Below are 72,089 nucleotides of genomic sequence, written 5' to 3'. Positions count from 1 at the left end.
GATATTTTTTCTAGTAAAACTAACAAAGATACACGTCTTCAGGCATTATTAGACATGTTGCATGTTTGGTGTAGGAATTATGTTGAAAAACATTTGTATTGCTTATTTTGCATTATCTCAGGATTTTAAGAACATTACTGTCAAAATGAGTAAAAAACTACTTTTTGTGTTTGCAAGCCTTAAAATAGCATATGTTTCGAGTAAAACTCACAAGGATGCATTGTTTTAGGCTTTATTAACCTATTTTGCATGTGTGGTTAGGGAGTTATGTTTAAATAACAGTCAAATTGAATGTAGCAGTTAACTGTCATTGTGAGTAAACCCCTAATTTATGTAATTGTACACCTTACCAAAATAACTGATTCTTGTAAAACTCACATAGATACAATATTTTAGGCATTTTTAGACATAATGCATGTTCAGTTTTGGAGTTATGTTTATATAACTTTCATATTTGGTATGACAAATATACTGTCATATTGAATTAAAAAAACTTACTTGCCTCTTTGCAAAACTTACAAAAGATAATTTTTCTAGTAAAACTAACAAAGATGCATGTCTTCAGGCATTATTAGACATGTTGCATGTTTGGTGTAGGAATTATGTTGAAAAACATTTTTATTGCTTATTTTGCATTATCTCAGGATTTTAAGAACATTACTGTCAAAATGAGTAAAAAACTACTTTTTGTGTTTGCAAGCCTAAAATAGCATATGTTTCGAGTAAAACTCACAAGGATGCATTGTTTTAGGCTTTTTTAACCTATTTTGCATGTGTGGTTAGGGAGTTATGTTTAAATAACAGTCAAATTGAATGTAGCAGTTAACTGTCATTATGAGTAAACCCCTAATTTATGTAATTGTACACCTTACCAAAATAACTGATTCTTGTAAAACTCACATAGATACAATATTTTAGGCATTTTTAGACATAATGCATGTTCAGTTTTGGAGTTATGTTTATATAACTTTCATATTTGGTATAACAGTTATACTGTCATATTGGATTAAAAAAACTAACTTGAGTCTTTGTAAAACTTACAAAAGATAATTTTTCTAGTATAACTAACAAAGATACATGTATCCATGCATTATTAGACATGTTGCATGTTTGGTGTAGGAATTATGATGAAAAACATTTTTATTGCTTATTTCGCATTATCTCAGGATTTGTAGAACATTACTGTCATAATGAGTAAAAAACTACTTTTTGTGTTTGCAAGCCTTAAAATAGCAAATGTTTCGAGTAAAACTCACAAGGATGCATTGTTTTAGGCTTTATTAACCTATTTGCATGTGTGGTTAGGAAGTTATGTTTAAATAACTGTAAAATTGAATATAGCAGTTATACTGTCATTATGAGAAAAACCCAATTTTTGTATTTGTAAAATTCACATAGATACAATATTTTAGGCATTTTTAGACATAATGCATGTTCAGTTTTGGAGTTATGTTTAAATAACTTTTACATTTAGTTTGACAGTTATACTGTTATATTGAATTAAAAAAACTAACTTGCGTCGTTGCAAAACTTACAAAAGATACATTTTCTAGTAAAATTAACCAAAATACATGTCTTCAGGCATTATTAGACATGTTGCATGTTTGGTGTAGGAATTATGTTGAAAAACATTTTTATTGCTTTTTTCGCATTATCTCAGGATTTTAAGAACATTTCTGGCATATTGAGTAAAAAACTACTATGACATTATACTGTCACATTCAATCTGACTGTTATTTAAACATAACTCCTAAACCATGCAAGCAAAATGTCAAATACTGCCTGGAGAAATGTATCTTTGTACAGGAAAAAAATAGTTTGTAAGGTTTGTAAAGACACAAGTTAGCTTTTTTTTACTCAATATGACAGTATAACTGTCATACTAAATATGAAAGTTGAATAGATATAACACCAAAACCAAACTTGCAATCTGTCTAAAAATGCCTGTAATATTGAATATATGTGAGTTTTACCAGAATCGGTTATTTTGGTAAGGTTTACAAATACAAAAATTGGGTTTTACTCATAATGACAGTATAACTGCCATATTCAAAATAACAGTTATTTAAACATAACTCCTAAACCAAATATGCTAAATGGCTAATAATGTCTGGAGAAATGAATCTTTGTGACTTTTACTAGAAAAAAAATATTTTGTAAGGTTTGTAAAGACAAAAGTTAGTTGTTTTTTTTACTCAATATGATGGTATTTCTGTCATTCTAAATATGAAAGTTAGATAAACATAATTCCAAAACCAAACTCCTAAACCAAACTTGCAGTCTGTCTTAAACTGCCTGTTGTATTGAATCTATGTGAGTTTTGCCAGAATCAGGTTTTTTGGTAAGGTTTATAAATACAAAACTTGGGTTTTACTCATAATGACAGTATAACTGCAACATTTGATATGACAGGTATGACATGACTCCTAAACCAAACATGATAAATGACTAATAATGCCTGGAGAAATGTATCTTTGTGAGTTTTACTGGAAAAAAATAATGTGTAAGGTTTATAAAGACACAAATTATTATTTTTTTTTTAATATGATTTGTCATACTAAATATGAAAGTTATATAAACATAACTCCAAAACCAAAATGCATTTTGTCTAAAAATGCCTGTAATATTGTATCTTTTTTAGTTTTACCAGAATCAGGTATTTTGGTAAAGGTGACAAATACAACTTTGTCAACAGTATACTGTCATAATGACAGTATACTGCCACATTCAATATGACATTTATTTAAACATAACTCCAAAACCAAACATGCATTATGTCTAAAAATTCCTATAATTTTTTATGTACGTGAGTTTTACTAGAATTAGTTGTTTTTGTAAGGTTTACAAATACAAAATATTAGTTTTACTCATAATGAGAGTATACTGTCACAATCAATCTGACAAAATGGCTAATAATGCCTGGAGGAATGAATCTTTGTGAATTTTACTGGAACAAATATTTTGTAAGGTTTGTAAAGACACACGCTAGTTTTTTTTTAACTTAATTTTACAGTATAGCTGTCATACTATATATGAAAGTTTTATAAACATAACTCCAAAACCAAACATGCAATCCGTCTAAAAATGTCTATAATATTTATTATATGTAAGTTTTATCAGAATCAGGTATTTTGGTAAGGTTTACAAATCACTCATAGTGACAGAATAACTGCCACACTCAATATGTCAGTTATTTAAACATAACTACTAAAACACAAATGCAAAATGACTAAAAATGACTAGAGAAATGTATATTTGTGAATTTTACAGGAAAACAATATTTTGTAAGGTTTGTAAAGACACAAATTAATTTTATTTACTTAATATGATGGTATAACTGTCATACTAAATATGAAAGTTATATAAACATAACTCCAAAACCATACATACTTTATGTCTAATAATTCCTGTAATATTGTATCGATGTGGGTTTTACAAGAATCAGGTATTTTGTTAAGGTTTACAAATACAAAAAATAGGTTTTACTCATAATGACAGTATAACTGCCACACTCAATATGACACTTATTTAAACATTACTCCTAAACAAAACATGTTAAATGGCTAATAATGCCTGGGGAAATGTATCTTTGTGAGTTTAACTGGAAAAAAAACATTTTGTAAGGTTTGTAAAGACAGAAGTTAGTTTCTTTACTCATAATGACAGTATAACTACCACTTCAAAATGACAGTTATATAAACATAACTCCAAAACCAAACATGCATTATATTTAAAAATGCCTGTAATATTAAATCTATGTGAGTTTGACCAAAATCAGGTATTTTGGTAAGGTTTACAAATACAAAAAGTAGGTTTTACTCATAATGACAGTATAACTGCCACATTCAAAATTACAGTTATTTAAACATAACTCCTAATTTAAACATGCTAAATGGCTAATACTGCCTGGAGAAAGGTATATTTGTGAGTTTAACAGGGAAAAAAAATTTTTTTGTAAGGTTTGTAAAGACACAAGTTAGGTTTTTTTATTCAATATGTTTGTATAACTGTCATAATAAATGTAAAAGTTACATAAACATAACTCCAAAACCAAACATGCATTAAGTATAACTGTCACACTCAATCTGACAGTTAATTAAACATAACTCCTAAAACACAAATGCAAAATGACTAATAATGCCTAGAGAAAGGTATATTTGTGAATTTTACTGGAAAACAATATTTTGTAAGGTTTGTAAAGATACAAATTATTTTTTGTTTTTTACTCAATATGATGGTATAACTTTCATACTAAATATGAAAGTTATATAAACATAACTCCAAAACCAAACATGCTTTATGTCTAAAAATTCCTGTAATATTGTATCGATGTGGGTTTAACCAGAATCAGGTATTTTGGTAAGGTTTACAAATACAAAAAATAGGTTTTACTCATAATGACTTTATAACTGCCACACTCAATACGACAGTTGTTTAAACATAACTCCTAAACCAAACATGATAAATGGCTAAATATGCCTGGAGAAATGTATCTTTGTGAGTTTTACTGGGAAAACATTTTTTGTAAGGTTTATAAAGACACAAGTTTTTTTTTTCTTTACTCAATATGATGGTATAACTGTCATACTAAATATAAAAGTTGTATAAACATAACTCCAAAACCAAACATGCATTATGTCTAAACATGCCTGCAATATTGTATCTATGTGATTTTTACCAGAATCAGGTATTTTTGGTAAGGTTTACAAATACAAAAATTAGGTTTTACTCACTATGACAGTATACTGTCACATTCAATCTGACAGTTATTTAAACATACTGTAACTCCTAAACCACAATTACAAAATGGCTAATAATGCCTGGAAAAATTTATCTTTTTGAGTTTTCCTGGAATTTTTTTTTTTTTATAAGGTTTGTAAAGAAACAAATTAGTTTTTTTACTTAATATGACAGATTAACTGTCATACTGAATATGAAAGTTAAATAAACATAACTCCAAAACCAAACTTGCAATACGTCTAAAAATGCCTGTTATATTGAATCTATGTGAGTTTTACCAGAATCAGGTATTTTGGTAAGGTTTACAAATACAAAAATTGGGTTTTACTCATAATGACATTAACTGCCATATTCGAAATAACAGTTATTTAAACATAACTCCTGAACCAAACATGCTAAATGGCTAATAATGCCTGGAGAAATGTATCTTTGTGAATTTTACTAGAAAAAATATTTTGTAAGGTTTGTAAAGACAAGTTTTTTTTTTTTTTTACTCAATATGATGGTATAACTGTCAAACTAATTATAAAAGTAATATAAACATAATTCCAAAACCAAACTCCTAAACCAAACTTGCAATCCGTCTTAAACTGCCTGTAATATTGAATCTATATGTGTTTTACCAGAATCAGGTATTTTGGTAAGGTTTACAAATACAAAACTTGGGTTTTACTCATAATGACAGTATAACTGCATTATTTGATATGACAGTTATTTAAACATAACTCCTAAACCAAACATGATAAATGGCTAATAATGCCTGGAAAAATGTATATAAACATAACTCCAAAACCAAACATGCATTATGTGTAAAAATGCCTGTAATATTGTATCTATGTGAGTTTTACCAGAATAAGGTATTTTGGTAAGGTTTATAAATACAACATTTAGGTTTTACTCATAATGACAGTATAACTGCCATATTCAAAATAACAGTTATTTAAACATAACTCCTGAACCAAACATGCTAAATGGCTATTAATGCCTGGAGAAATGTATACAAACATAACTCCAAAACCAAACATGCATTATGTCTAAAAATGCCTTTAGTATTGTATCTATGTGAGTTTTACCAGAATCAGGTATTTTGTTAAGGTTGAAAAATACAAAAATTAGGTTTTACTCATAATGACAGTATAACTGCCACATTGACCAAACATGCATGATGTCTAAAAATGCCTATAATTTTGTATCCATGTGAGTTTTACTAGAATCAGTTGTTTTTGTAAGGTTTACAAATACAAAATATTAGTTTTACTCATAATGACAGTATACTGTCACAATCAATCTGACAATTTGGCTAATAATGCCTTGAGGAATGTATCTTTGTGAGTTTTACTGGAAATAATATTTTGTAAGGTTTGTAAAGACACAAGTTTTTTTTTTTTTTTTTTTACACAATTTTACAGTATAGCTGTCATACTATATATGAAAGTTATATAAACACAACTCCAAAACCAAATATACAAAATGTGAGTTTTATCAGAATCAGGTATTTTGGTAAGGTTTACAAAAACAAAAATTAGGTTTTACTCATAGTGACAGTATAACTGCCAAACTCAATAAGACAGTTAATTAAACATAACTCTTAAAACACAAATGCAAAATGACTAATAATGCCTAGAGAAAGGTATATTTGTGAATTTTACTGGAAGACAATATTTGTAAGGTTTGTAAAGATACAAATTATTTTTTGTTTTTTACTCAATATGATGGTATAACTTTCATACTAAATATGAAAGTTATATAAACATAGCTCCAAAACCAAACATGCTTTATGTCTAAAAATTCCTGTAATATTGTATCGATGTGGGTTTTACCAGAATCAGGTATTTTGGTAAGGTTTACAAATACAAAAAATAGGTTTTTATTTATAATGACACACAATACAATAACTCCCCCACTCAAAATGACAGTTATTTAAACATAACTCCTAAACCAAACATGATAAATGGCTAATTATGCCTGGAGAAATGTATCTTTGTGAGTTTTGGGAGAAAAAAAAAACCTGTAAGATTAATAAAGACACAAGTTTTTTTTTTTTTTTTTACTCAATATGATGGTATAACTGTCATACTAAATATGAAAGTTGTATAAACATAACTCCAAAACCAAACATGAATTATGTCTAAAAATGCCTGCAATATTGTATCTATGTGATTTTTACCAGAATCAGGTATTTTTGGTAAGGTTTACAAATACAAAAATTAGGTTTTACTCATAATGACAGTATATTGTCACATTCAATCTGACAGTTATTTAAACATAACTCCTAAACCACAAATACACAATGGCTAATAATGCCTGGAGAAATTTATCTTTGTGAGTTTTCCTGGAAAAAAAATGTTTTTATAAGGTTTGTAAAGACACAAGTTATTTTTTTTTACTTAATATGACAGTATAACTGTCATACTAAATATGAAAGTTAAATAAACATAACTCCAAAACCAAACTTGCAATACGTCTAAAAATGCCTGTAATATTGAATCTATGTGAATTTTACCAGAATCAGGTATTTAAGTAAGGTTTACAAATACAAAAATTGGGTTTTACTCATAATGACAGTATACTGTCAAATTCATTCTGACAGTTATTTAAACATACTGTAACTCCTAAACCACAATTACAAAATGGCTAATAATGCCTGGAACAATGTATCTTTGTGAGTTTTCCTGGAAACTTTTTTTTTATAAGGTTTGTAAAGAAACAAATTAGTTTTTTTACTTAATATGACAGTATAACTGTCATACTATATATGAAAGTTAAATAAACATAACTCCAAAACGAAAGTTGCAATCCGTCTTAAACTGCCTGTAATATTGAATCTATATGAGTTTTACCAGAATCAGGTATTTTGGTAAGGTTTAAAAATACAAAACTTGGGTTTTACTCATAATGACAGTATAACTGCATTATTTGATATGACAGTTATTTAAACATAACTCCTAAACCAAACATGATGAATGGCTAATAATGCCTGGAAAAATGTATATGAACATAACTCCAAAACCAAACATGCATTATGTCTAAAAATGCCTGTAATATTGTATCTATGTGAGTTTTACCAGAATCAGGTATTTTGGTAAGGTTTAAAAATACAAAACTTGGGTTTTACTCATAATGACAGTATAACTGCATTATTTGATATGACAGTTATTTAAACATAACTCCTAAACCAAACATGATGAATGGCTAATAATGCCTGGAAAAATGTATATGAACATAACTCCAAAACCAAACATGCATTATGTCTAAAAATGCCTGTAATATTGTATCTATGTGAGTTTTACCAGAATCAGGTATTTTGGTAAGGTTTATAAATACAAAATTTAGGTTTTACTCATAATGACAGTATAACTGCCATATTCAAAATAACAGTTATTTAAACATAACTCCTAAACCAAACATGCTAAATAGCTATAAATGCCTGGAGAAATGTATCTTTGTGAGTTTTACTAGAAAAAAATATTTTGTAAGGTTTGTAAAGACAAAAGTTATTTTTTTTTACTCAATATGATGGTTTAACTGTCAAACTAAATATAAAAGTAATATAAACATAATTCCAAAACCAAACTCCTAAACCAAACTTGCAATCCGTCTTAAACTGCCTGTAATATTGAATCTATATGAGTTTTACCAGAATCAGGTATTTTGGTAAGGTTTACATTTGTAAACTTGGGTTTTACTCATAATGACAGTATAACTGCATTATTTGATATGACAGTTATTTAAACATAACTCCTAAACCAAACATGATAAATGGCTATTAATGCCTGGAGAAATGTATACAAACATAACTCCAAAACCGAACATGCATTATGTCTAAAAATGCCTTTAGTATTGTATCTATGTGAGTTTTACCATAATCAGGTATTTTGGTAAGGTTTACATTTACACAAACTTGGTTTTACTCATAATGACAGTATAACTGCCACTTTTAATATGACAGTTATGTAAACATAACTCCTATACCACACATGCAAAATGGTTAATAATGCCTGGAGAAATGTATCTTTGTGATTTTTACTAGAAAAAAATATTTTGTAAGGTTTGTAAAGACGAAAGTTAGTTTTTTTTTTACTCAATATGATGGTATAACTGTCATACTAAATATGAAAGTTATATAAACATAATTCCAAAACCAAACTCCTAAACCAAACTTGCAATCTGTCTTAAACTGCCTGTAATATTGAATCTATGTGAGTTTTACCAGAATCAGGTATTTTGGTAAGGTTTACAAATACATAACTTGGGTTTTACTCATAATGACAGTATAACTGCAACATTTGATATGACAGTTATTTAAACATCACTCCTAATCCAAACATGATAAATGGCTAATAATGCCTGGAGAAATGTATCATGGTGAGTTTTACTGGAAACAAATAATTTGTAAGGTTTATAAAGACACAAGTTAGGTTTTTTTATTTAATATGATGGTATAACTGTCATACTAAATATGAAAGTTATATAAACATAACTCCAAAACCAAACATGCATTATGTCTAAAAATGCCTGTAATATTGTATCTATGTGAGTTTTACCAGAATCAGGTATTTTGGTTAAGGTTGACAAATACAAAAATTAGGTTTTACTCATAATGACAGTATAACTAACACATTGACTGCCACCAAACATGCATTATGTCTAAAAATGCTTATAATTTTGTATCCATGTTAGTTTTACTAGAATCAGTTGTTTTTGTAAGGTTTACAAATACAAAATATTAGTTTTACTCATAATGACAGTATACTGTCACAATTAATCTGACAAAATGGCTAATAATGCCTAGAGGAATGTATCTTTGTGAGTTTTACCGGAAAAAATATTTTGTATGGTTTGTAAAGACACAAGTTAGTTGTTTTTTTTACACAATTTAACAGTATAGCTGTCATACTATATATGAAAGTTATATAAACATAATTCCAAAACCAAATATGCAATCCGTCTAAAAATGCCTGTAATATTGAATATATGTGAGTTTTATCAGAATCAGGTATTTTGGTAAGGTTTACGAATACAAAAATTAGGTTTTACTCATAGTGACAATATAACTGCCACACTCAGTATGACAGTTAATTAAACATAACTCGTAAAACACAAATGCAAAATGACTACTAATGCCTAGGGAAATGTATATTTGTGAATTTTACTGGAAAACAATGTTTTGTAAGGTTTGTAAATATACAAATTAGTTTTTTTTTACTCAATATATGATGGTATAACTGTCATACTAAATATGAAAGTTATATAAACATTACTCCAAAACCAAACATGCTTTATGTCTAAAAATTCCTGTAATATTGTATCGATGTGGGTTTTACCAGAATCAGGTATTTTGGTAAGGTTTACAAATACAAAACATATGTTTTACTCATAATGACAGTATAACTGCCACACTCAATATGACAGTTATTTAAACATAACTCCTAAACCAAACATGATAAATGACTAATTATGCCTGGAGAAATGTATTTTTGTGAGTTTTACTGGGGGAAAAAAAATTGTAAGGTTTATAAAGACACAAGTTTTTTTTTTTTTTACTCAATATGATGGTAAAACTGTCATACTAAATATGAAAGTTGTATAAAAATAACTCCAAAACCAAACATGCATTATGTCTAAAAATGCCTGCAATATTGTATCTATGTGATTTTTACCAGAATCAGGTAATTTTGGTAAGGTTTACAAATACAAAAATTAGGTTTTACTCACTATGACAGTATACTGTCACATTCAATCTGACAGTTATTTAAACATATTGTAACTCCTAAACCACAAATACAAAATGGCTAATAATGCCTGGAGAAATGTATCTTTGTGAGTTTTCCTGGAAAAAAACAAAACAATTTATAAGGTTTGTAAAGTCACAAGTCAGTTTTTTTACTTAATATGACAGTAGAACTGTCATACTATATATGAAAGTTAAATAAACATAACTCCAAAACCAAACTTGCAATACGTCTTAAAATGCCTGGAATATTGAATCTATGTGAGTTTTACCAGAATCAGGTATTTTGGTAAGGTTTACAAATACAAAAATTGGGTTTTACTCATAATGACAGTATAACTGCCATATTCAAAATAACAGTTATTTAAACATAACTCCTAAACCAAACATGCTAAATAGCTAATAATGCCTGTAGAAATGTATCTTTGTGAGTTTTACTAGAAAAAAATATTTTGTAAGGTTTGTAAAGACAAAAGTTTTTTGTTTTTTTTACTCAATATGATGGTATGACTGTCAAACTAAATATAAAAGTAATATAAACATCATTCCAAAACCAAACTCCTAAGCCAAACGTGCAATCCGTCTTAAACTGCCTGTAATATTGAATCTATATGAGTTTTACCAGAATCAGGTATTTTGGTAAGGTTTACAAATACAAAACTTGGGTTTTACTCATAATGACAGTATAACTGCATTATTTGATATGACAGTTATTTAAACATAACTCCTAAACCAAACATGATAAATAGCTAATAATGCCTGGAAAAATTTATATAAACATAACTCCAAAACCAAACATGCATTATGTCTAAAAATGCCTGTAATATTGTATCTATGTGAGTTTTACCAGAATCAGGAATTTTGGTAAGGTTTATAAATACAAAAATTAGGTTTTACTCATAATGACAGTATAACTGCCACCCTCAATATGACAGTTATGTTAACATAACTCCTAAACCACACATGCAAAATGGCTAATAATGCCTGGAGAAATGTATCTTTGTGAATTTTACAGGAAAAAAAATATTTTGTAAGGTTTGATAAGACACAAAATAGTTTTTTTTATTTAATATGTTTGTATAAGTGTCATAATAAATGTAAAAGTTATATAAACATAACTCCAATACCAAACATGCAATCCGTCTAAAAATGCCTGTAATATTGAATCTATGTGAGTTTTACTAGAATCAGGTATTTTGTTAAGATTTACAAATACAAAAATTAGGTTTTACTCACTATGACAGTATACTGTCACATTCAATCTGACTGTTATTTAAACACAAATTCTAAACCACAGATGCAAAATGGCTAATAATAACTGGAGAAATGTATTTTTGTGAGTTTTACTGGAAAAAAAATATTTTGTAAGGTTTGTATGGACACAAGTTAGTTTTTTTTTTACTCAATATGATGGAAACATGCTTTATGTCTAAAAAATCCTGTAATATTTTATCCATGTGAGTTTTCAGTTATTTTGGTAATTTTACAAATACAAAAAATAGGTTTTACTCATAATGACAGTATATCTACCACACTCAATATGACAGTTATTTAAACCTAGCTCCACCCACTCAGCAGATGATTTTATGAATTTCTTTAATAAGAAAATTGAACTCATTAGAAAGGAGATTAAAGACAATGCATCGCAGCTATAACTGGGTTCTATTAACACAGATACGACTGTATCTACGAAGGATACCGCCCTCCAAAATAGTTTCTCTCTCTTTGATGAAATAACACTAGAGGAATTGTTAAGATGTGTCAATGGGACAAAACAAACATGTCTACTTGACCCATTTCCTGGGAAACTTATTAAGGAGCTATTTGTATTATAAGGTCCATCAGTGCTAAATATTATAAACTTATCACTTTCCTCTGGCACTGTTCCACTAGCATTCAAAAAAGCGGTTATTCATCCTTTGCTCAAAAGACCTAACCTCGATCCTGACCTCATGGTAAACTACCGGCCGGTGTCCCACCTTCCGTTTATCTCGAAAATCCTCGAAAAAATTGTCGCACAGCAGCTAAATGAACACTTAATGTCTAACAATCTCTGTGAACCTTTTCAATCCGGTTTCAGGGCAAATCACTCTACGGAGACAGCCCTCGCAAAAATGACTAATGATCTACTGCTAACGATGGATTCTGATGCGTCATCTATGTTGCTGCTTCTTGATCTTATCGCTGCTTTCGATACCGTCGATCATAACATTTTATTAGAGCGTATCAAAACACGTATTGGTATGTCAGACTTAGCCTTGTCGTGGTTTAACTCTTATCTTACTGACAGGATGCAGTGCGTCTCCCATAACAATGTGACCTCGGACTATGTTAAGGTAACGTGCGAAGTCCCCCAAGGTTCGGTTCTTGGCCCTGCACTCTTTAGTATTTACATGTTGCCGCTAGGCGACATCATACGCAAATACGGTGTTAGCTTTCATTGCTATGCTGATGACACCCAACTCTACATGCCCCTAAAGCTGACCAACACGCCGGATTGTAGTCAGCTGGAGGCGTGTCTTAATGAAATTAAACAATGGATGTCCGCTAACTTCTTGCAACTCAACACTAAGAAAACGGAAATGCTGATTATCGGTCCTGCTAAACACCGACATTTATTTGATAATACCACCTTAACATTTGACAACCAAACAATTACACAAAGCGACTCAGTAAAGAATCTGGGTATTATCTTCGACCCAACTCTCTCCTTTGAGTCACACATTAAGAGTGTTACTAAAACGGCCTTCTTTCATCTCTGTAATATCGCTAAAATTCGTTCCATTTTGTCCACTAGCGACGCTGAGATCATTATTCATGCGTTCGTTACGTCTCGTCTCGATTACTGTAACGTATTATTTTCGGGTCTCCCTATGTCTAGCATTAAAAGATTACAGTTGGTACAAAATGCGGCTGCTAGACTTTTGACAAGAACAAGAAAGTTTGATCATATTACGCCTATACTGGCTCACCTGCACTGGCTTCCTGTGCACTTAAGATGCGACTTTAAGGTTTTACTACTTACGTATAAAATACTACACGGTCTAGCTCCAGCCTATCTTGCCGATTGTATTGTACCATATGTCCCGGCAAGAAATCTGCGTTCAAAGAACTCCGGCTTATTAGTGATTCCCAGAGCCCAAAAAAAGTCTGCGGGCTGTAGAGCGTTTTCTATTCGGGCTCCAGCACTATGGAATGCCCTCCCGGTAACAGTTAGAGATGCTACCTCAGTAGAAACATTTAAGTCCCATCTCAAAACTCATTTGTATACTCTAGCCTTTGAATAGCCCCCCTTTTTTTAGACCAGTTGATCTGCCGTTTCTTTTCTTTTCTCCTCTGCTCCCCCCTATCCCTTGTGGAAGGGGAGACACACAGATCCGGTGGCCATGGATGGGGTGCTGGCTGTCCGGGGTCGGGACCCGGGGTGGACCGCTCGCCTGTATATCGGTTGGGAACATCTCTGCGCTGCTGACCCGTCTCCGCTCGGGATGGTTTCCTGCTGACCCCACTGTGGACTGGACTCTTACTGTTATGCTGGATCCACTATGGACTGGACTCTCACAATATTATGTTAGACCCACTCGACATCCATTGCATTCGGTCTCCCTAGAGGGGGGGGTTACCCACATATGCGGTCCTCTCCAAGGTTTCTCATAGTCATTCACATCGACGTCCCACTGGGGTGAGTTTTTCCTTGCCCTTATGTGGGCTATACCGAGGATGTCGTTGTGGCTTGTACAGCCCTTTGAGACACTTGTGATTTAGGGCTATATAAATAAACATTGATTGATTGATTGATAACTCTAAACCAAACATGGTTAATAGGCTATAATGCCTGGAGAAATGTATCTTTGTGAGTTTTACTAGAAACATTTTTTTTTATGGTTTATAAAGACACAAGTTGTTTTTTTTTACTCAATATGACAGTATAACTGGAATACTAAATGTAAAAAATATATAAACATAACTCCAAAACCAAACATGCATTATGTTTAAAAATGCCTGTAATTTTGTATCCATGCGAGTTTTACTAAAATCAATTGTTGTAGTAAGGTTTGCAACTACAAACTATTGGTTTTACTCACCATGATAGTATACTGTCACATTCAATTTGACAGTTATTTAAACATAACTACCAAACCACACATGTGAAATGGCTATAATGCCTGGAGAAATGTATCTTTGTGAGATTACTGTCATTATGAGTAAAACCTAATTTTTGTATTCGTAAACCTTACCAAAATACCCGATTCTGATAAAACTCACATATATTCAATATTACAGGCATTTTTAGACGGATTGCATATTTGGTTTTGGAATTATGTTTATATAACTTTCATATATAGTATGACAGCTATACTGTTAAATTGTGTAAAAAAACAACTAACTTGTGTCTTTACAAACTTTACAAAATATTTTTTCCAGTAAAACTCACAAAGATACATTCCTCTAGGCATTATTAGCCATTTTGTCAGATTAATTGTGACAGTATACTGTCATTATGAGTAAAACTAATATTTTGTATTTGTAAACCTTACAAAAACAACTGATTCTAGTAAAACTCACATGGATACAAAATTATAAGCATTTTTAGACATAATGCATGTTTGGTTTTGGAGTTATGTTTATATAACTTTCATATTTAGTATGACAGTTATACCATCATATTAAATAAAAAAACTAACTTGTGTCTTTATAAACCTTACAAATTATTTGTTTCCAGTAAAACTCACCATGATACATTTCTCCAGGCATTATTAGCCATTTATCATGTTTGGATTAGGAGTTATGTTTAAATAACTGTTATTTTGAATATGGCAGTTATACTGTCATTATGAGTAAAACCTAAATTTTGTATTTATAAACCTTACCAAAATACCTGATTCTGGTAAAACTCACATAGATACAATATTACAGGCATTTTTAGACATAATGCATGTTTGGTTTTGGAGTTATGTTCATATACATTTTTCCAGGCATTATTAGCCATTTATCATGTTTGGTTTAGGAGTTATGTTTAAATAACTGTCATATCAAATAATGCAGTTATACTGTCATTATGAGTAAAACCCAAGTTTTTTATTTGTAAACCTTACCAAAATACCTGATTCTGGTAAAACTCATATAGATTCAATATTACAGGCAGTTTAAGACGGATTGCAAGTTTGGTTTAGGAGTTTGGTTTTGGAATTATGTTTATATTACTTTTATATTTAGTTTGACAGTTAAACCATCATATTGAGTAAAAAAAAATAACTTTTGTCTTTACAAACCTTACAAAATATTTTTTTCTAGTAAAACTCACAAAGATACATTTCTCCAGGCATTTATAGCTATTTAGCATGTTTAGTTTAGGAGTTATGTTTAAATAACTGTTATTTTGAATATGGCAGTTATACTTTCATTATGAGTAAAACCCAATGTTTGTATTTGTAAACCTTACCAAAATACCTGATTCTGGTAAAACGCACATAGATACAATATTGCAGGCATTTTTAGACATCATGCATGTTTGGTTTTGGAGTTATGTTTATACAACTTTTATATTTAGTATGACAGTCATACCATCCTATTGAGTAAAAAAAAATAAGATAACTTGTGTCTTTATAAACCTTACAAAATGTTCCCAGTAAAACTCACAAAGATACATTTCTCCAGGCATAATTAGCCTTTTATCATGTTTGGTTTAGGAGTTATGTTTAAACAACTGTCATATTGAGTGTGGCAGTTATACTGTCATTATGAGTAAAACCTATTTTTTGTATTTGTAATTTTTACCAAAATACCTGATTCTGGTAAAACCCACATCGATACAATATTGCAGGTATTTTTAGACATAAAGCATGTTTGGTTTTGGAGTTATGTTTATATAACTTTCATATTTAGTATGACAGTTATACTGTCATATTAAGTAAAAAAAACCTAACTTGTGTCTTTACAAACCTTATAAAATATTTTTTTTTTTCCAGGAAAACTCACAAAGATACATTTCTCCAGGCATTATTAGCCATTTTGTATTTGTGGTTTAGGAGTTATGTTTAAATAACTGTCAGGTTGAATGTGACAGTATACTGTCATTATGAGTAAAACCTATTTTTTGTATTTGTAAACCTTACCAAAAATACCTGATTCTGGTAAAAATCACATAGATACAATATTGCAGGCATTTTTAGACATAATGCATGTTTGGTTTTGGAGTTATGTTTGTACAACTTTCATATTTAGTATGACAGTTATACCATCATATTGAGTAAAAAAAAACTTGTGTCTTTATAAACCTTACATTTTTTTTCCCCCCACAACTCACAAAGGTACATTTCTCCAGGCATAATTAGCCATTTATCATGTTTGGTTTAGGAGTTATGTTTAAATAACTGTCATATTGAGTGGGGTAGTTATTGTATCGTGTGTCATTATAAATAAAAACCTATTTTTTGTAATTGTAAACCTTACCAAAATACCTGATTCTGGTAAAACTCACATAGATGCAATATTAAAGGCATTTTTAGACATAATGTATGTTTGGTTTTGGAGTTATATTTATATAACTTTCATATTTAGTATGACAGTTATACCATCATATTCAATAAAAAAACTAACTTGTGTCTTTATAAACCTTACAAATTAGTTGTTTTCAGTAAAACTCACACTGATACATTTCTCCAGGCATTATTAGCCAGCCATTTATCATGTTTGGTTTAGGAGTTATGTTTAAATAACTGTCATATCAAATGTTGCAATTATACTGTCATTATGAGTAAAACCCAAGTTTTGTATTTGTAAACCTTACCAAAATACCTGATTCTGGTAAAACTCACATAGATTAAATATTACAGGCAGTTTAAGACATATTGCAAGTTTGGTTTAGGAGTTTGGTTTTGGAATTATGTTTATATAACTTTCATATTTAGTATGACAGTTATACCATCATATTGAGTAAAAAAAAACTAACTTTTGTCTTTACAAACCTTACAAAATATTTGTTCCTAGTAAACATCACAAATAAATTTTTTTTCCAGGCATTATTAGCCATGTATCATGTTTGGTTTAGGAATTATGTTTAAATAACTGTCATGTTGAGTGTGGCAGTTATATTGTCATTATGAGTAAATAAATAATTTTTTTTATTTGTAAACCTTAACAAAATACCTGATTCTGGTAAAACTCATATAGATACAATATTACAGGAATTTTTAGACATAAAACATGTTTGGTTTAGGAATTATATTTAAATAACTGTCAGATTGAATGTGACAGTATACTGTCATAGTGAGTTAAACCAATATTTTGTATTTGCAAACCTTACAAAAACAACTGATTCTAGTTAAACTCACATGAATACAATATTACAGGCATTTTTAGACATAATGCATGTTTGGTTTTGGAGTTATATTTATATATTTTTTTCATTTAGTATGACAGTTTTACTGTCATATTGAGTAAGAAAAAAATAACTTGTGTCTTTACAAACCCATTCATCCATCCATTTTCTACAGCTTATTCCCTTTGGGGTCGCGGGGGGCGCTGGAGCCTATCTCAGCTACAATCGGGCGGAAGGCGGCGTACACCCTGGACAAGTCGCCATCTCATCGCAGTCTTTACAAACCTTACAAAATTGTTTTTTTTTCCTGTAAAACATAAAAAGATAAATTTCTCCAGGCATTATTAACCATTTTGCATGTGTGGTTTAGGAGTTATGTTTACATAACTGTCATATTGAATGTGGCAGTTATACTGTCATTATGAGTAAAACCTATTTTTTGTTTTTGTAAACCTTACCAAAATACCTGATTCTAGTAAAACGAACATAGATTCATTGGTTTTGGAGTTATGATAATATATCTTTCATATTTTGTATGACAGTTATATCATCATATTGAGTAAAAAATTTAACTTGTATCTTTATAAACCTTACAAATTCGTTTTTTCCAGTAAAACTCACAAAGATACATTTCTCCAGGCATTATTAGGCATTTATCATGTTTGGTTTAGGAATTATGTTTAAATACCTGTCATGTTAAATGTGGCAGTTATATTGTCATTATGAGTAAAACCTATTTTTTGTATTTGTAAACCTTACCGGTTTAGGAATTATGTTTAAATACCTGTCATGTTAAATGTGGCAGTTATATTGTCATTATGAGTAAAACCTATTTTTTGTATTTGTAAACCTTACCAAAATACCAGATTCTGGTAAAACTCACATAGATTCAATATTACAGGCATTTTTAGACATAAAACATATTTGGTTTTGGAGTTATGTTTATATAACTTTCATATATAGTATGACAGTTGTATTAAGTAAAAAAAAAACTAATTTATGTCTTTACAAACCTTACAAAATATTTTTTTTTTCATTAAAATTCACAAAGATACATTTTTCCAGGCATTTTTAGTCATTTTGCATTTGTTTTTTATGAGTTATGTTTAAAAAACTGTCATATTGAGTGTGGCAGATATACTGTCATTATGAGGAAAACCTAATTTTTGTATTTGTAAAACTTACCAATATACCTGATTTTGGTAAAACTCACATAGATTCAATATTACAGGCATTTTTAGACGGATTGCAAGTTTGGTTTTAGAGTTATGTGTATATAACTTTCATATTTAGTATGACAGTTATACTGTGAAATTGAGTAAAAAATAACAAACTTGTAATTTTAAAAACCTTACAAAATATTTTTTTCCATTAAAATTTACAGAGCTACATTTTTCTCGGCATTATTAGTCATTTTGCATGTGTGGTTTAGGAGTTATGTTTAAATAGCTGTCAGATTGAATGTGACACTCATATAGATTCAATATTACAGGCAGTTTAAGACGGATTGCAAGTTTGGTTTAGGAGTTTGGTTTTGGAATTATGTTTATATTACTTTTATATTTAGTTTGACAGTTATACCATCATATTGAGTTAAAAAAAAAACTAACTTTTGTCTTTATAAACCTTACAAAAAAATGTTTTCCCAGTAAAACTCACAAAGATACATTTCTCCAGGCATAATTACTTTTTGTGTTTGCAAGCCTTAAAATAGCATATGTTTCGAGTAAAACTCACAAGGATGCATTGTTTTAGGCTGTATTAGGCTATTTTGCATGTGTGGTTAGGAAGTTATATTTAAATAACTGTCAAATTGAATTTAGCAGTTATCTGTCATTATTAGTAAACCCCTAATTTATGTAATTGTACACCTTACCAAATTAACTGATTCTTTTAACACTATCATAGATGTAATATTTTAGTCATTTTTAGACATAATGCATGTTCAGTTTTGGAGTTATGTTTATATAACTTTTATATTTGGTATGACATTTATACTGTCATATTGAATTAAAAAAACTAACTTGCGTCATGGCAAAACTTACAGAAGATAATTTTTCTAGTAATTTTTTTTTCATTATGAAAAAAAAAAAGTGATTTGTAAACCTTACCAAATTACCTGATTCTAGTGAAACTCACATAGATACAATATTTTAGGCATTTTTAGACATAATGAATGTTCAATTTTGGAGTTATGTTTATATATATTTCATATTTGGTATGACAGTTATACTGTCATATTGTATTAAAAAAACTAACTTGCCTCTTTGAAAAACTTACAAAAGATAATTTTTCAAGTAAAACTAACAAAGATACACGTCTTCACGCATTATTAGACATGTTGCATGTTTGGTGTAGGAAATATGTTGAAAAACATTTTTATTGCTTATTTCGCTTTATCTCAGGATTTTCAGAACATTACTGTCATATGAGTAAAAAACTACTTTTTGTGTTTGCAAACTTTTAAATAGCATATGTTTCGAGTAAAACTCACATGGATGCATTGTTTTAGACTTTATTAGCCTATTTTGCATGTGTGGTTAGAAGTTATGTTTAAATAACTGTCAAATTGAATGTAGCAGTTATCTGTCATTATGAGTATACCCCTAATTTATGTAATTGTACACCTTACCAAATTAACTGATTGTTGCAAAACTCACATAAATACAATATTTTAGGCATTTTTAGACATAATGCATGTTTAGTTTTGGAGTTATGTTTATATATCTTTCATATTTGGTATGACAGTTATACTGTCATATTGTATTAAAAAAACTAACTTGAGTCTTTGTAAAACTTACAAAAGATAATTTTTCTAGTATAACTAACAAAGATACATGTATCCAGGCATTATTAGACATGTTGCTTGTTTGGTGTAGGAATTATGTTGAAAAACATTTTTATTGCTTATTTCGCATTATCTCAGGATTTTAAGAACATTACTGTCATAATGAGTAAAAACTACTTTTTGTGTTTGCAAGCCTTAAAATAGCAAATGTTTCGAGTAAAACTCACAAGGATGCATTGTTTTAAGCTTTATTAACTTATTTGAATGTGTGATTAGGAAGTTATGTTTAAATAACAGTCAAATTGAATGAAGCAGTTATACTGTCATTATGAAAATATTTCTGTATTTGTAAACCTTACTAAATTACCTGATTCTGGTGAAACTCACATAGATACAATATTACAGGTATTTTTAGACATAATGCATGTTCAGTTTTGGAGTTATGTTTATATAACTTTCATAATTGGTATGACAGTTATACTGTCATATTGAATTAAAAAAACGTATTTGCCTCTTTGCAAAACTTACAAAAGATAATTTTTCTAGTGAAACTAACAAAGATACATGTCTTCAGGCATTATTAGACATGTTTCATGTTTGGTGTAGGAATTATGTTGAAAAACATTATTATTGCTTATTTCGCATTATCTCAGGATTTTAAGAACATTACTGTCAAAATGAGTAAAACACTACTTGTTGTGTTTGCAAGCCTTAAAATAGCATATGTTTCGAGTAAAACTCACAAGGATGCATTGTTTTAGGCTTTATTAACCTATTTTGCATTTGTGGTTAGGGAGTTATGTTTAAATAACAGTCAAATTTAATGTAGCAGTTAACTATCATTATGAGTAAACCCCTAATTTATGTAATTGTACACCTTACCAAATTAACTGATTCTTGTAAAACTCACATAGATACAATATTTTAGGCATTTTTAGACATAATGCATTTTCAGTTTTGGAGTTATGTTTATATAACTTTCATATTTGGTATGACAGTTATACTGTCATATTGAATTTAAAAAACTTATTTGACTCTTTGCAAAACTTACAAAATATAATTTTTCTAGTAAAACTAACAAAGATACATGTCTTCAGGCATTATTAGACATGTTGCATGTTTGGTGTAGGAATTATGTTGAAAAACATTATTATTGCTTATTTCGCATTATCTCAGGATTTTAAGAACATTACTGTCAAAATGAGTAAAACACTACTTGTTGTGTTTGCAAGCCTTAAAATAGCATATGTTTCGAGTAAAACTCACAAGGATGCATTGTTTTAGGCTTTATTAACCTATTGTGCATGTGTGGTTAGGGAGTTATGTTTAAATAACAGTCAAATTTAATGTAGCAGTTAACTATCATTATGAGTAAACCCCTAATTTATGTAATTGTACACCTTACCAAATTAACTGATTCTTGTAAAACTCACATAGATACAATATTTTAGGCATTTTTCGACATAATGCATTTTCAGTTTTGGAGTTATGTTTATATAACTTTCATATTTGGTATGACAGTTATACTGTCATATTGAATTAAAAAAACTTACTTGACTCTTTGCAAAACTTACAAAATATATTTTTTCTAGTAAAACTAACAACGATACATGTCTTCAGGCATTATTAGACATGTTGCATGTTTGGTGTAGGAATTATGTTGAAAAACATTTTTATTGCTTATTTCGCATTATCTCAGGATTTTAAGAACATTACTGTCAAAATGAGTAAAACACTACTTTTTGTGTTTGCAAGCCTTAAAATAGCATATGTTTAGAGTAAAACTCACAAGGATGCATTGTTTTAGGCTTTATTAGCCTATTTGCATGTGTGGTTAGGAAGTTATGTTTAAATAACTGTCAAATTGAATATAGCAGGCATTATTAGGCATGTTGCATGTTTGGTGTAGGAATTATGTTGAAAAACAATTTTAGTGATTTTTTCGCATTATCGCAGGATTTTAAGAATATTACTGGCATATTGAGTAAAAAACTACAGTATACTGTCACATTCAATCTGACTGTTATTTAAACATAACTCCTAAACCATGCAAGCAAAATGTCAAATAATGCCTGGAGAAATGTATCTTTGTAAGTTTTACAGGAAAAAAATAGTTTCTAAGGTTTGTAAAGACACAAGTTAGCTTTTTTTTACTCAATATGACAGTATAACTGTCATACTAAATATGAAAGTTGAATAAATATAACACCAAAACCAAACTTGCAATCCGTCTAAAAATGCCTGTATTATTGAATATATGTGAGTTTTACCAGAATTAGTTATTTTGGTGAGGTTTACAAATACAAAAATTGGGTTTTACTCATAATGACAGTATAACTGCCATATTCAAAATAACAGTTATATAAACATAACTCCAAAACCAAAATGCATTTTGTCTAAAAATGCCTGTAATATTGTATCTTTTTGAGTTTTACCAGAATCAGGTATTTTGGTAAGGTTGACAAATACAAACATTAGGTTTTACTCATAATGACAGTATACTGCCACATTCAATATGAAAATTATTTAAACATAACTCCAAAACCAAACATGCATTATGTCTAAAAATTCCTATAACTTTGTATCTACGTGATTTTTACTAGAATCAGTTGTTTTTGTAAGGTTTACAAATACTAAATATTAGTTTTTCTCATAATGAGAGTATACTGTCACAATCAATCTGACAAAATGGCTAATAATGCCTGGAGGAATGTATCTTTGTGAATTTTACAGGAACAAATATTTTGTAAGGTTTGTAAAGACAAAAGTTATTTTTTTAACTTAATTTTACAGTATAGCTGTCATACTATATATGAAAGTTTTATAAACATAACTCCAAAACCAAACATGCAATCCTGTCTGTAATATTTATTATATGTAAGTTTTATCAGAATCAGGTATTTGGTAAAGTTTACAAATCAAAAAATTAGGTTTTACTCATAGTGACAGTATAACTGTCACCCTCAATATGACAGTTATTTAAACATAACTCCTATCTAGTGGTTAGAGTGTCCGCCCTGAGATCGGTAGGTTGTGAGTTCAAACCCCGGCCGAGTCATACCAAAGACTATAAAAAATGGGACCCATTACGTCCCTGCTTGGCACTCAGCATCAAGGGTTGGAATTGGGGGTTAAATCACCAAAAATGATTCCCGGGCGCTGCACCGCTGCTCCCCTCACCTCCCAGGGGGTGATCAAGGGGATGGGTCAAATGCAGAGGACAAATTTCACCACACCTAGTGTGTGTGTGACAATCATTGGGACTTTAACTTTAACTTTAACTTTAAAACACAAATGCAAAATGACTAATAATGCCTAGAGAAATGTATATTTGTGAATTTTACTGGAAAACAATATTTTGTAAGGTTTGTAAAGATACAAATTAGTGTTTTATTACTCAATATGATGGTATAACTGTCATACTAAATATGAAAGTTATATAAACTTAACTCCAAAACCAAACATACTTTGTGTCTAAAAATTCCTGTGATATTGTATCGATGTGGGTTTTACCAGAATCAGGTATTTTGGTAAGGTTTACAAATACAAAAAATAGGTTTTACTCATAATGACAGTATAACTGCCACACTCAATTTGACAGTTATTTAAACATAACTCCGAAACCAAACACGTTAAATGGCTAATAATGCCTGGGTAAATGTATCTTTGTGAGTTTAACTGGAAAAAAAAAATATTTTGTAAGGTTTGTAAAGACAGAAGTTAGTTTTTTTACTCATAATGACAGTATAACTACCAGATTCAAAATGACAGTTATATAAACATAACGCCAAAACCAAACATGCATTATGTCTAAAAATGCCTGTAGTATTAAATCTATGTGAGTTTGACCAGAATCAGGTATTTTGGTAAGGTTTACAAATACAAAAAGTAGGTTTTACTCATAATGACAGTATAACTGCCACGTTCAAAATTACAGTTATTTAAACATAACTCCTAATTTAAACATGCTAAATGGCTAATACTGCCTGGAGAAAGGTATCTTTGTGAGTTTAACTGGAAAATAAAATTATTTTGTAAGGTTTGTAAAGACACAAGTTAGTTTTTTTTATTCAATATGTTTGTATAACTGTCATAATAAATGTAAAAGTTATATAAACATAACTCCAAAACCAAACATGCATTATGTCAAAAAATGCCTGTAATATTGTATCAATGTGAGTTTTACAAGAATCAGGTATTTTGGTAATGTTGAAAAATACAAAAATTAGGTTTTACTCATACAAAATATTAGTTTAACTCATAAATACGTATACTGTCGCAATCAATCCGACAATATGGCTAATAATGCCTTGAGGAATGTATCTTTGTGAGTTTAACTGGAAAAAATATTTTGTAAGGTTTGTAAAGACACAAGTTAGTTTTTTTTTTACACAATATAACAGTATAGCTGTCACACTATATATGAAAGTTATATAAACACAACTCCAAAACCAAATATGCAATATGTGAGTTTCATCAGAATCAGGTATTTTGGTAAGGTTTACAAAAACAAAAATTAGGTTTTACTCATAGTGACAGTATAACTGCCACACTCAATATGACAGTTATTTAAACATAACTCCTAAAACACGAATGCAAAATGACTAATAATGCCTAGAGAAAGGTATATTTGTGAATTTTACTGGAAAACAATATTTTGTAAGGTTTGTAAAGATACAAATTAGTTTGTTTTTTTACTCAATTTGATGGTATAACTTTCATACTAAATATGAAAGTTATATAAACATAACTCCAAAACCAAACATGCTTTATGTCTAAAAATTCCTGTAATATTGTATCGATGTGGTACAAAAAAATAGGTTTTACTCATAATGACAGTATAACTGCCACACTCAATATGACAGTTATTTAAACATAATTCCTAAACCAAACATGATAAATGGCTAATTATACCTGGATAAATGTATCTTTGTGAGTTTTACTGGAAAAAAAAAAGGTTTATAAAGACACAATTTTTTTTTTTTACTCAATATAATGGTATAACTGTCATACTAAATATGAAAGTTGTATAAACATAACTCCAAAACCAAACATGCATTATGTCTAAAAATGCCTGTAATATTGTATCTATGTGATTTTTACCAGAATTAGGTATTTTGGTAAGGTTTACAAATACAAAATCTAGGTTTTACTCATAATGACAGTATAACTGCCACAATCAATATGACAGTTATTTAAACATAACTCCTAAACCAAACATTATAAATGGCTAATTATACCTGGAGAAATGTATCTGTGAGTCTTACTGGAAAAAAAAAAATGTAATGTTTATAAAGAAACAAGTTATTTTTTTTACTCAATATAATGGTATAACTGTCATACTAAATATGAAAGTTATATAAACACAACTCCAAAACCAAACATGTTTTATGTCTAGAAATTCCTGTAATATTGTATCTATGTGAGTTTTACCAGAATCCGGTATTTTGGTAAGGTTTACAAATACAAAAAATTGGTTTCACTCATAATGACAATATAACTGCCACATTGAACATGACATGTATTTAAACATAATTCCTAAACCACAAATGCAAAATGGCTAATAATGCCTGGAGCAATGTATCTTTGTGAGTTTTCCTGGAAAAAATAATAAAAAATTGTAAGGTTTGTAAAGACACAAGTTAGTTTTTTACTTAATATGACAGTATAACTGGCATACTATATATAAAAGTTAAATAAACATAACTCCAAAACCAAACTTGCAATATGTCTAAAAATACCTGTAATATTGTATCTATGTGAGTTTTACCAGAATCAGGTAATTCGGTAAGGTTTACATATACACAAATTTGGTTTTACTCATAATGACAGTATAACTGCCACATTTAATATGACAGTTATGTAAACATAACTCCTATACCACACATGCAAAATGGTTAATAATGCTTGGAGAAATGTATCTTTGTGAGTTTTACTGGAAAAAACGAATTTGTAAGGTTTATAAAGATACAAGTTAAATGTTTTACTCAATATGATGATATAACTGTCATACTAAATATGAAAGTTATATTAACATAACTCCAAAACCAATGAATCTATGTTCGTTTTACGAGAATCACGTATTTTGGAAAGGTTTACAAAAACAAAAAATAGGTTTTACTCATAATGACAGTATAACTGCCACATTCAATATGACAGTTATGTAAACATAACTCCTAAACCACACATGCAAAATGGTTAATAATGCCTGGAGAAATGTATCTTTTTAAGTTTTACATGGAAAAAAAACAATTTTGTAAGGTTTGTAAAGACTGCGATAAGTTGTCGACTTGTCCAGGGTGTACCCCGCCTTCCGCCCGATTGTACCTGAGATAGGCTCCAGCGCCCCCCGCGACCCCAAAGGGAATAAGCGGTAGAAAATGGATGGATGAATGGGTTTGTAAAGACACAAGTTATTTTTTTCTTACTCAATATGACAGTAAAACTGTCATACTAAATGTAAACAAATTATAAACATAACTCCAAAACCAAACATGCATTATGTCTAAAAATGCCTGTAATATTGTATTCATGTGAGTTTAACTAGAATCAGTTGTTTTTGTAAGGTTTGCAAATACAAAATATTGGTTTTACTCACTATGACAGTACACTGTCACATTCAATCTGACAGTTATTTAAACATAACTCCTAAACCACACATACAAAATGACTAATAACGCCTGGAGAAAAGTTTATTTGTGAGTTTTAAACTGTCAGATTGAATGTGACAGTATACTGTCATAGTGAGTAAAACCAATATTTTGTATTTGCAAAACTTACAAAAACAACTGATTCTAGTTAACTCACATGGATACAATATTACAGGCATTTTTAGACATAATGCATGTTTGGTTTTGGAGTTATGTTTATACTACTTTTACATTTAGTATGACAGTTATACTGTCCAACCATCCATCCATTTTCTACCGTTTATTCCCTTCGGGGTGGCGGGGGGCGCTGGAGCCTATCTCAGCTACAATCGGGCGGAAGGCGGGGTACACCTTGGAAAAGTCGCCACCTCATTATATTAATATAACTCCAAAACCAAACATGCATTATGTCTAAAAATGCCTGTAATATTGTATCCATGTGAGTTTTACTAGAATAAGTTGTTTTTGTAATTTTTGCAAATACAAAATACTGGTTTTACTCACTATGACAGTATACTGTCACATTCAATCTGACAGTTTAAAACTCACAAATAAACTTTTCTCCAGGCGTTATTAGTCATTTTGTATGTGTGGTTTAGGAGTTATGTTTAAATAACTGTCAGATTGAATGTGACAGTATACTGTCATAGTGAGTAAAACCAATATTTTGTATTTGAAAACCTTACAAAAACAACTGATTCTATGGATACAATATTACAGGCATTTTTAGACATAATGCATGTTTGGTTTTGGAGTTATAATTATATAACTTTTACATTTAGTATGAGAGTTATACTGTCATATTGAGTAAAAAAGAAAAAAACTTGTGTCTTTAAAAACCTTACAAAATATTTTTTTTTTGCCAGTAAAACTCACAAAGATAAATTTTTCCAGGCATTATTAGCCATTTTGCATGTGAGGTTTAGGAGTTATATTTAAATAACTGTCATATTGCGTGTGGCAGTTATACTGTCATTTTGAGTAAAACCTAATTGTTGTATTTGTAAACCTTACCAAAATACCTGATTGTAGTAAAACTCATATAGATACAATATTACAGGTATTTTTAGACGGATTGCGTGTTTGGTTTTAGAGTTATGTTTATATAACTTTCATATTTAGTATGACAGTTATACTGTCATATTGAGTAAAAGAAACTAATTTGTGTCTATGCAAACCATACAAAATATTTTTTTCCAGTAGCAGGTATTTTGGTAAGGTTTACAAATAAAAAAATTTGGTTTTACTCATAATGACAGTATAACTGCCACGTTCAAAATGACAAATATTTAAACATAACTCCTAAACCAAACATGCTATATGGCTAATAATGCCTGGAGAAAGGTGTCTTTGTGAGTTTTACTGGAAAAACATTATTTTGTATGGTTTGTAAACACACAAGTTAGTTTTGTTTTACTCAATATGACAGTATAACTGTCATACTTAATGTAAAAGTTGTATAAACATAACTACAAAACCAAACATGCATTATATCTAAAATTGCCTGTAATGATGTATCCATGTGAGTTTTACTAGAATCAGTTGTTTTTGTAAGTTTTGGGAATACAAAATATTGGTTTTACTCACTATGACAGTATACTGTCACATTCAATCTGACAGTTATTTAAACATAACTCCTAAACCACACATTCAAAGTGACTAATAATGCCTGGAGAAATGTATTTTTGTGAGTTTTACTGGAAAAAAAATATTTTGTAAGGTTTGTATAGACACAAGTTAGTTTTTTTTACTCAATATGATGGTACGGACGGCGTGGCGCGGTGGAAGAATGGCCGTGCGCGACCCGAGGGTCCCTGGTTCAATCCCCACCTAGTACCAACCTCGTCATGTCCGTTGTGTCCTGAGCAAGACACTTCACCCTTGCTCCTGATGGGTGCTGGTTAGCGCCTTGCATGGCAGCTCCCTCCATCAGTGTGTGAATGTGTGTGTGAATGGGTAAATGTGGAAGTAGTGTCAAAGCGCTTTGAGTACCTTGAAGGTAGAAAAGCGCTATACAAGTACAACCCATTGATCATTTATCATTTATAACTGTCTTACTAAATTTAAAAGTTATATAAACATAACTTCAAAACCAAACATGCAATCCATCTAAAAATGCCTGTAATATTGAATCTATGTGAGTTTTACCACAAACAGGTATTTTGGTAAGGTTCACAAATACAACAATTAGGTTTTACTCATAATGACAGTATAACTGCCACACGCAATATGACAGTTATTTAAATATAACTCCTAAACCTCACATGCAAAATGGCTAATAATGCCTGGAAAAATTTATCTTTGTGAGTTTTACTGGGAAAAAAAAATATTTTGTAAGGTTTTTAAAGACACAAGTTATTTTTTTTTTTTACTCAATATGACAGTATAACTGTCATACTAAATGTAAAAGTTATATAATTATAACTCCAAAAACAAACATGCATTATGTCTAAAAATGCCTGTAATATTGTATCCATGTGAGTTTTAGTAGAATCAGTTGTTTTTGTAAGGTTTTCAAATACAAAATATTGGTTTTACTCACTATGACAGTATACTGTTACATTCAATCTGACAGTTATTTAAACATAACTCCTAAACCACACATGCAAAATGGCTAATATTGCCTGGACAAAATTTATTTTTGTGAGTTTTACTGGAAAAAAAATATTTTGTAAGGTTTGTTCGGACACAAGTTTTTTTTTTTTATTCAATATGATGGTATAACTGTCTTACTAAATTTGAAAGTTATATAAACATAACTTCAAAACCAAACATGCAATCCGTCTAAAAATGCATGTAATATTGAATCTATGTGAGTTTTACCACAAACAGGGATTTTGGTAAGGTTTACAAATACAAAAATTTGGTTTTACTCATAATGACAGTATAACTGCAACGTTCAAAATGACAGTTATTTAAACATAACTCCTAAACCAAACTTGCTAAATGGCTAATAATGACTGGAGAAATGCATCTTTGTGAGTTTTCCTGAAAAAAACAACATTTTAGTAAGGTTTGTAAAGACACAAGTTAGTTGTTTTTTACTCCATATGACAGTATAACTGTCATACTAAATGTAAAATGTATATAAACAAAACTCCAAAACCAAACATGCATTATGTCTAAAAATGCCTGTAACATTGTATCCATGTGAGTTTTACTAGAATCAGTTGTTTTTTTAAGGTTTGAAAATAGAAAATATTGAATTTACTCACTATGACAGTATGCTGTCACATTCAATCTGACAGTTATTTAAACATAACTCCTAAACCACACATACAAAATGACTAATAATGCCTTTGTGAGTTTTACTGAAAAAAATATATATATATTTTGTAAGGTTTGTAAAGACACAAGTTAGTTTTGTTTTTTACTTAATATGACAGTAAAACTGTCATACTAAATATGAAAGTTATATAAACATAACTCCAAAACCAAACTTGCATTATGTTCATAAAATGCCTGTAATATTGTATCTATGTGAGTTTTACTACAATCAGGTATTTTGGTAAGGTTTACAAATACAAAAATAAGGTTTTACTCACTATGACAGTATACTGCTGTCATTTTGAGTAAAAAAAAAATGTGTTGTAAAAAATATTTTTTTCCAGAAAAATTCACAGAGATACATTTCTCCAGGCATTATTAGTCATTTTGAATATGTGGTTTAGGAGTTATGTTTAAATAACTGTCAGATCGAATGTGACAGTATACTGTCATAGTGAGCAAAACCAATATTTTGTATTTGCAAAACTTACAAAAACAACTGATTCTAGTATAACTCACATGGATACATCATTTCAGGCATTCTTAGACATAATGCATGTTTGGTTTTGGAGTTATGTTTGTATAACTTTTCCATTTAGTATGACAGTTATACTGTCTTTTTGAGTTAGAAAAAACTAACTTGTGTCTTTACAAACCTTACAATTTTTATTTATTTTTTTCCAGTAAAACTCACAAAGATACTTTTCTCCAGGCATTATTAGCCATTTAGCATGTTTTGTTTATGAGTTATGTTTAAAAAAAATTTGGCGGTTATCCGTCAATATGAGTAAAACCTAATTTTTGTATTTGTAATCCTTACCAAAATACCTGATTCTGGTAAAAATCAAATATATTCAATATTACAGCCATTTTTTTTACGAATTGCAAGTTTGGTTTTGGAGTTATGTTTATACAACTTTTATATTTAGTATGACAGTCATACCATCCTATTGAGTAAAAAAAAAAAAAAATAACTTGTGTCTTTATAAACCTTACAAAATGTTCCCAGTAAAACTCACAAAGATACATTTCTCCAGGCATAATTAGCCTTTTATCATGTTTGGTTTAGGAGTTATGTTTAAACAACTGTCATATTGAGTGTGGCAGTTATACTGTCATTATGAGTAAAAACTATTTTTTGTATTTGTAAATTTTACCAAAATACCTGATTCTGGTAAAACCCACATCGATACAATATTGCAGGGATTTTTAGACATAAAGCATGTTTGGTTTTGGAGTTATGTTTATATAACTTTCATATTTAGTATGAAAGTTATACCATCATATTGAGTAAAAAACAAAAAATAATTTGTATCTTTACAAACCTTACAAAATATTTGTTCCTAGTAAACATCACAGAGATACATTTTTTCCAGGCATTATTAGCCATGTATCATGTTTGGTTTAGGAATTATGTTTAAATAACTGTCATGTTGAGTGTGGCAGTTATATTGTCATTATGAGTAAATAAATACATTTTTTATTTGTAAACCTTACCAAAATACCTGATTCTGGTAAAACTCATATAGATACAATATTACAGGAATTTTTAGACATAAAACATGTTTGGTTTAGGAATTATGTTTAAATAACTGTCAGATTGAATGTGACAGTATACTGTCATAGTGAGTTAAACCAATATTTTGTATTTGCAAACCTTACAAAAACAACTGATTCTAGTTAAACTCGCATGAATACAATATTACAGGCATTTTTAGACATAATGCATGTTTGGTTTTGGAGTTATATTTATATATTTTTTACATTTAGTATGACAGTTTTACTGTCATATTGAGTAAGAAAAAAATAACTTGTGTCTTTACAAACCCATTCATCCATCCATTTTCTACAGCTTATTCCCTTTGGGGTCGCGGGGGGCGCTGGAGCCTATCTAAGCTACAATCGGGCGGAAGGCGGCGTACACCCTGGACAAGTCGCCATCTCATCGCAGTCTTTACAAACCTTACAAAATTGTTTTTTTTTCCTGTAAAACATAAAAAGATACATTTCTCCAGGCATTATTAACCATTTTGCATGTGTGGTTTAGGAGTTATGTTTACATAACTGTCATATTGAATGTGGCAGTTATACTGTCATTATGAGTAAAACCTATTTTTTGTTTTTGTAAACCTTACCAAAATACCTGATTCTAGTAAAACGAACATAGATTCAATGGTTTTGGAGTTATGATAATTTATCTTTCATATTTTGTATGACAGTTATATCATCATATTGAGTAAAAAATTTAACTTGTATCTTTATAAACCTTACAAATTCGTTTTTTCCAGTAAAACTCACAAAGATACATTTCTCCAGGCATTATTAGGCATTTATCATGTTTGGTTTAGGAATTATGTTTAAATACCTGTCATGTTAAATGTGGCAGTTATATTGTCATTATGAGTAAAACCTATTTTTTGTATTTGTAAACCTTACCGGTTTAGGAATTATGTTTAAATACCTGTCATGTTAAATGTGGCAGTTATATTGTCATTATGAGTAAAACCTATTTTTTGTATTTGTAAACCTTACCAAAATACCAGATTCTGGTAAAACTCACATAGATACAATATTACAGGAATTTTTAGACATAAAAGATGTTTGGTTTTGGAGTTATGTTTATATAACTTTCATATATGGTATGACAGTTGTATTAAGTAAAAAAAAACTAATTTGTGTCTTTACAAACCTTACAAAATATTTTTTTTTCGTTAAAATTCACAAAGATACATTTTTCCAGGCATTATTAGTCATTTTGCATTTGTTTTTTATGAGTTATGTTTAAAAAACTGTCATATTGAGTGTGGCAGATATACTGTCATTATGAGGAAAACCTAATTTTTGTATTTGTAAAACATACCAATATACCTGATTTTGGTAAAACTCACATAGATTCAATATTACAGGCATTTTTAGACGGATTGCAAGTTTGGTTTTAGAGTTATGTGTATATAACTTTCATATTTAGTATGAGAGTTATACTGTGAAATTGAGTAAAAATAACAAACTTGTAATTTTAAAAACCTTACAAAATATTTTTTTCCATTAAAATTCACAGAGCTACATTTTTCTCGGCATTATTAGTCATTTTGCATGTGTGGTTTAGGAGTTATGTTTAAATAGCTGTCAGATTGAATGTGACACTCATATAGATTCAATATTACAGGCAGTTTAAGACGGATTGCAAGTTTGGTTTAGGAGTTTGGTTTTGGAAATATGTTTATATTACTTTTATATTTAGTTTGACACTTATACCATCATATTGAGTTAAAAAAAAAACTAACTTTTGTCTTTATAAACCTTACAAAAAAATGTTTTCCCAGTAAAACTCACAAAGATACATTTCTCCAGGCATAATTACTTTTTGTGTTTGCAAGCCTTAAAATAGCATATGTTTAGAGTAAAACTCACAAGGATGCATTGTTTTAGGCTTTATTAGCCTATTTGCATGTGTGGTTAGGAAGTTATGTTTAAATAACTGTCAAATTGAATATAGCAGGCATTATTAGGCATGTTGCATGTTTGGTGTAGGAATTATTTTGAAAAACAATTTTATTGATTTTTTCGCATTATCGCAGGATTTTAAGAACATTACTGGCATATTGAGTAAAAAACTACTATGACAGTATACTGTCACATTCAATCTGACTGTTATTTAAACATAACTCCTAAACCATGCAAGCAAAATGTCAAATAATGCCTGGAGAAATGTATCTTTGTAAGTTTTACAGGAAAAAAATAGTTTCTAAGCTTTGTAAAGACACAAGTTAGCTTTTTTTTACTCAATATGACAGTATAACTGTCATACTAAATATGAAAGTTGAATAAATATAACACCAAAACCAAACTTGCAATCCGTCTAAAAATGCCTGTAATATTGAATATATGTGAGTTTTACCAGAATTAGTTATTTTGGTGAGGTTTACAAATACAAAAATTGGGTTTTACTCATAATGACAGTATAACTGCCATATTCAAAATAACAGTTATTTAAACATAACTCCTAAACCAAATATGCTAAATGGCTAATAATGCCTGGAGAAATGAATCTTTGTGAGTTTTACTAGAAAAAAAATATTTTGTAAGGTTTGTAAAGACAAAAGTTAGTTTTTTTTTTTACTCAATATGATGGTATAACTGTCATGCTAAATATGAAAGTTTTATAAACATAACTCCAAAACCAAACATGCAATCCGTTTAAAAATGTCTGTAATATTTATTATATGTAAGTTTTATCAGAATCAGGTATTTGGTAAGGTTTACAAATCAAAAAATTAGGTTTTACTCATAGTGACAGTATAACTGTCACCCTCAATATGACAGTTATTTAAACATAACTCCTATCTAGTGGTTAGAGTGTCCGCCCTGAGATCGGTAGGTTGTGAGTTCAAACCCCGGCCGAGTCATACCAAAGACTATAAAAAATGGAACCCATTACGTCCCTGCTTGGCACTCAGTATCAAGGGTTGGAATTGGGGGTTAAATCACCAAAAATGATTCCCGGGCTCAGCACCGCTGCTCCCCTCACCTCCCAGGGGGTGATCAAGGGGATGGGTCAAATGCAGAGGACACATTTCACCACACCTAGTGTGTGTGTGACAATCATTGGGACTTTAACTTTAACTTTAACTTTAACTTTAACTTTAAAACACAAATGCAAAATGACTAATAATGCCTAGAGAAATGTATATTTGTGAATTTTACTGGAAAACAATATTTTGTAAGGTTTGTAAAGATACAAATTAGTGTTTTATTACTCAATATGATGGTATAACTGTCATACTAAATATGAAAGTTATATAAACATAACTCCAAAACCAAACATACTTTATGTCTAAAAATTCCTGTGATATTGTATCGATGTGGGTTTTACCAGAATCAGGTATTTTGGTAAGGTTTACAAATACAAAAATTAGGTTTTACTCATAATGACAGTATAACTGCCACACTCAATATAACAGTTATTTAAACATAACTCCGAAACCAAACATGTTAAATGGCTAATAATGCCTGGGTAAATGTATCTTTGTGAGTTTAACTGGAAAAAAAAATATTTTGTAAGGTTTGTAAAGACAGAAGTTAGTTTTTTTACTCATAATGACAGTATAACAACTACCACATTCAAAATGACAGTTATATAAACATAACGCCAAAACCAAACATGCATTATGTCTAAAAATGCCTGTAGTATTAAATCTATGTGAGTTTGACCAGAATCAGGTATTTTGGTAAGGTTTACAAATACAAAAAGTAGGTTTTACTCGTAATGACAGTATAACTGCCACGTTCAAAATTACAGTTATTTAAACATAACTCCTAATTTAAACATGCTAAATGGCTAATACTGCCTGGAGAAAGGTATCTTTGTGAGTTTAACTGGAAAATAAAATTATTTTGTAAGGTTTGTAAAGACACAAGTTAGTTTTTTTTATTCAATATGTTTGTATAACTGTCATAATAAATGTAAAAGTTATATAAACATAACTCCAAAACCAAACATACATTATGTCTAAAAATGCCTGTAATATTGTATCTATGTGAGTTTTACAAGAATCAGGTATTTTGGTAATGTTGAAAAATACAAAAATTAGGTTTTACTCATACAAAATATTAGTTTAACTCATAATGACGTATACTGTCACAATCAATCCGACAATATGGCTAATAATGCCTTGAGGAATGTATCTTTGTGAGTTTAACTGGAAAAAATATTTTGTAAGGTTTGTAAAGACACAAGTTAGTTTTTTTTACACAATATTACAGTATAGCTGTCATACTATATATGAAAGTTATATAAACGCAACTCCAAAACCAAATATGCAATATGTGAGTTTTATCAGAATCAGGTGTTTTGGTAAGGTTTACAAAAACAAAAATTAAGTTTTACTCATAGTGACAGTATAACTGCCACACTCAATATGACAGTTATTTAAACATAACTCCTAAAACACAAATGCAAAATGACTAATAATGCCTAGAGAAAGGTATATTTGTGAATTTTACTGGAAAACAATATTTTGTAAGGTTTGTAAAGATACAAATTAGTTTGTTTTTTTACTCAATTTGATGGTATAACTTTCATACTAAATATGAAAGTTATATAAATATAACTCCAAAACAAAACATGCTTTATGTCTAAAAATTCCTGTAATATTGTATCGATGTGGTACAAAAAAATGCAAATACAAAATATTGGTTTTACTCACTATGACAGTACACTGTCACATTCAATCTGACAGTTATTTAAACATAACTCCTAAACCACACATACAAAATGACTAATAACGCCTGGAGAAAAGTTTATTTGTGAGTTTTAAACTGTCAGATTGAATGTGACAGTATACTGTCATAGTGAGTAAAACCAATATTTTGTATTTGCAAAACTTACAAAAACAACTGATTCTAGTTAACTCACATGGATACAATATTACAGGCATTTTTAGACATAATGCATGTTGGGTTTTGGAGTTATGTTTATACTACTTTTACATTTAGTATGACAGTTATACTTTCCAACCATCCATCCATTTTCTACCGTTTATTCCCTTCGGGGTGGCGGGGGGCGCTGGAGCCTATCTCAGCTACAATCGGGCGGAAGGCGGGGTACACCCTGGAAAAGTCGCCATCTCATCATATTAATATAACTCCAAAACCAAACATGCATTATGTCTAAAAATGCCTGTAATATTGTATCCATGTGAGTTTTACTAGAATAAGTTGTTTTTGTAATTTTTGCAAATACAAAATACTGGTTTTACTCACTATGACAGTATACTGTCACATTCAATCTGACAGTTTAAAACTCACAAATAAACTTTTCTCCATGCGTTATTAGTCATTTTGTATGTGTGGTTTAGGAGTTATGTTTAAATAACTGTCAGATTGAATGTGACAGTATACTGTCATAGTGAGTAAAACCAATATTTTGTATTTGAAAACCCTACAAAAACAACTGATTCTAGTAAAACTCACATGGATACAATATTACAGGCATTTTTAGACATAATGCATGTTTGGTTTTGGAGTTATAATTATATAACTTTTACATTTAGTATGAGAGTTATACTGTCATATTGAGTAAAAAAGAAAAAAACTTGTGTCATTAAAAACCTTACAAAATATTTTTTTTTTCCCCAGTAAAACTCACAAAGATAAATTTTTCCAGGCATTATTAGCCATTTTGCATGTGAGGTTTAGGAGTTATATTTAAATAACTGTCATATTGCGTGTGGCAGTTATACTGTCATTATGAGTAAAACCTAATTGTTGTATTTGTAAACCTTACCAAAATACCTGATTGTAGTAAAACTCATATAGATACAATATTACAGGCATTTTTAGACGGATTGCAAGTTTAGTTTTAGAGTTATGTTTATATAACTTTCATATTTAGTATGACAGTTATACTGTCATATTGAGTAAAAGAAACTAATTTGTGTCTATACAAACCTTACAAAATATTTTTTTCCAGTAACAGTATTTTGGTAAGGTTTACAAATAAAAAAATTTGGTTTTACTCATAATGACAGTATAACTACCACGTTCAAAATGACAAATATTTAAACATAACTCCTAAACCAAACATGCTATATGGCTAATAATGCCTGGAGAAAGGTGTCTTTGTGAGTTTTACTGGAAAAACATTATTTTGTATGGTTTGTAAAAACACAAGTTAGTTTTGTTTTACTCAATATGACAGTATAACTGTCATACTTAATGTAAAAGTTGTATAAACATAACTACAAAACCAAACATGCATTATATCTAAAATTGCCTGTAATGATGTATCCATGTGAGTTTTACTAGAATCAGTTGTTTTTGTAAGTTTTGGGAATACAAAATATTGGTTTTACTCACTATGACAGTATACTGTCACATTCAATCTGACAGTTATTTAAACATAACTCCTAAACCACACATTCAAAGTGACTAATAATGCCTGGAGAAATGTATTTTTGTGAGTTTTACTGGAAAAAAAATATTTTGTAAGGTTTGTTTGGACACAAGTTAGTTTTTTTTACTCAATATGATGGTATAACTATAAAAGTTATATAAACATAACTTCAAAACCAAACATGCAATCCATCTAAAAATGCCTGTAATATTGAATCTATGTGAGTTTTACCACAAACAGGTATTTTGGTAAGGTTCACAAATACAAAAATTAGGTTTTACTCATAATGACAGTATAACTGCCACACGCAATATGACAGTTATTTAAATATAACTCCTAAACCTCACATGCAAAATGGTTAAAAATGCCTGTAATATTGTATCCATGTGAGTTTTAGTAGAATCAGTTTTTTTTTGTAAGGTTTTCAAATACAAAATATTGGTTTTACTCACTATGACAGTATACTGTTACATTCAATCTGACAGTTATTTAAACATAACTCCTAAACCACACATGCAAAATGGCTAATAATGCCTGGAGAAATTTATTTTTGTGAGTTTTACTGGAAAAAATATATTTTGTAAGGTTTGTTCGGACACAAGTTTTTTTTTTTTTATTCAATATGATGGTATAACTGTCTTTCTAAATTTGAAAGTTATATAAACATAACTTCAAAACCAAACATGCAATCCGTCTAAAAATGCATGTAATATTGAATCTATGTGAGTTTTACCACAAACAGGGATTTTGGTAAGGTTTACAAATACAAAAATTTGGTTTTACTCATAATGACAGTATAACTGCAACGTTCAAAATGACAGTTATTTAAACATAACTCCTAAACCAAACATGCTAAATGGCTAATAATGACTGGAGAAATGCATCTTTGTGAGTTTTCCTGAAAAAAACAACATTTTAGTAAGGTTTGTAAAGACACAAGTTAGTTGTTTTTTACTCCATATGACAGTATAACTGTCATACTAAATGTAAAATGTATACAAACAAAACTCCAAAACCAAACATGCATTATGTCTAAAAATGCCTGTAACATTGTATCCATGTGAGTTTTACTAGAATCAGTTGTTTTTTTAAGGTTTGAAAATAGAAAATATTGAATTTACTCACTATGACAGTATGCTGTCACATTCAATCTGACAGTTATTTAAACATAACTCCTAAACCACACATACAAAATGACTAATAATGCCTTTGTGAGTTTTACTGAAAAAAAAAAATATATATTTTGTAAGGTTTGTAAAGACACAAGTTAGTTTTTTTTTTTACTTAATATGACAGTAAAACTGTCATACTAAATATGAAAGTTATATAAACATAACTCCAAAACCAAACATGCATTATGTTCAAAAAATGCCTGTAATATTGTATCTATGTGAGTTTTACTACAATCAGGTATTTTGGTAAGGTTTACAAATACAAAAATAAGGTTTTACTCACTATGACAGTATACTGCTGTCATTTTGAGTAAAAAAAAATTGTGTTGTAAAAAATATTTTTTTCCAGAAAAATTCACAGAGATACATTTCTCCAGGCATTATTAGTCATTTTGAATATGTGGTTTAGGAGTTATGTTTAAATAACTGTCAGATCGAATGTGACAGTATACTGTCATAGTGAGTAAAACCAATATTTTGTATTTGCAAAACTTACAAAAACAACTGATTCTAGTATAACTCACATGGATACATCATTTCAGGCATTCTTAGACATAATGCATGTTTGGTTTTGGAGTTATGTTTATATAACTTTTCCATTTAGTATGACAGTTATACTGTCTTTTTGAGTTAGAAAAAACTAACTTGTGTCTTTACAAACCTTACAATTTTTATTTATTTTTTTCCAGTAAAACTCACAAAGATACTTTTCTCCAGGCATTATTAGCCATTTAGCATGTTTTGTTTATGAGTTATGTTTAAAACAATTTGGCGGTTATCTGTCAATATGAGTAAAACCTAATTTTTGTATTTGTAATCCTTACCAAAATACCTGATTCTGGTAAAAATCAAATATATTCAATATTACAGCCATTTTTTTTACGAATTGCAAGTTTGGTTTTGGAGTTATGTTTATAAAACTTTCATTTTTAGTATGACAGTTATACCATCATATTGAGTTAAAAAAAAACAAAAAACAGTATCTTTACAAACCTTACAAAATATTATTTTCCAGTAAAAATCACAAAGATACATTTTTCCACGCATTATTAGTCATTTTGCATGTGTGTTTTAGGAGTTATGTTTAAATAACTGTCATATTGAGCGTGGCAGTTATACTGTCATTATGAGTAAAACCTAATTTTGGTATTGTAAACCTTACCACAATACCTGATTCTGATAAAACTCACATATATTTAATATTACAGGCATTTTTAAATGGATTGCATGTTTGGTTTTTGAGTTTGGTTTTGGAGTTATGTTTCTATAACTTTTTTTAGTTTGACAGTTATACCGTCATATTGAGTACACAAACTTGTGTCTTTGTAAACCTTACAAAAGATCATTACTCTAGTAAAACTAACAAAGATACATTTTTCCAGGTTTAATAGCCATTTTCATGTGTCGTTTATGACTTATGTTTAAATAACTGTCATATTGAGTGTGGCACTTATAATGTCACTATCAGTAAAACCTATTTTTTTTATTTGTCAACCTTACCAAAATACCTCATTTTGGTAAAACTCACATAGATTCAATATTACAGACATTTTTAGACGGATTGCAAGTTTGGTTTTGGAGTCATGTTTATATATTTTCTGCATGTAGTATGACAGTTATACTGTCATATTGAGTAAAAAAAACTAACGTGTGTCTTTACAAACCTTACAAATTGTTTTTCCTAGTAAAACTCACAAAGATACATTTCTCCAGGCATTATTAGCCATTTTGCATGTGTGGTTTAGGATTTATGTTTACATAACTGTCAGATTGAATGTGACAGTATACTGTCATAGTGAGTAAAACCTAATTTTTGTATTTGTAAACCTTACCAAAATACCTGATTCTGGTAAAACTCACATAGATACAATATTACACATAGACATAAAACATGTTTGGTTTTGCAGTTATGTTTATACAACTTTCATATTTAGTATGACAGTTATACCATCATATTGAATAAAAAAAACTAATTTGTGTCTTTACAAACCTTACAAAATATTTTTTTTTCATTAAATTTCACAAAGATACATTTTTCCAGGCATTATTAGTCATTTTGCATTTGTTTTTTTAGGAGTTATGTTTAAAAAACTGTCATATTGCGTGTGGCAGTTATACTGTCATTATGAGTAAAACCTAATTTTTGTATTTGTAAACCTTACCAAAATACCTGATTTTGGTTAAACTCACATAGATTCATAATTACAGGCATTTTTAGACGGATTGCAAGTTTGGTTTTAGAGTTATGTGTATATAACTTTCATATTCAGTATGACAGTTATACTGTCAAATTGAGTACAGAATAACAAACTTGTAGATTTAAAAACCTTAAAAAATATTTTTTTCCAATAAAATTCAGAGAGATACATTTTTCTCGGCATTATTAGTCATTTTGCATGTGTGGTTTAGGAGTTATGTTTAAATAGCTGTCAGATTGAATGTGACAGTACACTGTCATAGTGAGTAAAACCAATATTTTGTATTTGCAAAACTTACAAAAACAACTGATTTTAGTAAAACTCACATTGATACAATATCCATCCATCCATCTTCCTCCGCTTATCCGAGGTCGGGTCGCGGGGGCAGCAGCCTAAGCAGGGAAGCCCAGACTTCCCTCTCCCCAGCCACTTCGTCCAGCTCCTCCCAGGGGACCCCGAGGCGTTCCCAGGCCAGCCGGGAGATATAGTCTTCCCAACGTGTCCTGGGTCTTCCCCGCGGCCTCCTACCGGTCAGACGTGCCATAAACACCTCCCTAGGGAGGCGTTCGGGTGGCATCCTGACCAGATGCCCGAACCACCTCATCTGGCTCCTCTCGATGTGGAGGAGCAGCGGCTTTACTTTGAGCTCCTCCCGGATGGCAGAGCTTCTCACCCTATCTCTAATGGCGGAGGAAACTCATTTCGGCCGCTTGTACCCGTGATCTTGTCCTTTCGGTCATAACCCAAAGCTCATGACCATAGGTGAGGATGGGAACGTAGATCGACCGGTAAATTGAGAGCTTTGCCTTCCGGCTCAGCTCCTTCTTCACCACAACGGATCGATACAGCGTCCGCATTACTGAAGACGCCGCACCGATCCGCCTGTCGATCTCACGATCCACTCTTCCCCCACTCGTGAACAAGACTCCGAGGTACTTGAACTCCTCCACTTGGGGAAAAATCTCCTCCCCAACCCGAAGATGGCACTCCACCCTTTTCCGGGCGAGAACCATGGACTCGGACTTGGAGGTGCTGATTCTCATCCCAGTCGCTTCACACTCGGCTGCGAACCGATCCAGTGAGAGCTGAAGATCCTGGCCAGATGAAGCCATCAGGACCACATCATCTGCAAAAAGCAGAGACCTAATCCTGCAGCCACCAAACCATTCGAAGTGAGTCCGACTATATCTAGCCGGAACTTCTCCACCTCGCGCACTAGCTCAGGCTCCTTCCCCCCCAGCGAGGTGACGTTCCACGTCCCAAGAGCTAGCTTCTGTAGCCAAGGATCGGACCGCCAAGTGCCCTGCCTTCGGCTGCCGCCCAGCTCACATTGCACCCGACCTCCATGACCCCTGCTATGGGTGGTGAGCCCATTGGAGGGGGGACCCACGTTGCCTCTTCGGGCTGTGCCCGGCCGGGCCCCATGGGGGCAGGCCCGGCCACCAGGTGCTCACCATCGTGCCCCACCTCCGGGCCTGGCTCCAGAGGGGGGCCCCGGTGACCCGCGTCCGGGCGAGGGAAATCTGGGTCCTTGTTTTTTATATTTCATGGAGGTCTTCGAGCTGCTCTTTGTCTGATCCCTCACCTAGGACCAGTTTGTCTTGGGAGACCCTACCAGGGGGCATAAAGCCCCCGGACAACATAGCTCCTAGGATCATTGGGACACGCAAACTCCTCTACCACGTTAAGGTGGCAGCTCAGAGAGGAGTGATACAATATTACAGGCATTTTTTATCGGATGTCCATCCATCCATCCATTTTCTACCGCTTATTCCCTTCGGGGTCGCGGGGGGCGCTGGAGCCTATGTCAGCTACAATCGAGCGGAAGGCGGGGTACACCCTGGAAATGTCGCCACCTCATCATATTAAGTAAAAAAAACTAAATTGGTTCTTTACAAACCTTACAAAATATGTTTTTCCAGTAATCTCACAAAGATACATTTCTCCAGGCATTATAGCCATTTTGCATGTGTGGTTTGGTAGTTATGTTTAAATAACTGTCAAATTGAATGTGACAGTATACTATCATGGTGAGTAAAACCAATATTTTGTAATTGCAAACCTTACTACAACAATTGATTTTCGTAAAACTCGCCTGGATACAAAATTACAGGCATTTTTAAACATAATGCATGTTCTGTTTTGGAGTTATGTTTATATATGTTTTACATTTAGTATTAGAGTTATACTGTCATATTGAGTAAAAAAAACTAACTTGTGTCTTTATAAACGTTAAAAAAAAATGTTTTCCAGTAAAACTCACAAAGATACATTTCTCCAGGCATGATTAGCCACTAACCATGTTTGGTTTAGAGTTATGTTTAAATAACTGTCATATTGCGTGTGGCACTGTCATTATGAGTAAAACCTATTTTTTGTATTTGTAAAATTACCAAAATAACTTATTCTGATAAAACTCACATGGATAAAATATTACAGGATTTTTTTTAGACATAAAGCATGTTTCCATCATATTGAGTAAAAAAAACTAACTTGTGTCTATACAAACTTTACAAAATATTTTTTTTTCCAGTAAAACTCACAAAAATACATTTCTCCAGTTATTATTAGCCACTTTGCATCCGTGGTTTAGAATTTGTGTTTAAATAACAGTCAGATTGAATGTGACAGTATACTGTCATAGTGAGTAAAACCTAATTTTTGTATTTTTAAACCTTAACAAAATACCTGATTCTAGTAAAACTCACATAGATTCAATATAACAGGCATTTTTAGACGGATTGCATGTTTGGTATTGGAGTTATGTTTATATAACTTTTACATTTATTATGACAGTTATACAAACATATTGAATAAAAAAAAAACTATTTTGTGTCTTATCAAACCTTACAAAATATTTTTTTTCCTGTAAAACTCACAAAGATACATTTCTCGAGGCATTATTAGCCATTTTGCATTTGTGGTTTAGGAGTTATGTTACATAACCGTCATATTGAGGGTGGCAGTTATAGGTAATAACCTAATTTTTGTATTTATAAACCTTACCAAAATTCCTGATTCTGGTAAAACTCACATAGATACAATATTACAGGCATTTTTAGACATAATGCATGTTTGGTTTTGGAGTTATGTTTATATACATTTTTCCAGGCATTATTAGCTATTTATCATGTTTGGTTTAGGAGTTATGTTTAAATAACTGTCATATCAAATAATGCAGTTATACTGTCATTATGAGTAAAACCCAAGTTTTGTATTTGTAAACCTTACCAAAATACCTGATTCTGGTAAAACTCATATAGATTCAATATTACAGGCAGTTTAAGACGGATTGCAAGTTTGGTTTAGGAGTTTGGTTTTGGAATGATGTTTATATTACTTTTATATTTATCCATCCATCCATCCATCTTCTTCCGCTTATCCGAGGTCGGGTCGCGGGGGCAGCAGCCTAAGCAGGGAAGCCCAGACTTCCCTCTCCCCAGCCACTTCGTCCAGCTCTTCCTGTGGGACCCCGAGGCGTTCCCAGGCCAGCCGGGAGACATAGTCTTCCCAACGTGTCCTGGGTCTTCCCCGTGGCCTCCTACCGGTCGGACGTGCCCTAAACACCTCCCTAGGGAGGCGTTCGGGTGGCATCCTGACCAGATGCCCGAACCACCTCATCTGGCTCCTCTCGATGTGGAGGAGCAGCGGCTTTACTTTGAGCTCTCCCCGGATGGCAGAGCTTCTCACACCCTATCTCTAAGGGAGAGCCCCGCCACCCGGCGGAGGAAACTCATTTCGGCCGCTTGTACCCGTGATCTTGTCCTTTCGGTGATAACCCAAAGCTCATGACCGGGTTAGCGAGAACCATGCACTGGGACTTGGAGGTCCGAGTCCATGGTCCATCCCAGTCGCTTCACACTCGGCTGCGAACCGATCCAGTGAGAGCTGAAGATCCTGGCCAGATGAAGCCAACAGGACCACATCATCTGCATAAAGCAGAGACCTAATCCTGCAGCCACCAAACCAGATCCCCTCAACGCCTTGACTGCGCCTATAAATTCTGTCCATAAAAGTTATGAACAGAATCGGTGACAAAGGGCAGCCTTGGCGGAGTCCAACCCTCACTGGAAACGTGTCCGACTTACTGCCGGCAATGCGGACCAAGCTCTGGCACTGAGCATACAGAGAGCGGACTGCCACAATCAGACAGTCCGATACCCCATACTCTCGAATGCCTTCTCCAAGTCCACAAAACACATGTAGACTGGTTGGGCAAACTCCCATGTACCCTCAAGGACCCTGCCGAGAGTATAGAGCTGGTCCACAGTTCCACGACCAGGACGAAAACCACACTGTTCCTCCTGAATCCGAGGTTCGACTATCCGGCGTAGCCTCCTCTCCAGTACACCTGAATAGACCTTACCGGGAAGGCTGAGGAGTGTGATCCCACGATAGTTAGAGCACACCCTCCAGTTCCCCTTCTTAAAGAGAGGAACCACCACCCCGGTCTGCCAATCCAGAGGTACTGCCCCCGATGTCCACGCGATGCTGCAGAGTCTTGTCAACCAAGACAGCCCCACAGCATCCAGAGCCTTAAGGAACTCCGGGCGGATCTCATCTAGCCCTGGGGCCTTGCCACCGAGGAGCTTTTTAACTACCTCAGCAACCTCAGCCCCAGAAATAGGAGAGCCCACCACAGACTCCCCAGGCACTGCTTCCTCATAAGAAGACGTGTTGGTGGGATTGAGGAGGTCTTCGAAGTATTCCCTCCACCGATCCACAGTTCGCAGTCGAGGTCAGCAGAACACCATCCTCGCCATACACGGTGTTGATAGTGCACTGCTTCCCCTTCCTGAGGCGGCGGCTGGTGGTCCAGAATTGCTTCGAAGCCGTCCGGAAGTCATTTTCCAGCGCTTCCCCGAACTCCTCCCATGTCCGAGTTTTTGCCTCTGCGACCGCTGAAGCCGCACACCTGTCGGTACCTGTCCGCTGCCTCAGGAGTCCTATGAGCCAAAAGAACCGGGCAGCCATTCTTCCCAATCACGCCTCTCCAGGTTTCACTGTCGTTGCCAACATGAGCATTGAAGTCCCCCAGTAGCATGAGGGAATCACCCGGGGGAGCACTCTCAAGTACTCCCTCGAGTGAATCCAAAAAGGGTGGGTACTCTGAGCTGCGGTTTGGCGCGTAAGCGCAAACCACAGTCAGGACCCGTTCCCCCACCCGAAGGCGGAGGGAAGCTACCCTCTCGTCCACCGGGTTGAACTCCAACGTACAGGCTCTGAGCCGGGGGGAAACAAGAATTGCCACCCCAGCCCGTCGCCTTTCACTGCCGGCAACACCAGAGTGGAAGAGAGTCCAGCCCCTCTCGAGAGAACTGGTTCCAGAGCTCTTGCTGTGCGTCGAAGTGAGTCCGACTATATCTAACCGGAACTTCTCCACTTCGCGCACTAGCTCAGGCTCCTTCCCCCCCAGCGAGGTGACGTTCCACGTCCCAAGAGCTAGCTTCTGTAGCCGAGGATCGGACCGCCAAGTGCCCTGCCTTCGGCTGCCGCCCAGCTCACATCGCACCCGACCTCTATGACCCCTGCTATGGATGGTGAGCCCATTGGAGGGGGGACCCACGTTGCCTCTTCGGGCTGTGCCCGGCCGGGCCCCATGTCAGGCGCTCGCCATCGTGCCCCACCTCCGGGCCTGGCTCCAGAGGGGGTCCCGGTGACCCGCGTCCGGGCGAGGGAAATCTGGGTCCTTGTTTTTTATTATTCATGGAGGTCTTCGAGCTGCTCTTTGTCTGATCCCTCATAGGACCAGTTTGTCTTGGGAGACCCTACCAGGGGGCATAAAGCCCCCGGACAACATAGCTCCTAGGATCATTGGGACACGCAAACTCCTCTACCACGTTAAGGTGGCAGCTCAGAGAGACAGTTATACCATCATATTGAGTAAAAAAAAACAACAACATTTCTTTACAAACCTTAAAAATATTTGTTTCTAGTAAAACTCGCAAAGATACATTTCTCCAGGCATTATTAGCCATTTAGCATGTTTGGTTTAGGAGTTATGTTTAAATAACTGTTATTTTGAATATGGCAGTTATACCGTCATTATGAGTAAAACCCAATTTTTGTATTCGTAAACCTTACAAAAAAAATAACTGATTCTGGTCAAACTCACATAGATTCACTATTACAGGCATTTGTAGACGTATTGCAAGTTTGGTTTTGGAGTAATGTTTATTTAACTTTCATATTTAGTATGACAGTTATACTGTCATATTAAGTGAAAAAACTAACTTGTTTCTTTACAAACCTTATAAAAAAAAACGTTTTCCAGGAAAACTCACAAAGATACATTTCTCCAGGCATAATTAGCCATTTATTACTGTCACAATGAGTAAAAAACTACTTTTTGTGTTTGCAAGCCTTAAAATAGCATATGTTTCGAGTAAAACTCACAAGGATGCATTGTTTCAGGCTTTTTTTTAACCTATTTGCATGTGTGGTTAGGGAGTTAAGCTTAAGTAACAGTCAAATTGAATGTAGCAGTTAACTGTCATTATGAGTAAACCCCTAATTTATGTAATTGTACACCTTACCAAATTAACTGATTCTTGTAAAACTCTCAGAGATACAATATTTTAGGCATTTTTAGACATAATCCATGTTTAGTTTTGGAGTTATGTTTATATAACTTTCATATTTTGTATGACAGTTATACTGTCATATTGCATTAAAAAAACTAACTTGCCTCTTGCAAAAATTACAAAATATAATTTTTCTAGTAAAACTAACAAAGATACATGTCTTCAGGCATTATTAGACATGTTGCATGTTTGGTGTAGGAATTATGTTGAAAAACATTTTTATTGCTTATTTCGCATTATCTCAGGATTTTAAGAACTTTACTGTCATAATGAGTAAAAAACTACTTTTTGTGTTTGCAAGCCTTAAAATAGCAAATGTTTCGAGTAAAACTCACAAGGATGCATTGTTTTAGGCTTTATTAACCTATTTGCATGTGTGATTAGGAAGTTATGTTTAAATAACAGTCAAATTGAATGTAGCAGTTATACTGTCATTATGAAAAAAAAACAATTTTTGTATTTGTAAACCTTACCAAATTACCTGATTCTGGTAAAACTCACATAGATACAATATTTTAGGCATTTTTAGACATAATGCATGTTCAATTTTGGAGTTATGTTTATATATATTTCATATTTGGTATGACAGTTATACTGTCATATTGAATTAAAAAAACTAACTTGCCTCTTTGCAAAACTTACAAAATATAATTTTTCTAGTAAAACTAACAAAGATACATATCTTCACGCATTATCAGACATGTTGCATGTTTGGTGTAGGAATTATGTTGAAAAACATTTGTATTGCTTATTTTGCATTATCTCAGGATTTTAAGAACATTAATGTCAAAATGAGTAAAAAACTACTTTTTGTGTTTGCAAGCCTAAAATAGCATATGTTTCGAGTAAAACTCACAAGGATGCATTGTTTTAGGCTTTATTAACCTATTTTGCATGTGTGGTTAGGGAGTTATGTTTAAATAACAGTCAAATTGAATGTAGCAGTTAACTGTCATTATGAGTAAACCCCTAATTTATGTAATTGTACACCTTACCAAAATAACTGATTCTTGTAAAACTCACATAGATACAATATTTTAGGCATTTTTAGACATAATGCGTGTTCAGTTTTGGAGTTATGTTTATATAACTTTCATATTTCGTATGTCATATTGAATTAAAAAAACTTATTTGCCTCTTTGCAAAACTTACAAAATATAATTTTTCTAGTAAAACTAACAAAGATACATATCTTCACGCATTACCAGACATGTTGCATGTTTGGTGTAGGAATTATGTTGAAAAACATTTTTATTGCTTATTTCGCATTATCTCAGGATTTTAAGAACATTACTGTCATAATGAGTAAAAAACTACTTTTTGTGTTTGCAAGCCTTAAAATAGCATATGTTTCGAGTAAAACTCACAAGGATGCATTGTTTTAGGCTTTATTAACCTATTTGCATGTGTGATTAGGAAGTTATGTTTAAATAACAGTCAAATTGAATGTAGCAGTTATACTGTCATTATGAAAAAAAAACAATTTTTGTATTTGTAAACCTTACCAAATTACCTGATTCTGGTAAAACTCACATAGATACAATATTTTAGGCATTTTTAGACATAATGCATGTTCAATTTTGGAGTTATGTTTATATATATTTCATATTTGGTATGACAGTTATACTGTCATATTGAATTAAAAAAACTAACTTGCCTCTTTGCAAAACTTACAAAATATATTTTTTCTAGTAAAACTAACAAAGATACATGTCTTCAGAAATTATTAGACATGTTGCATGTTTGGTGTAGGAATTATGTTGAAAAACATTTTTATTGCTTATTTCGCATTATTTTAGGATTTTAAGAACTTTTCTGTCATAATGAGTAAAAAACTACTTTTTGTGTTTGCAAGCCTTAAAATAGCAAATGTTTCGAGTAAAACTCACAAGGATGCATTGTTTTTAGGCTTTATTAACCTATTTGCATGTGTGATTAGGAAGTTATGTTTAAATAACAGTCAAATTGAATGTAGCAGTTATACTGTCATTATGAAAAAAAAACAATTTTTGTATTTGTAAACCTTACCAAATTACCTGATTCTGGTAAAACTCACATAGATACAATATTTTAGGCATTTTTAGACTAATGCATGTTCAATTTTGGAGTTATGTTTATATATATTTCATATTTGGTATGACAGTTATACTGTCATATTGCATTAAAAAAACTAACTTGCCTCTTTGCAAAACTTACAAAATATAATTTTTCTAGTAAAACTAACAAAGATACATATCTTCACGCATTATCAGACATGTTGCATGTTTGGTGTAGGAATTATGTTGAAAAACATTTTTATTGCTTATTTCGCATTATCTCAGGATTTTAAGAACATTACTGTCATAATGAGTAAAAAACTACTTTTTGTGTTTGCAAGCCTTAAAATAGCATATGTTTCGAGTAAAACTCACAAGGATGCATTGTTTTAGGCTTTATTAACCTATTTGCATGTGTGATTAGGAAGTTATGTTTAAATAACAGTCAAATTGAATGTAGCAGTTATACTGTCATTATGAAAAAAAAACAATTTTTGTATTTGTAAACCTTACCAAATTACCTGATTCTGGTAAAACTCACATAGATACAATATTTTAGGCATTTTTAGACATAATGCATGTTCAATTTTGGAGTTATGTTTATATATATTTCATATTTGGTATGACAGTTATACTGTCATATTGAATTAAAAAAACTAACTTGCCTCTTTGCAAAACTTACAAAATATATTTTTTCTAGTAAAACTAACAAAGATACATGTCTTCAGGCATTATTAGACATGTTGCATGTTTGGTGTAGGAATTATGTTGAAAAACATTTTTATTGCTTATTTCGCATTATCTCAGGATTTTAAGAACATTACTGTCATAATGAGTAAAAAACTACTTTTTGTGTTTGCAAGCCTTAAAATAGCATATGTTTCGAGTAAAACCCACAAGGATGCATTGTTTTAGGCTTTATTAACCTATTTGCATGTGTGATTAGGAAGTTATGTTTAAATAACAGTCAAATTGAATGTAGCAGTTATACTGTCATTATGAAAAAAAAAAAAAAAATTGTATTTGTAAACCTTACCAAATTACCTGATTCTGGTGAAACTCAAATATATACAATATTACAGGCAATTTTAGACATAATGCATGTTTAGGTTTGGAGTTTTGTTTATATAACTTTCATATTTGGTATGACAGTTATACTGTCATATTGAATTAAAAAAACTTATTTGCCTCTTTGCAAAACTTATAAAAGATCATTTTTCTAGTAAAACTAACAAAGATACATGTCTTCAGAAATTATTAGACATGTTGCATGTTTGGTGTAGGAATTATGTTGAAAAACATTTTTATTGCTTATTTTGCATTATCTCAGGATTTTAAGAACATTACTGTCATAATGAGTAAAAAACTACTTTTTGTGTTTGCAAGCCTAAAATAGCATATGTTTTGAGTAAAACTCACAAGGATGCATTGTTTTAGGCTTTATTAACCTATTTTGCATGTGTGGTTAGGGAGTTATGTTTAAATAACAGTCAAATTGAATGTAGCAGTTAACTGTCATTATGAGTAAACCCCTAATTTATGTAATTGTACACCTTACCAAAATAACTGATTCTTGTAAAACTCACATAGATACAATATTTTAGGCATTTTTAGACATAATGCATGTTCAGTTTTGGAGTTATGTTTATATAACTTTCATATTTGGTATGTCATATTGAATTAAAAAAACTTATTTGCCTCTTTGCAAAACTTACAAAATATAATTTTTCTAGTAAAACTAACAAAGATACATATCTTCACGCATTATCAGACATGTTGCATGTTTGGTGTAGGAATTATGTTGAAAAACATTTTTATTGCTTATTTCGCATTATCTCAGGATTTTAAGAACTTTTCTGTCATAATGAGTAAAAAACTACTTTTTGTGTTTGCAAGCCTTAAAATAGCAAATGTTTCGAGTAAAACTCACAAGGATGCATTGTTTTAGGCTTTATTAACCTATTTGCATGTGTGATTAGGAAGTTATGTTTAAATAACAGTCAAATTGAATGTAGCAGTTATACTGTCATTATGAAAAAAAAACAATTTTTGTATTTGTAAACCTTACCAAATTACCTGATTCTGGTAAAACTCACATAGATACAATATTTTAGGCATTTTTAGACATAATGCATGTTCAATTTTGGAGTTATGTTCATATATATTTCATATTTGGTATGACAGTTATACTGTCATATTGCATTAAAAAAACTAACTTGCCTCTTTGCAAAACTTACAAAATATAATTTTTCTAGTAAAACTAACAAAGATACATATCTTCACGCATTATCAGACATGTTGCATGTTTGGTGTAGGAATTATGTTGAAAAACATTTTTATTGCTTATTTCGCATTATCTCAGGATTTTAAGAACATTACTGTCATAATGAGTAAAAAACTACTTTTTGTGTTTGCAAGCCTTAAAATAGCATATGTTTCGAGTAAAACCCACAAGGATGCATTGTTTTAGGCTTTATTAACCTATTTGCATGTGTGATTAGGAAGTTATGTTTAAATAACAGTCAAATTGAATGTAGCAGTTATACTGTCATTATGAAAAAAAAAAAAAAATTGTATTTGTAAACCTTACCAAATTACCTGATTCTGGTGAAACTCAAATTTATACAATATTACAGGCAATTTTAGACATAATGCATGTTTAGGTTTGGAGTTTTGTTTATATAACTTTCATATTTGGTATGACAGTTATACTGTCATATTGAATTAAAAAAACTTATTTGCCTCTTTGCAAAACTTATAAAAGATCATTTTTCTAGTAAAACTAACAAAGATACATGTCTTCAGAAATTATTAGACATGTTGCATGTTTGGTGTAGGAATTATGTTGAAAAACATTTTTATTGCTTATTTTGCATTATCTCAGGATTTTAAGAACATTACTGTCATAATGAGTAAAAAACTACTTTTTGTGTTTGCAAGCCTAAAATAGCATATGTTTCGAGTAAAACTCACAAGGATGCATTGTTTTAGGCTTTATTAACCTATTTTGCATGTGTGGTTAGGGAGTTATGTTTAAATAACAGTCAAATTGAATGTAGCAGTTAACTGTCATTATGAGTAAACCCCTAATTTATGTAATTGTACACCTTACCAAAATAACTGATTCTTGTAAAACTCACATAGATACAATATTTTAGGCATTTTTAGACATAATGCATGTTCAGTTTTGGAGTTATGTTTATATAACTTTCATATTTGGTATGTCATATTGAATTAAAAAAACTTATTTGCCTCTTTGCAAAACTTACAAAATATAATTTTTCTAGTAAAACTAACAAAGATACATATCTTCACGCATTATCAGACATGTTGCATGTTTGGTGTAGGAATTATGTTGAAAAACATTTTTATTGCTTATTTCGCATTATCTCAGGATTTTAAGAACATTACTGTCATAATGAGTAAAAAACTACTTTTTGTGTTTGCAAGCCTTAAAATAGCATATGTTTCGAGTAAAACCCACAAGGATGCATTGTTTTAGGCTTTATTAACCTATTTGCATGTGTGATTAGGAAGTTATGTTTAAATAACAGTCAAATTGAATGTAGCAGTTATACTGTCATTATGAAAAAAAAACAATTTTTGTATTTGTAAACCTTACCAAATTACCTGATTCTGGTAAAACTCACATAGATACATTATTTTAGGCATTTTTAGACATATTGCATGTTCAATTTTGGAGTTATGTTTATATATATTTCATATTTGGTATGACAGTTATACTGTCATATTGAATTAAAAAAACTAACTTGCCTCTTTGCAAAACTTACAAAAGATATTTTTTCTAGTAAAACTAACAAAGATACATGTCTTCAGGCATTATTAGACATGTTGCATGTTTGGTGTAGGAATTATGTTGAAAAACATTTTTATTGCTTATTTCGCATTATCTCAGGATTTTAAGAACTTTTCTGTCATAATGAGTAAAAAACTACTTTTTGTGTTTGCAAGCCTTAAAATAGCAAATGTTTCGAGTAAAACTCACAAGGATGCATTGTTTTAGGCTTTATTAACCTATTTGCATGTGTGATTAGGAAGTTATGTTTAAATAACAGTCAAATTGAATGTAGCAGTTATACTGTCATTATGAAAAAAAAACAATTTTTGTATTTGTAAACCTTACCAAATTACCTGATTCTGGTAAAACTCACATAGATACAATATTTTAGGCATTTTTAGACATAATGCATGTTCAATTTTGGAGTTATGTTTATATATATTTCATATTTGGTATGACAGTTATACTGTCATATTGCATTAAAAAAACTAACTTGCCTCTTTGCAAAACTTACAAAATATAATTTTTCTAGTAAAACTAACAAAGATACATATCTTCACGCATTATCAGACATGTTGCATGTTTGGTGTAGGAATTATGTTGAAAAACATTTTTATTGCTTATTTCGCATTATCTCAGGATTTTAAGAACATTAATGTCATAATGAGTAAAAAACTACTTTTTGTGTTTGCAAGCCTTAAAATAGCATATGTTTCGAGTAAAACTCACAAGGATGCATTGTTTTAGGCTTTATTAACCTATTTGCATGTGTGATTAGGAAGTTATGTTTAAATAACAGTCAAATTGAATGTAGCAGTTATACTGTCATTATGAAAAAAAAAAAATTTTTGTATTTGTAAACCTTACCAAATTACCTGATTCTGGTGAAACTCACATATATACAATATTACAGGCAATTTTAGACATAATGGATGTTTAGGTTTGGAGTTTTGTTTATATAACTTTCATATTTGGTATGACAGTTAGACTGTCATATTGAATTAAAAAAACTAACGTGCCTCTTTGCAAAACTTACAAAAGATAATTTTTCTAGTAAAACTAACAAAGATACACGTCTTCAGGCATTATTAGACATGTTGCATGTTTGGTGTAGGAATTATGTTGAAAAACATTTTTATTGCTTATTTTGCATTATCTCAGGATTTTAAGAACATTACCGTCAAAATGAGTAAAAAAACTACTTTTTGTGTTTGCAAGCCTTAAAATAGCATATGTTTCGAGTAAAACTCACAAGGATGCATTGTTTTAGGCTTTATTAACCTATTTTGCATGTGTGGTTAGGGAGTTATGTTTAAATAACAGTCAAATTGAATGTAGCAGTTAACTGTCATTATGAGTAAACCCCTAATTTATGTAATTGTACACCTTACCAAATTAACTGATTCTTGTAAAACTCACATAGATACAATATTTTAGGCATGTTTAGACATAATGCATGTTCAGTTTTGGAGTTATGTTTATATAACTTTCATATTTGGTATGACAGTTATACTGTCATATTGGATTAAAAAAACTAACTTGAGTCTTTGTAAAACTTACAAAAGATAATTTTTCTAGTATAACTAACAAAGATACATGTATCCATGCATTATTAGACATGTTGCATGTTTGGTGTAGGAATTATGATGAAAAACATTTTTATTGCTTATTTCGCATTATCTCAGGATTTTAAGAACATTACTGTCATAATCAGTAAAAAACTACTTTTTGTGTTTGCAAGCCTTAAAATAGCATATGTTGCGAGTAAAACTCACAAGGATGCATTGTTTTAGGCTTTATTAGCGTATTTGCATGTGTGGTTAGGAAGTTATAATTAAATAACTGTCAAATTGAATATAGCAGTTCTACTGTCATTATGAGAAAAAAACCAATTTTTGTATTTGTAAACCTTACAAAATTACCTTATTCTGGTAAAACTCACATAGATACAATATTTTAGGCATTTTTAGACATAATGCATGTTCAGTTTTGGAGTTATGTTTATATAAATTATACATTTAGTTTGACAGTTATACTGTTATATTGAATTAAAAAAACTTACTTGCGTCGTTGCAAAACTTACAAAAGATACATTTTCTAGTAAAACTAACAAAGATACATGTCTTCAGGCATTATTAGACATGTTGCATGTTTGGTGTAGGAATTATGTTGAAAAACATTTTTATTGCTTTTTTCGCATTATCTCAGGATTTTAAGAACATTACTGGCATATTGAGTAAAAAACTACTATGACAGTATACTGTCACATTCAATCTGACTGTTATTTAAACATAACTCCTAAACCATGCAAGCAAAATGTCAAATAATGCCTAGAGAAATGTATCTTTGTAAGTTTTACAGGAAAAAATAGTATACTGTCATACTAAATATGAAAGTTGAATAAATATAACACCAAAACCAAACTTGCAATCCGTCTAAAAATGCCTGTAATATTAAATATATGTGAGTTTTACCAGAATCCGTTATTTTGGTAAGGTTTACAAATACAAAAATTGGGTTTTACTCATAATGACAGTATAACTGCCATATTCAAAATAACAGTTATTTAAACATAACTCCTAAACCAAATATGCTAAATGGCTAATAATGCCTGGAGAAATGAATCTTTGTGAGTTTTACTAGAAAAAAAATATTTTGTAAGGTTTGTAAAGACAAAAGTTAGTTGTTTTTTTTACTCAATATATAACTGTCATACTAAATATGAAAGTTAGATAAACATAATTCCAAGACCAAACTCCTAAACCAAACTTGCAGTCCGTCTTAAACTGCCTGTAATATTGAATCTATGTGAGTTTTGCCAGAATCAGGTATTTTGGTAAGGTTTACAAATACAAAACTTGGGTTTTACTCATAATGACAGTATAACTGCAACATTTAATATGACAGTTATTTAAACATGACTCCTAAACCAAACATGATAAATGACTAATAATGCCTGGAGAAATGTATCTTTGTGAGTTTTACTGGAAAAAAATAATGTGTAAGGTTATAAAGACACAAGTTATTTCATACTAAATATGAAAGTTTTATAAACATAACTCCAAAACCAAAATGCATTTTGTCTAAAAATGCCTGTAATATTGAGTCTTACCAGAATCAGGTATTTTGGTAAGGTTGACAAATACAAACATTAGGTTTTACTCATAATGACAGTATACTGCCACATTCAATATGACAATTATTTAAACAAAACTCCAAAACCAAACATGCATTATGTCTAAAAATTCCTATAATTTTGTATCTACGTGATTTTTACTAGAATCAGTTGTTTTTGTAAGGTTTACAAATACAAAATATTAGTTTTTCTCATAATGAGAGTATACTGTCACAATCAATCTGACAAAATGGCTAATAATGCCTGGAGGAATGTATCTTTGTGAATTTTATTGGAACAAAAAATTTTGTAAGGTTTGTAAAGACACACGTTAGTTTATTTTACTTAATTTTACAGTATAGCTGTCATACTATATATGAAAGTTTTATAAACATAACTCCAAAACCAAACATGCAATCCGTCTAAAAATGTCTGTAATATTTATTATATGTAAGTTTTATCAGAATCAGGTATTTTGGTAAGGTTTACAAATCAAAATATTAGGTTTTACTCATAGTGACAGTATTCTTTGTGAGTTTTGGAGGGAAAAAATTGTAAGGTTTATAAGGACACAAGTTTTTTTTTTTTTACTCAATATGATGGTATACTGTCATACTAAATATGAAAGTTGTATAAACATAACTCCAAAACCAAACATGCATTATGTCTAAAAATGCCTGCAATATTGTATCTATGTGATTTTTACCAGAATCAGGTATTTTTGGTAAGGTTTACAAATACAAAAATTAGGTTTTACTCAGAATGACAGTATACTGTCACATTCAATCTGAAAGTTATTTAAACATAACTCCTAAACCACAAATACAAAATGGCTAATAATGCCTGGAGAAATGTATCTTTGTGAGTTTTCCTGGAAACATTTTTTTTTTATAAGGTTTGTAAAGACACAAGTTAGTTTTTTTTTACTTAATATGACACTTATTTAAACATAACTCCTAAAACACAAATGCAAAATGACTAATAATGCCTAGAGAAATGTATATTTGCGAATTTTACCGGAAAACAATATTTTGTAAGGTTTGTAAAGATACAAATTAGTGTTTTATTACTCAATATGATGGTATAACTGTCATACTAAATATGAAAGTTATATAAACATAACTCCAAAACCAAACATATTTTATGTCTAAAAATTCCTGTAATATTGTATCAATGTGGGTTTTACCAGAATCAGGTTTTTTGGTAAGGTTTACAAATACAAAAAATATGTTTTACTCATAATGACAGTATAACTGCCACACTCAATATAACAGTTATTCAAACATAACTCCTAAGCCAAACATGTTAAATGGCTAATAAAGCCTGGGGAAATGGATCTTTGTGAGGTTAACTGGAAAACAATTTTTTTGTAAGGTTTGTAAAGACAGAAGTTAGTTTTTTTACTAATAATGAGTATTATGAGTAAAAATAATAGTCATTATTTTTACAAACTAGTAATGTTTGGCCACATTCAAAATGACAGTTATATAAACATAACGCCAAAACCAAACATGCATTATGTCTAAAAATGCCTGAAATATTAAATCTATGTGAGTTTGACCAGAATCAGGTATTTTGGTAAGGTTTACAAATACAAAAAGTAGGTTTTACTCATAATGACAGCATAACTGCCACGTTCAAAATTACAGTTATTTAAACATAAGTCCTAATTTAAACATGCTAAATGGCTAATTCTGCCTGGAGAAAGGTATCTTTGTGAGTTTAACTGGAAAATAAAAATATTTTGTAAGGTTTGTTAAGACACAAGTTAGTTTTTTTTAGTCAATATGTGTATAACTGTCATAATAAATGTAAATTGTATATGAACATAACTCCAAAACCAAACATGCATTATGTCTAAAAATGCCTGTAATATTGTATCTATGTGATTTTTACCAGAATCAGGTATTTTAATAAGGTTTACAAATACAAAATCTAGGTTTTACTCATAATGACAGTATAACTGCCACACTCAATATGACAGTTATTTAAACATAACTCCTAAACCAAACATGATAAATGGCTAAGTATACCTGGAGAAATGTATCTTTGTGAGTTTTGCTGGAAAAAAAAAAAAGTACCGTATTTTCCGCACTATAAGGCGCACCTAAAAACCACAAATTTTCTCAAAAGCTGACAGTGCGCCTTATAATCCGGTGCACCTTATATATGGGTTAATATTAATATTAATTTTCATAAAGTTTAGGTCTCGCAACTACGGTAAACAGCCGCCATCTTTTTTCCCCGTAGAAGAAGCGCGCGGTGCATGCTGGGATATGTGGCGTTTCATTTCCATTTGTGTGTTTATGTAAAGACCCCAAAATGGCTCCTATTAAGTGTGTTGTCTGTCTAATTATAAATAATGCAGACGAGGCGTGTTAACTGAGTTCTCAACGTTTACTCACAGCGTGCTCAGAAGCAGTGCCTGGGGAGTCTGTGGTGGGCTCTCCTATTTCTGGGGCTGAGGTTGCTGAGGTAGTTAAAAAGCTCCTCGGTGGCAAGGCCCCAGGGCTAGATGAGATCCGCCCGGAGTTCCTTAAGGCTCTGGATGCTGTGGGGCTGTCTTGGTTGACAAGACTCTGCAGCATCGCGTGGACATCGGGGGCAGTACCTCTGGATTGGCAGACCGGGGTGGTGGTTCCTCTCTTTAAGAAGGGGAACCGGAGGGTGTGCTCTAACTATCGTGGGATCACACTCCTCAGCCTTCCCGGTAAGGTCTATTCAGGTGTACTGGAGAGGAGGCTACGCCGGATAGTCGAACCTCGGATTCAGGAGGAACAGTGTGGTTTTCGTCCTGGTCGTGGAACTGTGGACCAGCTCTATACTCTCGGCAGGGTCCTTGAGGGTACATGGGAGTTTGCCCAACCAGTCTACATGTGTTTTGTGGACTTGGAGAAGGCATTCGACCGTGTCCCTCGGGAAGTCCTGTGGGAAGTGCTCAGAGAGTATGGGGTATCGGACTGTCTGATTGTGGCAGTCCGCTCTCTGTATGCTCAGTGCCAGAGCTTGGTCCGCATTGCCGGCAGTAAGTCGGACACGTTTCCAGTGAGGGTTGGACTCCGCCAAGGCTGCCCTTTGTCACCGATTCTGTTCATAACTTTTATGGACAGAATTTATAGGCGCAGTCAAGGCGTTGAGGGGATCTGGTTTGGTGGCTGCAGGATTAGGTCTCTGCTTTATGCAGATGATGTGGTCCTGTTGGCTTCATCTGGCCAGGATCTTCAGCTCTCACTGGATCGGTTCGCAGCCGAGTGTGAAGCGACTGGGATGGACCATGGACTCGGACCTCCAAGTCCCAGTGCATGGTTCTCGCTCGGAAAAGGGTGGAGTGCCATCTCCGGGTTGGGGAGGAGATCTTGCCCAAAGTGGAGGAGTTCAAGTACCTCGGAGTCTTGTTCACGAGTGAGGGAAGAGTGGATCGTGAGATCGACAGGCGGATCGGTGCGGCGTCTTCAGTAATGCGGACGCTGTATCGATCCGTTGTGGTGAAGAAGGAGCTGAGCCGGAAGGCAAAGCTCTCGATTTACCGGTCGATCTACGTTCCCATCCTCACCTATGGTCATGAGCTTTGGGTTATGACCGAAAGGACAAGATCACGGGTACAAGCGGCCGAAATGAGTTTCCTCCGCCGGGTGGCGGGGCTCTCCCTTAGAGATAGGGTGTGAGAAGCTCTGCCATCCGGGGAGAGCTCAAAGTAAAGCCGCTGCTCCTCCACATCGAGAGGAGCCAGATGAGGTGGTTCGGGCATCTGGTCAGGATGCCACCCGAACGCCTCCCTAGGGAGGTGTTTAGGGCACGTCCGACCGGTAGGAGGCCACGGGGAAGACCCAGGACACTTTGGGAAGACTATGTCTCCCGGCTGGCCTGGGAACGCCTCGGGGTCCCACAGGAAGAGCTGGACGAAGTGGCTGGGGAGAGGGAAGTCTGGGCTTCCCTGCTTAGGCTGCTGCCCCCGCGACCCGACCTCGGATAAGCGGAAGAAGATGGATGGATGGATGGATAAATATAAAAGTAATATAAACATCATTCCAAAACCAAACTCCTAAACCAAACTTGCAATCCGTCTTAAACTGCCTGTAATATTGAATCTATATGAGTTTTACCAGAATCAGGTATTTTGGTAAGGTTTACAAATACAAAACTTGGGTTTTACTCATAATGACAGTATAACTGCATTATTTGATATGACAGTTATTTAAACATAACTCCTAAACCAAACATGATAAATAGCTAATAATGCCTGGAAAAATGTATATAAACATAACTCCAAAACCAAACATGCATTATGTCTAAAAATGCCTGTAATATTGTATCTATGTGAGTTTTACCAGAATCAGGAATTTTGGTAAGGTTTATAAATACAAAATTTAGGTTTTACTCATAATGACAGTATAACTGCCACCCTCAATATGACGGTTATGTAACATAACTCCTAAACCACAAATGCAAAATGGCTAATAATGCCTGGAGAAATGTATCTTTGTGAGTTTTACAGGAAAAAAAATATTTTGTAAGGTTTGATAAGACACAAAATAGTTTTTTTTTTATTCAATATGTTTGTATAACTGTCATAATAAATGTAAAAGTTATATAAACATAACTCCAATACCAAACATGCAATCCGTCTAAAAATGCCTGTTATATTGAATCTATGTGAGTTTTACTAGAATCAGGTATTTTGTTAAGGTTTACAAATACAAAAATTAGGTTTTACTCACTATGACAGTATACTGTCACATTCAATCTGACAATCTTATTTAAACACAAATTCTAAACCACGGATGCAAAGTGGCTAATAATAACTGGAGAAATGTATTTTTGTGAGTTTTACTGGAAAAAAAAATATTTTGTAAAGTTTGTATAGACACAAGTTAGTTTTTTTTACTCAATATGATGGAAACATGCTTTATGTCTAAAAAAAAATCCTGTAATATTTTATCCATGTGAGTTTTATCAGAGTAAGTTATTTTGGTAATTTTACAAATACAAAAAATAGGTTTTACTCACAATGACAGTGCCACACGCAATATGACAGTTATTTAAACATAACTCTAAACCAAACATGGTTAATGGCTAATCATGCCTGGAGAAATGTATCTTTGTGAGTTTTACTGGAAAACATTTTTTTTTAAGGTTTATAAAGACACAAGTTAGTTTTTTTTACTCAATATGACAGTATAACTCTAATACTAAATGTAAAACATATATAAACATAACTCCAAAACAAAACATGCATTATGTTTAAAAATACCTGTAATTTTGTATCCATGCGAGTTTTACGAAAATCAATTGTTGTAGTAAGGTTTGCAATTACAAAATATTGGTTTTACTCACCATGATAGTATACTGTCACATTCAATTTGACAGTTATTTAAACATAACTACCAAACCACACATGCAAAATGGCTATAATGCCTGGAGAAATGTATCTTTGTGAGATTACTGGAAAAACATATTTTGTAAGGTTTGTAAAGAACCAATTTAGTTTTTTTTACTTAATATGATGAGGTGGCGACATTTCCAGGGTGTACCCTGCCTTCCGCTCGATTGTAGCTGACATAGGCTCCAGCGCCCCCCGCGACCCCGAAGGGAATAAGCGGTAGAAAATGGATGGATGGATGGACATCCATTAAAAAATGCCTGTATTATTGTATCACTCCTCTCTGAGCTGCCACCTTAACGTGGTAGAGGAGTTTGCGTGTCCCAATGATCCTAGGAGCTATGTTGTCCGGGGGCTTTATGCCCCCTGGTAGGGTCTCCCAAGACAAACTGGTCCTAGGTGAGGGATCAGACAAAGAGCAGCTCGAAGACCTCCATGAAATATAAAAAACAAGGACCCAGATTTCCCTCGCCCGGACGCGGGTCACCGGGGCCCCCCTCTGGAGCCAGGCCCGGAGGTGGGGCACGATGGCGAGCACCTGGTGGCCGGGCCTGCCCCCATGGGGCCCGGCCGGGCACAGCCCGAAGAGGCAACGTGGGTCCCCCCTCCAATGGGCTCACCACCCAAGGCAGGGGTCATGGAGGTCGGGTCCAATGTGAGCTGGGCGGCAGCCGAAGGCAGGGCACTTGGCGGTCCGATCCTCGGCTACAGAAGCTAGCTCTTGGGACGTGGAACGTCACCTCGCTGGGGGGGAAGGAGCCTGAGCTAGTGCGCGAGGTGGAGAAGTTCCGGCTAGATATAGTCGGACTCACTTCGAATGGTTTGGTGGCTGCAGGATTAGGTCTCTGCTTTTTGCAGATGATGTGGTCCTGATGGCTTCATCTGGCCAGGATCTTCAGCTCTCACTGGATCGGTTCGCAGCCGAGTGTGAAGCGACTGGGATGAGAATCAGCACCTCCAAGTCCGAGTCCATGGTTCTCGCCCGGAAAAGGGTGGAGTGCCATCTCCGGGTTGGGGAGGAGATTTTTCCCCAAGTGGAGGAGTTCAAGTACCTCGGAGTCTTGTTCACGAGTGGGGGAAGAGTGGATCGTGAGATAGACAGGCGGATCGGTGCAGCGTCTTCAGTAATGCGGACGCTGTATCGATCCGTTGTGGTGAAGAAGGAGCTGAGCCGGAAGGCAAAGCTCTCAATTTACCGGTCGATCTACGTTCCCATCCTCACCTATGGTCATGAGCTTTGGGTTATGACCGAAAGGACAAGATCACGGGTACAAGCGGCCGAAATGAGTTTCCTCCGCCGGGTGGCGGGGCTCTCCATTAGAGATAGGGTGAGAAGCTCTGCCATCCGGGAGGAGCTCAAAGTAAAGCCGCTGCTCCTCCACATCGAGAGGAGCCAGATGAGGTGGTTCGGGCATCTGGTCAGGATGCCACCCGAACGCCTCCCTAGGGAGGTGTTTATGGCACGTCTGACCGGTAGGAGGCCGCGGGGAAGACCCAGGACACGTTGGGAAGACTATATCTCCCGGCTGGCCTGGGAACGCCTCGGGGTCCCCTGGGAGGAGCTGGACGAAGTGGCTGGGGAGAGGGAAGTCTGGGCTTCCCTGCTTAGGCTGCTGCCCCCGCGACCCGACGTCGGATAAGCGGAGGAAGATGGATGGATGGATATTGTATCAATGTGAGTTTTACTAAAATCAGTTGTTTTTGTAAGTTTTGCAAATACAAAATATTGGTTTTACTCACTATGACAGTGTACTGTCACATTCAATCTGACAGCTATTTAAACATAACTCCTAAACCACACATGCAAAATGACTAATAATGCCGAGAAAAATTTATCTCTCTGAATTTTATTGGAAAAAAATATTTTTTAAGGTTTTTAAAATTACAAGTTTGTTATTTTTTACTCAATTTGACAGTATAACTGTCATACTAAATATGAAAGTTATATACACATAACTCTAAAACCAAACTTGCAATCCGTCTAAAAATGCCTGTAATTATGAATCTATGTGAGTTTAACCAAAATCAGGTATTTTGGTAAGGTTTACAAATACAAAAATTAGGTTTTACTCATAATGACAGTATAACTGCCACACGCAATATGACAGTTTTTTAAACATAACTCCTAAAAAAACAAATGCAAAATGACTAATAATGCCTGGAAAAATGTATCTTTGTGAAATTTAATGAAAAAAAAATATTTTGTAAGGTTTGTAAAGACACAAATTAGTTGTTTTTACTCAATATGATGGTATAACTGTCATACTAAATATGAAAGTTGTATAAACATAACTGCAAAACCAAACATGTTTTATGTCTATGTGTAATATTGTATCTATGTGAGTTTTACCAGAATCAGGTATTTTGGTAAGGTTTACAAATACAAAAATTAGGTTTTACTCACTATGACAGTATACTGTCACATTCAATCTGACAGTTATGTAAACATAACTCCTAAACCACACATGCAAAATGGCTAATAATGCCTGGAGAAATGTATCTTTGTGAGTTTTACTAGGAAAAACAATTTGTAAGGTTTGTAAAGACACACGTTAGTTTTTTTTACTCAATATGACAGTATAACTGTCATACTAAATGCAGAAAATATATAAACATGACTCCAAAACCAAACTTGCAATCCGTCTAAAAATGTCTGTAATATTGAATCTATGTGAGTTTTACCAAAATGAGGTATTTTGGTAAGGTTGACAAATAAAAAAAATAGGTTTTACTGATAGTGACATTATAAGTGCCACACTCAATATGACAGTTATTTAAACATAAGTCATAAACGACACATGAAAATGGCTATTAAACCTGGAGAAATGTATCTTTGTTAGTTTTACTAGAGTAATGATCTTTTGTAAGGTTTACAAAGACACAAGTTTTTTTACTCAATATGACGGTATAACTGTCAAACTAAAAAAAGTTATAGAAACATAACTCCAAAACCAAACTCAAAAACCAAACATGCAATCCATTTAAAAATGCCTGTAATATTAAATATATGTGAGTTTTATCAGAATCAGGTATTGTGGTAAGGTTTACAATACCAAAATTAGGTTTTACTCATAATGACAGTATAACTGCCACGCTCAATATGACAGTTATTTAAACATAACTCCTAAAACACACATGCAAAATGACTAATAATGCGTGGAAAAATGTATCTTTGTGATTTTTACTGGAAAAAAATATTTTGTAAGGTTTGTAAAGATACTGTTTTTTTTTGTTTTTTTTAACTCAATATGATGGTATAACTGTCATACTAAAAATGAAAGTTTTATAAACATAACTCCAAAACCAAACTTGCAATTCGTAAAAAAAATGGCTGTAATATTGAATATATTTGATTTTTTACCAGAATCAGGTATTTTGGTAAGGATTACAAATACAAAAATTAGGTTTTACTCATATTGACGGATAACCGCCAAATTGTTTTAAACATAACTCATAAACAAAACATGCTAAATGGCTAATAATGCCTGGAGAAAAGTATCTTTGTGAGTTTTACTGGAAAAAAATAAATACAAATTGTAAGGTTTGTAAAGACACAAGTTAGTTTTTTCTAACTCAAAAAGACAGTATAACTGTCATACTAAATGGAAAAGTTATATAAACATAACTCCAAAACCAAACATGCATTATGTCTAAGAATGCCTGAAATGATGTATCCATGTGAGTTATACTAGAATCAGTTGTTTTTGTAAGTTTTGCAAATACAAAATATTGGTTTTACTCACTATGACAGTATACTGTCACATTCGATCTGACAGTTATTTAAACATAACTCCTAAACCACATATTCAAAATGACTAATAATGCCTGGAGAAATGTATCTCTGTTAATTTTTCTGGAAAAAATATTTTTTACAACACAATTTTTTTTTACTCAAAATGACAGCAGTATACTGTCATAGTGAGTAAAACCTTATTTCTGTATTTGTAAACCTTACCAAAATACCTGATTGTAGTAAAACTCACATAGATACAATATTACAGGCAGTTTTTGAACATAATGCATGTTTGGTTTTGGAGTTATGTTTATATAACTTTCATATTTAGTATGACAGTTTTACTGTCATATTAAGTAAAAAAAAAAACTAACTTGTGTCTTTACAAACCTTACAAAATATATATATTTTTTTTCAGTAAAACTCACAAAGGCATTATTAGTCATTTTGTATGTGTGGTTTAGGAGTTATGTTTAAATAACTGTCAGAGTGAATGTGACAGCATACTGTCATAGTGAGTAAATTCAATATTTTCTATTTTCAAACCTTAAAAAAACAACTGATTCTAGTAAAACTCACATGGATACAATGTTACAGGCATTTTTAGACATAATGCATGTTTGGTTTTGGAGTTTTGTTTATATACATTTTACATTTAGTATGACAGTTATATGGAGTAAAAAACAACTAACTTGTGTCTTTACAAACCTTACTAAAATGTTGTTTTTTTCAGGAAAACTCACAAAGATGCATTTCTCCAGTCATTATTAGCCATTTAGCATGTTTGGTTTAGGAGTTATGTTTAAATAACTGTTATATTGAGTGTGGCAGTTATACTGTCATTATGAGTAAAACCTATTTTTTGTATTTGTAAACCTTACCAAAATACCTGATTCTGGTAAAACCCACATCGATACAATATCACAGGAATTTTTAGACATAAAGTATGTTTGGTTTTGGAGTTATGTTTATATAACTTTCATATTTAGTATGACAGTTATACCATCATATTGAGTAATAAAACACTAATTTGTATCTTTACAAACCTTACAAAATATTGTTTTCCAGTAAAATTCACAAATATACCTTTCTCTAGGCATTATTAGTCATTTTGCATTTGTGTTTTAGGAGTTATGTTTAAATAACTGTCATATTGAGTGTGGCAGTTATACTGTCACTATGAGTAAAACCTAATTTTTGTTTTTGTAAACCTTACCAAAACACCTGATTCTGATAAAACTCACATATTGCATATTTGGTTTTGGAGTTGTGTTTATATAACTTTCATATATAGTATGACAGCTATACTGTAATATTGTGTAAAAAAAACTAACTTGTGTCTTTACAAACCTTACAAAATATTTTTTCCAGTTAAACTCACAAAGATACATTCCTCAAGGCATTATTAGCCATATTGTCAGATTGATTGTGACAGTACAACGTCATTATGAGTTAAACTAATATTTTGTATGAGTAAAACCTAATTTTTGTATTTTTCAACATTACCAAAATACCTGATTCTTGTAAAACTCACATAGATACAATATTACAGGCATTTTTAGACATAATGCATGTTTGGTTTTGGAGTTATGTTTATATAACTTTTACATTTATTATGACAGTTATACAAACATATTGAATAAAAAAAACTAACTTGTGTCTTTACAAACCTTACAAAATAATTTTATTTTCCAGTTAAACTCACAAAGATACCTTTCTCCAGGCAGTATTAGCCATTTAGCATGTTTAAATTAGGAGTTATGTTTAAATAACTGTAATTTTGAACGTGGCAGTTATATTGTCATTATGAGTAAAACCTACTTTTTGTATTTGTAAACCTTACCAAAATACCTGATTCTGGTCAAACTCATATAGATTTAATACTACAGGCATTTTTAGACATAATGCATGTTTGGTTTTGGCGTTATGTTTATATAACTGTCATTTTGAATGTGGTAGTTGTTATACTGTCATTATGAGTAAAAAAACTAACTTCTGTCTTTACAAACCTTACAAAATATGTTTTTTTCCAGTTAAACTCACAAAGATACATTTACCCAGGCATTATTAGCCATTTAACATGTTTTGTTTCGGAGTTATGTTTAAATAACTGTTATATTGAGTGTGGCAGTTATACTGTCATTATGAGTAAAACCTATTTTTTGTATTTGTAAACCTTACCAAAATACCTGATTCTGGTAAAACCCACATCGATACAATATCACAGGAATTTTTAGACATAAAGTATGTTTGGTTTTGGAGTTATGTTTATATAACTTTCATATTTAGTATGACAGTTATACCATCATATTGAGTAATAAAACACTAATTTGTATCTTTACAAACCTTACAAAATATTGTTTTCCAGTAAAATTCACAAATATACATTTCTCTAGGCATTATTAGTCATTTTGCATTTGTGTTTTAAAGTTAAAGTTAAAGTTAAAGTTAAAGTCCCAATGATTGTCACACACACACTAGGTGTGGTGAAATGTGTCCTCTGCATTTGACCCATCCCCTTGATCACCCCCTGGGAGGTGAGGGGAGCAGCGGTGCTGCGCCCGGGAATCATTTTTGGTGATTTAACCCCCAATTCCAACCCTTGATACTGAGTGCCAAGCAGGGACGTAATGGGTCCCATTTTTTATAGTCTTTGGTATGACTCGGCCGGGGTTTGAACTCACAACCTACCGATCTCAGGGCGGACACTCTAACCACTAGATAGGAGTTATGTTTAAATAACTGTCATATTGAGGGTGACAGTTATACTGTCACTATGAGTAAAACCTAATTTTTTGATTTGTAAACCTTACCAAATACCTGATTCTGATAAAACTTACATATAATAAATATTACAGACATTTTTAAACGGATTGCATGTTTGGTTTTGGAGTTATGTTTATAAAACTTTCATATATAGTAAGACAGCTATACTGTAAAATTAAGTTAAAAAAATAACTTGTGTCTTTACAAACCTTACAAAATATTTGTTCCTGTAAAATTCACAAAGATACATTCCTCCAGGCATTATTAGCCATTTTGTCAGATTGATTGTGACAGTATACTCTCAATATGAGAAAAACTAATATTTTGTATTTGTAAACCTTACAAAAACAACTGATTCTAGTAAAAATCACGTAGATACAAAGTTATAGGAATTTTTAGACATAATGCATGTTTGGTTTTGGAGTTATGTTTAAATAATTTTCATATTGAATGTGGCAGTATACTGTCATTATGAGTAAAACCTAATGTTTGTATTTGTCAACCTTACCAAAATACCTGATTCTGGTAAAACTCAAAAAGATACAATATTACAGGCATTTTTAGACAAAATGCATTTTGGTTTTGGAGTTATGTTTATATAACTTTCATATTTAGTATGCCAGTTATACCATTATATTAAATTTAAAAAAATAACTTTTGTCTTTATAAACCTTACAAATTATTTGTTTCTAGTAAAACTCACCATGATACATTTCTCCAGGCATTATTAGCCATTTATCATGTTTGGTTTAGGAGTCATGTTAGCTGTCATATCAAATGTTGCAGTTATACTGTCACTATGAGTAAAACCCAAGTTTTGTATTTGTAAACCTTACCAAAATACCTGATTCTGGCAAAACTCTCATAGATTCAATATTACAGGCAGTTCAAGACAGACTGCAAGTTTGGTTTAGGAGTTTGGTTTTGGAAGTATGTTTATCTAACTTTCATATTTAGCATGACAGTTATACCATCATATTGAGTAAAAAAAACAACTAACTTTTGTCTTTACAAACCTTACAAAATATTTTTTTTCTAGTAAAACTCACAAAGATTCATTTCTCCAGGCATTATTAGCCATTTAGCATATTTGGTTTAGGAGTTATGTTTAAATAACTGTTATTTTGAATATGGCAGTTATACTGTCATTATGAGTAAAACCCAATTTTTGTATTTGTAAACCTCACCAAAATAACTAATTCTGGTAAAACTCACATATATTCAATATTACAGGCATTTTTAGACGGATTGCAAGTTTGGTTTTGGTGTTATATTTATTCAACTTTCATATTTAGTATGACAGTTATACTGTCATATTGAGTAAAAAAAAGCTAACTTGTGTCTTTACAAACCTTAGAAACTATTTTTTTCCTGTAAAACTTACAAAGATACATTTCTCCAGGCATTATTTGACATTTTGCTTGCATGGTTTAGGAGTTATGTTTAAATAACAGTCAGATTGAATGTGACAGTATACTGTCATAGTAGTTTTTTACTCAATATGCCAGTAATGTTCTTAAAATCCTGCGATAATGCGAAAAAATCAATAAAATTGTTTTTCAAAATAATTCCTACACCAAACATGCAACATGCCTAATAATGCCTGCTATATTCAATTTGACAGTTATTTAAACATAACTTCCTAACCACACATGCAAATAGGCTAATAAAGCCTAAAACAATGCATCCTTGTGAGTTTTACTCTAAACATATGCTATTTTAAGGCTTGCAAACACAAAAAGTAGTGTTTTACTCATTTTGACAGTAATGTTCTTAAAATCCTGAGATAATGCGAAATAAGCAATAAAAATGTTTTTCAACATAATTCCTACACCAAACATGCAACATGTCTAATAATGCCTGAAGACATGTATCGTTGTTAGTTTTACTAGAAAAAATATATTTTGTAAGTTTTGCAAAGAGTCAAATAAGTTTTTTAAATTCAATATGACAGTATAACTGTCATACCAAATATGAAAGTTATATAAACATAACTCCAAAACTGAAAATGCATTATGTCTAAAAATGACTAAAATATTGTATCTATGTGAGTTTTACAAGAATCAGTTAATTTGGTAAGGTGTACAATTACATAAATTAGGGGTTTACTCATAATGATAGTTAACTGCTACATTAAATTTGACTGTTATTTAAACATAACTCCCTAACCACACATGCAAAATAGGTTAATAAAGCCTAAAACAATGCATCCTTGTGAGTTTTACTCGAAACATATGCTATTTTAAGGCTTGCAAACACAACAAGTAGTGTTATACTCATTTTGACAGTAATGTTCTTAAAATCCTGAGATAATGCGAAATAAGCAATAATAATGTTTTTCAACATTATTCCTACACCAAACATGCAACATGTCTAATAATGCCTGAAGACATGTATCTTTGTTAGTTTTACTAGAAAAATTATCTTTTGTAAGTTTTGCAAAAAGGCAAATAAGTTTTTTTAATTCAATATGACAGTATAACTGTCATACCAATTATGAAAGTTATATAAACATAACTCCAAAACTGAACATGCATTATGTCTAAAAATACCTGTAATATTGTATCTATGTGAGTTTCACCAGAATCAGGTAATTTGGTAAGGTTTACAAATACAGAAATATTTTCATAATGACAGTATAACTGCTTCATTCAATTTGACTGTTATTTAAACATAACTTCCTAATCACACATTCAAATAAGTTAATAAAGCTTAAAACAATGCATCCTTGTGAGTTTTACTCGAAACATTTGCTATTTTAAGGCTTGCAAACACAAAAAGTAGTTTTTACTCATTATGACAGTAATGTTCTTAAAATCCTGAGATAATGCAAAATAAGCAATAAAAATGTTTTTCAACATAATTCCTACACCAAACAAGCAACATGTCTAATAATGCCTGGATACATGTATCTT

The sequence above is a fragment of the Nerophis lumbriciformis genome, linkage group LG38 (genome assembly GCF_033978685.3).
Source record: "Nerophis lumbriciformis linkage group LG38, RoL_Nlum_v2.1, whole genome shotgun sequence".
NCBI lineage: Eukaryota > Metazoa > Chordata > Actinopteri > Syngnathiformes > Syngnathidae > Nerophis > Nerophis lumbriciformis.
Note: the sequence above shows the minus strand (reverse complement) of the source record.